This window comes from Neophocaena asiaeorientalis, unplaced genomic scaffold, assembly GCF_003031525.2.
Source record: "Neophocaena asiaeorientalis asiaeorientalis breed wild unplaced genomic scaffold, Neophocaena_asiaeorientalis_V1.1 scaffold171, whole genome shotgun sequence".
NCBI classification, from domain to species: Eukaryota; Metazoa; Chordata; class Mammalia; order Artiodactyla; family Phocoenidae; genus Neophocaena; species Neophocaena asiaeorientalis.
In genome coordinates this window covers 11,022,601-11,094,689 of record NW_020174013.1, presented here as the reverse complement: position 1 = coordinate 11,094,689, position 72,089 = coordinate 11,022,601, and the positions used below count along the sequence as shown (strand labels likewise).

General features: G+C 39.8%; 2 long non-coding RNA genes across 2 annotated transcripts; both read right to left on the bottom strand.

Moving 5' to 3' along the window:
• Window positions 1–13,157: 13,157 nt before the first annotated feature.
• Window positions 13,158–17,639, bottom strand: LOC112405156 (uncharacterized). The gene is made up of 3 exons (XR_003004278.1): window positions 17,483–17,639; window positions 15,397–15,439; window positions 13,158–13,294 (listed from the first exon to the last, which is right to left on the bottom strand). It is a non-coding gene; the product is annotated as an uncharacterized LOC112405156 (long non-coding RNA).
• A 2,456-nt stretch (window positions 17,640–20,095) lies between these two features.
• LOC112405214 (uncharacterized) lies at window positions 20,096–60,220 on the bottom strand. Its single transcript, XR_003004289.1, has 3 exons — window positions 60,163–60,220; window positions 42,116–42,179; window positions 20,096–22,106 (listed from the first exon to the last, which is right to left on the bottom strand). It is a non-coding gene; the product is annotated as an uncharacterized LOC112405214 (long non-coding RNA).
• Between the last annotated feature and the right edge of the window lie 11,869 nt (window positions 60,221–72,089).

Genomic DNA, 72,089 nt, shown 5'->3' with positions numbered 1-72,089 from the left:
GCCTTACAACTTGATCTTTCAACTTACCAATTAATTTTAAATGTCTTCTGAATGCATACATATTTAGTTACTTTATTGCTTTTAACCACAGTTTAGTATTCCATTAAGGAAGCATCATAATTTATTTAAACAGTTCTCTACTGATGGATATTTGGATAGTATCCAGTTTTTCAACATTACAGTCAACAATGAAATGTACATCTTGCATAGGTATAATTGAGTATTGGGGTAGAATAAATTCTTAGGTGTGGAATGTGACTTTTGTATTAGTTTGTTAAGGCTGCTGTAACAAAGTACCACAAATTGGGTGACTTAAAACAACAGAAATGTATTGTCTCATAGCTCTGAAGGATAGAAATCCAAAATCAAGATGTCAGGGCCATGCTCCCTCTAAAACGTGTAGGGGAGCCCTTCCTTGCCTCATACTAGCCTCTGGTAGTTTGCTGGCAATCTTTGGTGTTCCTTGCCTTGCAGCTACATAACTCCAATCTGTGCCTTCAGCATCACATAACGTTCTCCCTCTGTATCTGTCTTCACATGGCTACCATCTTACAAGACTCCAGTTATATCGGATTAGGGGCCAACCCCACCCCAGTATAACCTAATCTTGGCTAATTACATCGGCAACCACTTTATTTGCAAATAAGATCACATTCTGAGGTGCTGGGGTTAGGACTTTAACATATCTCTTTTGGGGGGAGTTGGGTGGAGAATGACAAAATTTAACCCATAACATCCTAAAGGCTTTCAAAATTTTAGTAGATGCTGCCAAATTTTCTTCCAGAAATATTATGACAGTTTAGATTCTCATCAATAATTTATGAGAGTGTCAGTTTCTCATCTCCTCACCCACAGTGGATATTATCAATTTTTAATTATTTCCTAATGTGATAAATAAAAATCTGCAACTCATTATTTTATTTTGCATTTCTCTAATTACTAGTGAAATGAGCAAATTTCCCCTTGCTTTACTGATTATTTGCATCTTTTCTGTGATTTGCCTCTATTATCTTTTGTCCGTTTTTCTATTTCATTGTTCACCTTTTTCTTGTTAAGTGTTTTTTGCTTACTAGAGAAATCAATAAATTCTTTGCTTGTTATACATGTTGTATTTTCCCTCCAACTTGTCCTTTACTTCCATCTTTGCATGGTAGCTTTTTTATTGAGATATAATTGACATATACATTGTATTTGCTTTAGGTGTAACCTAATGATATGTTATATGTATATATTGTGAAACCATTACCACAATATGTTTAGTTAACATCCATCACCACGCATAGTTACAACTTTTTTTCTTGTGATGAAAACTTTTAAGATCTACTCTCCTAGCAACTTTCAATATATAATACAGTGGCTAACTATAGTCACCATGCTATACATCACATCCCCAGGACTTACTTATCTTGTAACTGGAAGTCGGTAGCTTTTAACCACAGAAGCTTATTATTTCATATAGTTACTTTTCCCTTTCTATAATCTAGGAAATTTCATGCTTGAAAAGGCCTTATCCATCCCAAGGTTATAAAAATACATACCCATATTTTCTTCTAATACAGTTATGGCTTCATTTGTACATTTATATTTTTGATCCCTTTGACATACACTTTAGTACACGGAGTGAGGTGAGCATCTAATATTATTATTTTTCCAAATGGCTATCAAGACTATCTGTTGCTCTATTTTCCCCATAGATGGGAAATGATACCTATATCACTTACTGCATTATGTGTAAATTGCTGCATGTTTGGGGATCTATTTCTGGGCCATCCTGTTTGGTTTCATTGTCTTGCCAGTCTCTTGTTAAATCGGACCCACTCTATTATAGTTACTATACTTTATAATATATCCTAATATCTCAAAGGGCTTATTTCCCTCCTTTACTTTTCATAATTTTCCTGATTATTCTTACAAGTTTATTCCTCTAGATAAAGTTTAAATTTCATCACGTTCTTTTATAAATTCGGTTAGTACTTTGATGGAATGGCATTGAGTTCATAATGAAGATGGAATTGGCACTGTGTATTCTTTTGTTTAGCCACTCAAAAATGGAGCTGTTTCTTGATGAATTCAAGGTTTCTTTCAAGCCACTCAGTATTATGCTTTTTCTTCATATAATATAGTAGATACAATTTTGTCAGCTTATTCTTATTTATGTATTTATTTATGGCTGTGTTGGGTCTTCACTGCTGCGCATGGGCTTTCTCTAGTTGTGGTGAGCGGGGGCTACTCTTCGTTGTAGTACACGGGCTTCTCATTGCGGTGGCTTTTCTTGCTGTGGAGCCCGGGCTCTAGGCGTGCGGGCTTCAGTAGTTGCAGCTCACGGGCTCTAGAGCACAGGCTCAGTAGTTGTGGCACACGGGCTTAGTTGCTCTGCAGCATGTGGGATCTTCCTGGACCAGGGATCAAACCTGTGTCCCCTGCACTGGCAGGCGGATTCCTAACCACTGCGCCACCAGGCAAGTCCCTGTCAACTTATTCTTAAGTATGTCAGTTTTTCACTGCTTTTGTGAATAAGATTTTTTTCTTCCATTAAATTTTCTACCTGGTTACCTTTTGCATGCAGGAACGTTACTAATTTTTTTTTAATATTAAATATGTGAGTAGCTACCTCCCTGAATTCTCACATTGTTTCTCACATTGTCTCACATCTAGTGCTTTTTGTTGTTTCTCTTAGGGTTTCAGGTATATTGTCATATCATCTGCAGTAAGTAGAATTTTGCCTCCTTTCTTACAGTATTTATACCTTTAATTGGTTCTCTTATGTAATTGCATTAGCTAGCTCTTCTAGAAAAATGTTAGGTAATAGCAATGGCAGTGGACACACTTGTCTTGTTCCTGATTTTAGTGGAAATGTTTCCATTGTTTTCCTGTTAATCATGATGTTGAATTATGATTTGGAACCATATATCTATTGTATTATGGAAGTATACCTATTTTCCTATTTTGACACAGTGGTTAAGGATGCCACTTCCTAGCTCTATACAGCCCACTTCCTAGCTATGTGACCTGAGACAAGATCCTTAAACTTGCTAAGATTTAGTTTCCCTGATCTATAAAAGGAGCCTGATAGATAGTACCTTCATCACTGAGTGATGGTGAGGACTCAATGACAAAACACATACAGAGCATGTCAGACAGTGCTCAGGATGTAACAAGTGCAAAATAAATGTTAGCTTTTATTATTGTTATTGTTTTACTCTAAATGTATGTTCAATTTTATTACATTCTTTTTCTGTATTTTCGAAGGTAATTGTAACTTTTCTCCTTTGACTATTAATAGGGTGAGTTACATTAATAGATTTTCTAAAATTGAATCACCCTGAAATGAGCTCCACTTTGTCACAGTGTATTTTTTTAATGGACTATTGGATTCTATTTGTTAATAATATGATTAAGCTTAAGAAGAGAGGATGAGGGCTAATCATTAACTCTCTCAAGGGATCTTGCAGAGGGGACATAGACTTCCCATTCCCAACAACGACATTCTGTTTACTATTTTGTTCCGAGAGGACATTTCTGTCCCTGGTCCTCAAGCAAAGTTTAAACTGAAAAAGACTTCATTGGGTTGCTTGGCTTTACACTCAATTTGGAGCAGCTAGAATTGCAAGGGATGTCACACCTGAAATTTGGAGCCCTAGAGGTTCTGCAGATGCTGCTTTGTGAATAGCAGGTGCTCATTAAGTGCCTGCTCACTTTGGTTAAGTGACCTGTGGTAAGTCTGGTAGGTCATTAGTGGCAGAGTTCAGACCAGGACTTAGAGCTATAGGCTCAGCTTCCTGACCTCCTTCCACCAGACCTACCTGATTCACCCTTTGGAGGTGAGACTGGAGGAAGTATTATGGTGAAAAAGGCAATAGCCCTGTGGGAACCACCACAGAAGCTGTGCCTACAGAATAGGAGCAAGCCAGGGAATCAGCCAGACCCAGCCAGTGTTGAGAATGAGAGCTTCCGAACAGAGACGTGCATCAGAGCAGGGGACAGCAGCCACAAGACCAAAACCAGGGTCTCTGCAACCAACCTCACAGGGCCTGCTATTCTTCTTGCTATTGCAGGATCCAAAGATTGTCCCAAAAATGGCCTTCTCAGAGTCTGTATGCCCATCAGATGCCAGATCAGACTTGCTGCTTTTACCATGCCCTCCTGACAAGACTTCACAATCTCTAATGTTAGGGGTTCAACTTCAAGATAGATTATCTGAGAATCCCTCCAGAGAGTGAACACCACCTGCTGAACACCAAATGCCTCCTGCAGTGTTTCTCAAAATGTGGCCTGTGGACCAAGCACCTGTCTCAGAATTACCCAAGATGCTTGTTACAAATGTAAATTCCTAGACCCAACCCAGACCTACTGAATGAGCATCTCTAGGAGTGTGGCCAGGAGTTTGTATTTTTAATAATATCCCACATGACTCTTATTTATGCACACTGACATTTGAGCTCTACTGTGTGTTACTGAAACACACACAAGTTCCCTGGAAGTGGCTAAATGGTGATAGTAAACTCTGGCCCATGTTCATTCCTTTGTCCATTTATGCACTCAAAAAATATTTTTAAATACTTATGTTCAAGGCATTATGTTAGGTGCTGTGGAAAGTTAAATTTAACTAGTTAGTACCTATCTCCATTCAATTCAACAAACAACTAATAGATGCTCACTGTGCTCCAGGCAAGGTATGAGGTGCTGCAGATCCAACATAAATAAGCAGATCCTGAGCTCAGAACCAGGGCAGGGACAGGGGCCCTCACAGAACCAATGTGACATAGCATGAGATGTGCTGCTGATGTACATCTACACAACAGCAGAGATGAGAAATAATTCTATTAAAGGGCTGAATTCTATTAAAGAAGTGAAGATCCAAAAAGTTTTCAGAGATAAGATGGCATTTGAAGTGGATCCTGAAGAATGAGTAGAATTTTGCCTAGGGGAACAGGCAAGGGTGAGAGGAGCATGCTAGGCAGAGGGAGCCCCAGGAAAGGTGCAAAGACAAAAGATGCAGGGCACACTTGGGTCCAGTGAGTGGTTTGGTGTGATCTGCTCATGGGGTGCCTGCCTAGAGGAAACAGACTGAAAATGAAGCCAGAAGCAGGCAGGTGCCAGATTGGGAAGAACTGTAAATGTTAGTCCAAGAGTCTGGACTTGGTACTATAAGCCAGTGATTCCCACATCTGGCTGTGCAGATTCCTGAGTCCTATCTACTACCAATCTGATTCAATCTGGGGTAGGGTCAAAGACTCTGTATCTTCACCAGGGTCTGCAAGTAATGCACAGCCATGTCTGGGACACACTGCAGTGAGGATTGCTAGAAGGACTTTCAGTAAAGGCAGTCATTACTATAGTTGGACTCTGGGCAGGCCTGAGACTAGAGTGAGGGGAATGAGTCACCTATGAAGCAAAATTTAAGGAAGCCTTCACTCTCAGCCCTTGCAGAATCCTGAGAGTAGTGTCTCCTTAAATTTCATGCCTTTGGCACCTCACCCACTGCACCCTAATCCCAGCCCTGACTCAAGGGACAATGCAGAGGCTTCTGGGAGGGAGGACAGATAGCAGAACAGACCAGTAGGAAGCCAGGACAGCAGTCTAGGTGAGAGAGGATGGAGGCCTCAGGGATGGAGAGAAGATCAGAGAGACTCTTCCAAAGTAGCCCCCATAAGACTGGGCGTGACCCGGGGCAGCAGCCCAGGAGTGTGCTGAGGTTGTCTGGCTTAGGGATTAGAGCATGAGTGCTGGGCACCAACACAGCAGATACAAGGTAGATTTGTGGAGCCGATAAGGGGTTTAGTTTGTGACATACTATATGAGGTTCTCGTAAGAGATTCTGGGGAAAACTATACCACCACTTCTTCCTAAAGATATATTCAGGTACATCCTGTTGCAAGAATCTCAACAAATTCAACAATTAATTATTAAGTACCTACTATGTGCAAAACCTTATGCTGGGGGGCAGCACAAAAAGTGAGACGTTACCCTAGGCCCTCAGAACCTCATATATGCAAATGAGTAATTCTAGTGTACATTAGTCTATGTTAGATCCAATGATAAACATATAGAGATAGTGCCATGTGTGCCTAGAAGAATTCATAAGACTGATTCTGGAAGTGGGGATTGGAGAAGGCTTTTTGGAGGTGAGATCTGAGCTGGCTCCTGAATATAGATATGAAGAGAAAAGCAAGCAAAGCAGAGGAAAATTTGAGCAAAAGCCCAGAAGTAGGAAATGCACAGAGTATTAGAAGACTGCTTTGGAGACCGTGTTCCCACATGCATTTATGAATTATCTTATGTATGCTCAGTACAGTGTTAGTGTGGCAACCATGAGAATGAACCTGATAGGCGTCCAGTTATGGGGAGCTCAACTGACCAAGGGCCCAACTGCCACATGCTGAAATCCATCACTGCCTCGGCATGGAGGCCACACATTCCCCAGGCCGCTCCCAGCCAGGGACTGAATCTCAGGGATTCTGATAGAAGCCCATTTCTAGAAGATACATACTCATCTGATGGCCAGTTTTGGCTTGAGGACTCCCCAGCAGCCATATGGCAAACCTTCCTAAGATGACAGGATCATCTAGGACCCTTCCACCTACCCTCCCTTCACGTGCCTTCACTTAGGGTCTGGTAACATTGGAGCCTGGTGACTCTCCCAGCCTTACCAGCAACCTTCCCATTTCCTTTCATACCAACTTTTCCAAGATCAGACTAACCCAGATAGGTATTGTGAGGGGGAATAATATCCAGGTGAAGTCTTTTTCACAGTTCTTTGCATACTGAATTCTTTGCATCCTTAAATAACCCTAGGAGGTCTCTCTGTTCAAAGGCATTTAGCAGAGAGATATTTTATAAAAAGAAAACATTTCTGAAAAAGGACAAATCACTCTGCACATGCTTTTGTGTATATCGAGATTTCTTCAAGAGGGGTACAGCTGGAATGAAAACATGTTGGTAGCCCAGCAATAGGCTCAGTGGGATGGCACGTGAGCACAATACTGAGCTGCGGAATTTTTGCTGGCTGCTCAGTCAGGCCTCGTTGGCTCTGCTTTCTAGGGCAGTACATGATGGATGTTTTATAAGGTGCTCTGATTTTCCAAAAATCACACAGGGTAGAGGAAAGAGGCTTTGGAGACAAGCAGGCCTTGGTTTAAACAGCAAATGTACCACTTTCTACATAACCTCAAACTGGTTCCATAACCTTTCTGAGCTGCTGTTCCCTCATCTGCAAAATGGGGCTAGCACATGGAACATGCACAGTTACTTGGAGGACTGGAGAAAAAGTCGAGCATGCCAGGCACTCTATAATTGGGAGTTCTTTTGTCTGCTGGTTTTATCAAAAAGTGGGGTTGAGTTTAGCAGTATAGAATGGAATGAAGGGTCGAGGTCACACTGCAGAATGTTTCAGGCTATGGATCGATGTTTCTCTCTATCACTGCCAACAAGAGGAAACACAGCTCAGAGGTCAAAATGAAAATCATCCAACAGCCTAATATTAGGGATTGCCCTTTTAAAATTCTTAATTTTGGCTTTTAGAGCCAGAACCTTTTGTAGATACATGTGTAGTATCTAATGGCACACAAGTCACTGCTTCATTCCATTAGGGTAGCCACAGTGTTGATTCAGTGGACCTAGATGTTTCCATGCCAGGTATCTCTTGGCACATAGAATCGTAGATTCATTCTTCTGATTCCCAGCAGAGGGCAATTCCAGCTGTGCGTGGTGGGTTAAAGATGGTTGCAAATTCTTTGGCATTCCTTCCATAGAGAGGTGGGCTCCATTTCCTTTCTCCTTGATGCTCGGTTGGCACAGTTGTATTAGTCAGGGTTCTCAGACAAACAGAACCAATAGGAGTATATATATGGGGAGAGAGAGAGAGCGAGATTTATTATAAGGAACTGGCTCACATGATTATGGAGCCTGAGAAGTGTCAACATCTGTAAGCTGGTGACCCAGGAAAGCCAGTGGTGTAAGTTCCAGTCTGAATCCAAAGACCTGAGGACCAGGAGCACTAATGGTATAAGTCCCAAGCCAAGAGCAGGGGAAGACCAATGTCCCAGCACAAGCAGTTAGGCAGAGAGAGTGACTTCTCCCTTCTTCTGCCCTTTTGACCTATTCAGGCCTTCAACAGATTGGATGGTGCCCACACTGGGAATGGTGAACTGCTTTATACACAGTCTACTAATACAAATGCTAATCTCATCCAGAGACACCTTCACAGACGCACCCCAAAATACTGTTCCACCAAATATTTGGCCATACCATGACCCAGTCGAGCAGATACATAAAATTAACCATCTGAGAACAGCAAAAGGGAAGCTATGCTAGTTCTGGGGCTGGATTTTAAGAAAACAGGCAGCTTCCTTCTTGCTCTTTTGGAGCCCTGAGTAGCCACATAAGAAGTCTGGCTGCCCTGCTAGAGAGACCATGTGGAAAGGCCCTGAGGTTATGCAGGGAGGGGACAGCCAAGCAAGCTTTCCAGCCAGAGCCATTCCCACTAAGGGGCCAGGAATGTGAGGAAAGCCACATTGGACCCTCCAGATCAGACCAGCTGTAGCTAAATACCCTGAGCAATCCCAGGCAACCCCAGGTGGAGCAGAAGAATCACCTGACTGAGAACTGCCAAATTTCCAACCAACAAAATAGTGAAATCTAATGAAATGGTTGTTGTTTCAAGCCATGAAATTTTTCAGTAGTTTGTTATACAAAAGTAGATAACCCTGAAGAAACAGTCTGCATTTGGAACTCCCTTAGTATGGCACAGCCCTAAGGGGTTGAAATGACTTGGCGCCCTGAACATACCAGACTGAGATTTCAAGCATCTTCGAATTTGTTGTCTGCTCACCATCTCGGGGCTGAAGGTGTATGTAGGGGGGATACGCAAAGGAATTCTCCCAGGCTCAGTCTAGAAATTGATTCATTTCCTTCAACCCTAACCTTCTGTCCTCTTGACCATTGTTTTTAAAAGTGGAAGACTAAGATGGTAGAGAAGAGAAAGTGAAAGAATGGAGATAGAAATGGGAGAAAATGGAAAGAAAAGGAAGAGGAATTCTCAGATTGACTGACATCTGCTCAGAAATGAAGGAGTAAATTCAAAACCTCTGAGGGAAGAAATGGGCCAATTCTCACTCCACCCATTCATTGTTCAACACCAACCATACCTAGAGGATCAATCAAGACAAACAGCTAATGGCCAAGCAGAACTTTTTTTTTTTAATTCACTTTTTAAAAAAAATTCGTTTTACTTTATTTATTTTTATTTTTTTGGTCATGCCGTGCGGCATGTGGGATCTTAGTTCCCTGACCAGGGATCGAACCTGCGCCCTATGCAGTGGAAGAACAGAGTCTTAACCACTGGACCACCAGGGAAGTTCCAAGCAGAATTTCTTTATCTTCAGTTTCTATTTGACATCAGTTTCATTTATTCATTCAGTCAGTCCACATTTATTGAGTAATTGCTATCTGTAGGAGAAACTAAAAAATATGGTATAATTGAAATGTCCTACTTCACCCATTTGCAGCTCAAAATAAGATGGTATCTCTTTTCAAATCAATACAATTCTGCACTCCCAGAATGGCAGGAAATCCATTCTCCTCTCCTAGGGTTTCCTGTCTCTGATACATTCAAGAAACCCACAGGTGCTTGCCTAGATCACATCAAAGAAAATCCATTCGACTGCCAGAAGAAACCGTTCTCCACCACTGTTGCTCTAGCCATGGCTTCACTGTAGAGCTGCTGAAAACAGGGAGTCCATCAAATTCTTTCACCAAAAGAAGTGCTACAGAAGCTGAGGTCCATGGCAGAAAAAGTTGAAGTTAGTGTGGCCACCTTGCCATCAAAGCCAGTGGTTCAATTCTAGCCCCGTGTCTTGAGGACTCACCATTGAATCCGAGGTTTACTACCAACTTGGCAGCAGTTTCTCAGAGTACGGAGTGGATGAGAACATTCCTCTCTCCCAGTACCTCGTCCACTTCGGGTGCATGAGGCACCAGTGTTACAGATCTGTAGGGAAACATCCACATACCAAAAATCCTCCCCTGCTAAGGAATGCTGTGGAACCTGAGTGACCGTGTCAGTAGAGGTTCCAAAGTAACCACAGATATATCCAGAATCAGACCTCTTCCATGAAGAATCAGATCAGGTTTCCAAAGAGGAGAGGAAGTCCTTCCCTCTCCAGTCCAAGTCTGCTTCTTTTCCTGTCCCAGTATTAACCACTTGTCATTCCCCATGGCCTCAACAGGGAGACAAGCATTATCTAATAGTACATTCCTATTGTCCCTGGCCACTTCATTACAATAAAATATTTCTCCCTCCTTTGCAGAGGGTATACACATACAAAATGGAGAGGGTATACACAGGTAACAATAAAGGAGAATAATACATCAAATCATAGAACTATAGGATTAGAACAGACTCCAAAAATGGTCATAGTTCAACCTCCCCATTACCAACAAGGAAACAGAGGCTCAGAGGCTTAACCAGACTGTGCAAAGCCAGGTACCACACTTGATATTTGAGTCCAAATCCTCAACCCAAGCTCATTCCTCCAGATTTTCACAGAAATGCCTTTCTCGGCCTCTAAATGAAACTTAAAAATGCTTAAATAACTTGGGGGCTTTACTTTTTTTTCTTTGCCTAAGGAAAACAGAAACATTCCTCATGGAGCCAAGGCAGGGCCTGACAGAGCTTGGCAGCTGGAAGTGTCTTTCTAAATCTGGAAACACCACAGCTCCTTTGAAAAGTGGGAGCAACAATTTGTGCCTCTTAAATGTGAAGAGACGTATTTCTTTGTGAGAAAAAAATAACTGCGGTGAAATTGCTGAAGACAAATATTGGGCAAGGCAGTCAGCAAAGCAAGAGATACTGAGTTTGTCAGAACATTCAGTTTATTTGCATGCCAAAAAGGGGAAAAAAATACCGGCAAATTAGTTTCCATTTGTAAATATGATCTATGAATTTTCCCAGAAGATAATAAACTCATGAGTTACAAGAATCGAATGCCCAAGTATTTGATAAAGAGGACAAACTGAAATAGGGCTAAAGAGGAAAGAAAATCTTTATTCACTCTATGACAGAATGTTTCCACCATCACTGTCCAGGATCAATGATGGGCTGAGTCAAACACGAGATCACTGAATTGGGGGAGATCTCAGTTAAAGACACACTCTATTTATTCAGATATATAAATGACATGAAGGAAATGGCAATAATGCCTTCCACTCTACGCTCAATTTTTGAAGTCTTTTTGTTCATTATTGTTTTAACACCAGATTTCTAGTCTGGATGACTGGATGGTACAGCCAATCACATGAAGAAACTTGGAGAAAGTCTCATGAATTCTGATTTTGACCTTGCATTTCAAGTGTTTATGAGACCAGAATTCTTCCAACCAGTGGGTGAAGTTTTCTCCTTCACTCCTATGGAATTTGGTGCACAGTTCGCCAAACACTTTGTTTGGGGATCTTTAGTTGAATCCCTCAGCTTTTTGCTGATCTTCCTCCCTTTTTTCTTACCTTACTGCTGCATCTTGGGAAATAATATGGCTTTGTGACTGAATGACGAACTCTTCTATAGGAATATGCAGGTCTGGTCCAGCTGAATACCCACTGTATTCTCATTTGGAATCATTCAGTTTCCTGTGTTCCTCCATTGCACATTCACATGCACATTGTCTTACATTTGTTTGCTTTTTTCTTACCCCTTTCCTCCTGACATAGCTCAAGATACAGCTGCACATCTGTGATTAACTGAAATGGTGTAGGACTGATTATTAAGGGAGAAAATTCTGGAATTATGTCTATTCACTGGAATTGGGGACAGGAGGGCAGGTACATATAGTGGGGGGTCTAGACCCAGCTACAGATGTGGGAATTTCAGTCTGCAGGCAAAGCAAGGGTGTGACAAATAGGGTGGGCCAGGTTGACATTGGCACCATAGAATGTAACGTGTGTTGGGGGCAGTTCATACCAGAGTAGTATGGGGAGATGATGGCATTGCTCCTGACAAGGAGAAATCAGAGGGTTGCCTTACAGATACTGTACAGAGTCCAAGGCAGTACTGAGGCATGGAGGAAACGGCAGCAGCATCTGGTTACCAGAGCTGGGCTCAGGCAGGAAGCAGACCAGCAGCCAACGTGAGCCTGAGGCCCCCTGGAGCTTCTTCAGCAGATCTGCCTCAAGTCCAGGAGCTGGGGTAGTGTGGGCAGTGTGAAAGAGAAGCGTGACGGGGGAGGGAGAACTGTGCCATTGGGGAGGGGTCATCAGTTGAGCCTGACATCTCCCAACTGGACTGTGACAAGCCCCCTTGAGGGCAAGGACCATTCTGCTTCTCTGGCCTCCAATCAGAGTGCACATCCTGGGTGCTTAATAGCTGCAAATACAGTTGAGTTGAATTAAAGGGCCAGCTTCAGTTAATTATTCAGCTCCCCACTGTAACAAATAGCTTCATGGATTTAATGTACTCCAAGGACATAGATGGTCCCCAGAATAGGAACATTTGCATATAATAAAAGCCTGATTGTGCAGATGATGGTGATTGACAGATATGTCCTCATCGGCCCCGACACAGGACACTGCTGATTACACAGATTACACAGATGCAAACTCAGCACCTTTCCAGACTTCAGAGGGGCTTCCCTGACCTTCAGTGGTCTGTTGCCCATGCAGTGATACCACCAGTTGTCTGAGAGCCCATCAGGATCTTCAGTATCTCCCTTTCCATTCTCGTAGGGGGGAACAGGGCTCATTACTTTCTTAGTTCTCTGTTCCGTTATGGAGACTCTAGCTTAGGACCTGCCTGCCCACCAGGTACAAGTAACCTAAAAACCCAGCACATTCCTGAGTGCTCACTGGGAATGAGAAGAGGAAGTCAGTTTCCCAGAATCAGTTCCCAGGTCCACAATTCCTAGAGGACCAACTCTAGTGATTCCTGCAATGCTTCAACACAGTAACCCCTGGGTCCAGTCCACACCACCAGCACCCTAAATTAGGCGGGGTTGGGCATGTGTTCTATTTTAGATTCTAGACATTATTAGGTTACCTACACCTGCCAGAGAAGAATACAGGAGAGATGCATAGTTGATGCCTAAGTTAAGGGCTGGTACCAGCCACCCAGATGAACAAAATAGACATTTGCACAAAAGTTGTATTATTTCTGGACAGATATGAAGATAAACAGATCCTTCCTGAAGCAAAATCGTTGAGACTGAGAAGTCAGTGAAATTTGCCTTGGGTGTCTCCCACCTTCCCATCAGTGTCCAAGTCCTCCTTCCCACACTGCTCCTTCCTGGTTCTGGGTGCCTTCCTGAAGCTCCAAAAAAAAAAAAGGATTTGAACATAATTATACTTAACTGTCTCTTTTACATTACTCTGGTAACTGCCTCAGGTATTTGCATTTTAAAACCTTTTATTATAGAATGAAATGGTTTCTAGGTCTTCCCTGGAAGGGATTTTTAAGCAATATTAAGCAGGTAGAAAGATTTTTTTTTAAGAGCAAGGGAGTTTTTCTTGGTTTCCAAAATTACACTGCACTATATCAAAGGCTGGCTGGCCCTGAATGTCAATAATTGACTGTTAAGTTTGCTTTAGATGCATTAGGTGCTGGGAAGTTACTTCAGAAGGAACATCCTGGCCCTTTTCTCCCAGTCCTTCCCCCCTTACACTCCCATTCCTCTGCTAAAGAGAATACCCAACATTTACAAGCCTCTATGAATTCCTAAAATATTTTTTGCATATGTTATCTCATTCAATCCTCACAAGAGTCCTATGAGATATGGATTATAATTATCCTAATTAAAACAGTAATTCCACTTAATGCTTCTTCTAGAAACACTGTTTCTTTGGCTCAGTGATGCTACACTCTCCAGGTTTTCTTCCTTCTCCCTCCCCCACTATTTCTCCTCAGGGACCTTTGCTGGCTCCATTTCTCCCTGGCCCTTAAATGTTGGGGTTCCCTGGACTTTTGCTCCCCTCTAACCCTGGCCGTCGCAGTCATTCAGGAACTTAAATTACAGCATGTATGTCTAGATTCTCACAGCTACTGTCAGAGCGCAGCCCGCTCTCTGAGCTCCAGGCCTTTCAACACTTCTGCTCAAATATCTCACAAGTCCCTAAAACTCCATGTGTCTAAAACAGAATGCCTAATCTACCAAACACCCACCCAGCACCCACCATCACCACTGAAAAATCCACTCCTTGGACAGTGTTCACTGATTCCTCTGCCTCCAGCCCACAGTCCTTAGCCAAGTCCTGTTACTCTCCTAATGGTCTCTCACCTCCATTACCATCATCACCTCTCCACTTAGACTCCTACAGTGCTCCTGCAAATAGGCCCTCACATCCACTTTGTCCCTCTTTACCTCATTCTCCATAGTGCAAGCTGAGAAGTTTTTGTAAAATACAAATTTCACCAAGGCATACCTCCACTGGCAACAGTAGTAGTTGGCTTGACTTTTGTTGGGAACTTAAAGATATGGGTCCCCAACCTTAACGTGGCCTCTGAAACTCAGGGCAGTATGGTCTCTACCCAGGTCTCCAGACTTGTCTCATCCCACTGTCCCCTCACCATCAACATTCCTGCCCATCTAGCTTCCTTTTGTCTCCTTGGAATTTCAGGGGTCTTGGTACCTCAGGACCTTTGGACATCTGTTCTCTCACTTGGTTAACTTTTAATCATCTTTCAAATCTCAACTTAAAATGTTACTTCCCCAAGGAGGTCTTCCCGTTTAGAAAAGTCTAAATCCCCTTGGGATATGCTCTGATAGCACATAACCCTCATCACAATTGAAATGACTTATTCAATGTCTGTCTGCTTAGCTAGACTCTAAGTACCACAAGAGTGAATTTTTTTCAGCACCCTGTCCCCAATATCTAGCACAGTGTTTAACACACAATTAATACTCAAAAAAACGTTTATTGGCTTGAATTAAGTGACTTGCCTAAGCCAGGTTAGAATGTCAAAGTGAAAGCATGAACCCCAATCTTTCTGATCCCAGAGCCCATTTTCTCTTACCTTCTTCCTTTACTATGTATCCCTCTCCTCCCACCAGTTATTAGAGGCCCGGGAATGGTGGTCATGTGACCATCCCTTAGTGGAGGTAAATTTCAGTCCCTTGGTTCAGAATTTGCTATCCCAGTCCTGCAAGTATCCCAGGTAGGTGAGGACCAGGGAGCAGCTGCTCAGGGAACCCAATAGTGTGGTGAGACATGTGTTGGTTTTAAAATATGTCCACAAATTCTTTAACACTCTCCCTTTCAAGAAATGAAACGTAATTCCCTCCCCCTTGACTATGGACTAGATTTAGTGACTCACTTCAAACAAATAATTTTGGCAAAAGTGATCATCTATAACCTCTGAGACTAGATCATAAAAGACACTGCACCTTCTACTTTGCATTCTTTTGGATCACTCACCTGGGGAAGTCAGCTGCCACATCATGAGGTCACTCAGGTAGCCCTATGGAGAAGTCCATATGGTGAGAAATTAAGTCCTCCCACCAACAGCCAGCAAGGAACTGAATCCTTCTGCCAACTGAACTGTGTGACTGAGTCATCTTGGAATTAGATCTTCTAGCTCAGTCAAGCCTTTAGTTGACTTCAGTCATGGCTAATATCTTGACTACAACCTTATGAGACCCTCTGAACCACAACCACCAAGCTAAGCTGCTCCCAAATTCCCAACCCACAGAAACTGTAAGATAGTGTTTGTTATTTTCATCTGTCTCACTTGGGGATCACTTGTTATGCAGCAATAAATAACTAACACAGATTTTAAAAGAGAAATATGGTGGGATAAGAGCAAATAAGCAAACCATAGAGGCAGTTTTTGGGAATGAAAGAGAAGAACAGCTACTGTGTAGAAACCCTTTGTCTTGAGTGGATATAATTATGTTATGTTGCACCTTACAATGCTGAGGTAGGAGGTGAGGTACTAGAGCAGAAGGGAGTCTGAGAACCGTGCTGGGCAGCAAAATAGAAGTGGGCATCCAAACATGAGCCCCAGACAACCTGAGGCCAGTAACACAGGAAAGGAGAGGCAAAATGGTGGCAAATGTAGCATCTACAACCAAGCACTGAACCACAGAGGGATATCTAGAAGTGGGAGCCAGGACACCAAACTGCTTAGAATTAGTGACACACCTGAGGTCACAACAGAGACAGACAGGGTGTGGAAACAGAGAAATCTGCCATCTTCCTTCTACTCCAGCTTCTGAGTCCCCACACACTCCATATATAGACGTTTCTGCTCCTAAAGTACCTTGAAGTGGATGCTGTTGGGCCCCACCCCACGCGCTTTGCCAACTAAGTGTTGGCTGATAACACTCACAGCTGTCTGGTCTCTGGAAAATTGCCCTCAGCCAAATGCTTTGTACCCACACATCCCCCCCACCCCAGCCCTCAACCAATGACTAACTGTCATAGGGTTCAAAATGCCAGCGCCCTTGCTTTGAAATGAGACTAACTCTGGTGCAATTTATGCTCCAGACTCCTCCATGAGATCAGGCGTAACCTAGCATCCAGTTGAGACCACATTATTCCCTACCCTATCCTGCTTCCTTCACTCCTCTTTCCTGAGAATACTCCTACAATAAATCACTTGAATAAGAAGCAGGATTTGCTTCTAGGGAACCCAATCTATAACACACCTTAAAGGCATTTAGTAGTTTCTGATGTGTGTGTGTGTATACCCCTAAAATTCATATTGAAACCCTGATCCCCAATGTGAAAGTATTTGGAATTGGAGCCTTTGACAGGTAATTAGGTTCAATGAGGTCATGAGGGTAGGGCCCCCCATGATAGGAATAGTATCCTTATAAAAAGAGAAAGACCAGGGTCCCCTCTCTCTCTACCGTGTAGGATAGAGCAAAAAGGTGGACATCTGCAAACCAGGAAGAGAACTCTCATCAGACACCAAATCTGCCAGCACCTTGATCTTGAACTTCCCAGCCTCCAGACTGTGTGAAGTAAATGTTTGTCATTTAAGCCACCTAGTCTATGGTATTTTGTTACAGCAGCTTGAGCTAAGTGTGTGTGAGTGTGACTGTGGTGATGATGAAAGAATATATAAAATAAGGGAAAACTATAAAAATGTTCCTGCTTAAAGTGTCCATGAACCAACAGTGAGAAGACAAAACCTAGTCATTTGGTTAAATGATTTAAAAGAAATATAACTTAGTAATTAATCTAAATGTTTATTAAGTGTAATGAGTTTGTACTGTATTGACCAAGCAAAGCTAGAACAACTTTTTCCACAGTTTCTTCCCCTGATGGTTCCACATTAAAGTTTCCCAAAAGAAAATTTTAAACAAGATTTACAAGGCAGAAATGAAGCAGCGGTACTCTCTGAAAGTTGTTGTGGTTGGATGCAATGAGAAATATACAAGTGCTGATGTGTTCTAGATTAGTCTGGCTCTTCCGACCTCTAGCTCTTCCTACTAGCTGTTGGCCCCGCTGACTAACAATCCCAGGCTCACAATTAGATGCCAAGTCCATAACTTACCATAGATTTCTCCATCAGCTCTCTCCAGTCCCACTCCAGCAGCTGGATATGCCTGGCTTCCCAAGTTCCCTAGCATGCTGTAATTTGTCCAGTCATACCAATGTGTCAGGAGAGTTGATTAGTGATTTTCTCTCATCCTCCAACTCCCCATCTTGAATTCTACCTCCCCAAATTTTCCCATAATTGTGAAAGTTCTTATTCTTAGAATACATTCTTTATTCCATAATACTCGAGATGGTCTCCTTTCCTGATTGAGCCCTGATACCCTGATACACTCATACACTGATTATATTTAATTGCCATACTGCACAGTAAGTAGTATATATTTTCATTAAATGGGTGTCAGATCAATTTTGTCAATGTTGTTTCTCACTAGCAACAATACACTCTCTAAAGCTATGTTCAGTACTTAGAGTATGCTACTCACTTAGCACAGTCATCTGAAGAGAAATTTACAGAATGAAAGGGATCATTGAAAAAACATTGAGACATTGGTAATGGAGAGACAATGGAGGATTTTCATTTAGGAGAATGACACAGTTAGATTTTCAATTTCATTACACTGGAATGGTTGCAATGTGAAAATGAGTCGTAGGGAGGTTAAGAGTGGAAGTAGGGGACCGATTGGTAGGATATTGTAGTTGTTTAGGCAAGAGAGAATAGTAGGTATACTAAGATGGTGGTAGTAGAGTTGGAGTGAGGAATCTTTGTCTGCTGAACTAAGGCAATCTAGGGCAGGGATAATCATTTCAAAGGGAGCCAATGTATATTTGGCTCTGAACCACCATCATAGAATGTCTGGGACATGTAACCTCCCTTGTGGAAATCCCAAATGACTTATATGTTGTTTAACTTAATTTTTCTTGCTAGCACTACTTAATTTGTTGATTTAAGCCTCAAACTTTATCTTATATAATACTAATTATCTTAACTAGAGGTGGTTAACCTGACCCAGGACAGAAGGCAAAATTTACTAAAGTCCTTGCAAAAAGCTGCCATAATACTGTTATGAAAAACCTTTTCCCCAGTTCCTCATCAAATGAGGAACACCACATAACTCTTAATCATTCTACCAATACAACTTTTAAGGCAGAGATTTGCTTTGGACTTATGTCAACATCTTCAAATGAAGCTCTAAAGAGCTGTCTGGAACATTTTGCAACACTCTATTTTGACTATAAAGGAGTTTCGAGACCTTTTTAAGTTTCTGCAAACACCATTCTCATTTTATTATTTGAGTCAATGTGCCGGGGCAAACTCCTCTAGTAAAAAAAGTCCCTAGCAGATCCTCCAGAGCAGACCTTCCTACAGCAGGTGTCCATTTTTTGGAAAGATATTCATCACTCTGCCTCATCTTTACAATGTGTTCAGTATTGGTCTTTCCTGAGAAACATCTTACTCAGCATTTACTGCTTCTTCCCATTTCAGTGGTGGGAGAGGTACTTGCTGTATGAAAGAAGAAATCAATAATTTCTGGCACTTAATGTATAGTACACTCGAGAGGGAACTCAAGATTTAAAGGAATGAGACAAGTTGGGGTTAATAACTATGGAGTCAAAAGTGATTTCATCAGATGCCATTTGAATTTCTAATTCCACCTCTTCTCTTCTTCCCGGCTTCTCCATTCTCAGATGGCAGGGCTGAAAGAATCCCTTGTGCAATTCATCTTCTCAGACCTGTGAAACAATACTCAGAGGAAACACCACTCAGTCTCCTATTAAAATTCTATCCATTCAGAAAAGAGCATGGAGTTCAGGGGATAGCTTCGATATGGGTCTGAGCCTTTCTCCAACATTTCCAAACACTTCTATTGCTTTTGTGACACACTTTCTGTTTTAAACCCCTTTCTCCCTGCTCTTATTTAAGGTTGCTTCTGACCCTAAATTCACTGCCCCCCACCAAGACGATTCACTAAGAGATGCTCTTGGAAACTGCATGGTAGAATGGAATGATGGTGGGTTCTGGGGTTACACCTGGGTTTAAATCCCAGCTCTGCAGTTACTGGCTGTATAACTTTGGCCACATCACCTAGCCTCTGTGAACACCAGTTTCCTCATCTGGAAATGAAGTGAGTGAATCCTACTTCAGAGGGTCATTATCAGAATTAAAGAAAATATATGCAAAGAACTTACTCATATGCTTGGCACATGACATGTAATATATTAATAAATATACCAGAACCACATTAGTATATATTATTAATAATAATTAAGGCTCTTTGAATTACTTTTCTACTCTTCATAATAAAAATGTTAAAATGTTTTGAATCTTTACTATATAGACACATTTCTAAACTCTCTAATTTATTTAATCCTCTCAACAACTCCATAAGGTAGGTACTATTACTAACCCAATATTGCAGTTGAGGACACTGAGGCACAAAGCGGCTTTTAACTTACCTAAGGTCACATACTGGAAATTAATGGATCCAGGGTTCGAATACAGTCTGGCTCAAAACTGGCACCCTTTAGAGGCCATATAGGAATGCTGGCTCTAACAGTGTATTTAAGGATCCATAGATTCTTCATATTGTACTTTATATTTATTGAAGAATGAGGTGTTTAAATGAACCAAAAAAACCAGAAGAGTCACTCTCTACAGAAGTAAGCTCAATTTATTCTCAGCCATGAGGTTCAACCCCTCCTTGTCCCTGCTGGAGGAAGTTTTCAGCTACAGGTAATAGGATATTCCCCCAAGCTGGTCTCTAAAGGAGCATAATGGCTCACTTAACCACCAGACCAAAAGTAAGGCAAGCTGTCAAGTTGGTTGCTCCAGCTACTCAATGAGATCCTAAAAGACTCAGATTATTCCTACTTTTCTGGTGTGTTGTCTTCTGTCGGCTCCATCCTGAAGCCTGCTTGCCTTGTGGTCCTGTAGCAATTGGAACTGCATGATTCCTCATTCCTATGTAGTGGGCAGGGAAAGAGTTTCCAGTGCTCACCCATAAGCGTGAAGAAAGGCTTTCCTGAACACTACACCCCCCACATAGATTCTCCTCACATCTCAGTGGCCCACGTGGCATCCCACGCCCATTCCCAAACCAGTCACTGGAAATGGAGGTGGAATTACCCTTAAGCCAGTCAAGCCCACCCCTAGAACTTGGGGATGTGGTCATCTGCCCCAAGGCACATGGATGTGAGGGGAATAGGGAAACCTGAACAAAATCGAGGTTCTGCTAGGAAGAAGGAAGGAGGGGAATAGTGATGGACAACCAACATATCCACTACACACCCAAGGGTACATTACCTATTTCCAAGTATTTTCCTGTTTTTCTGGGCCCTGATTTTATCTTCCCTACACTAGGGATAATACTAATAGCTGCTTCTCATGGAGTGAGCTTACATGGTGATGGATATGGAAGAATTTTTAACAGTATACAAATAAAAGTTGTAGATATTGTTGCTGTGCTGCTGTTGTAGTTTGAGATTTACTCTTCAAACTATGTTGTACTGTTAGTAGCAGGGTCAGAAGAACAGAGACCATGTGTCTTTGGTGCCTGCCAACCTCCATTTCATTCATTCCCATATCCTAGAACTCACTCTCTCCCACCCCATGCTGCCCAAAGTAACCTCTTCCTGAGTATTCTACCCAGGCTCATCCTGACACCTAACATCTTGGATTCCCATATAACTTCCCGCCTTGCAACCATTCCACCATCAAATCTCATTTCCTAGTTGCTGTGAACTGGGCTCTAGTCTCACTTTGCCTTTCACTAATTTTGTGATTTGGAGCAAAACACTTCACCTCTCTGGACCACTTCCTTCTTCAGTGAAGTGAGATGCTTGGACTAATTAATCTCTAAGGCACCTTCAAGATTTAACTTTTATGATTCTATGAATTTCAGGCAGTGAGGCAAAGAGAAGTGAAGAATTTCAGGCAGGTGGAGGAAGGGATTTGGGGTCAAGAGATTTTAAGCAACAAGTAGCCAGTTAGCAAGGCTACTTTGATTTGGAAGTTCCAAAGACAGACAGACACAAACACTCACGTGTGCACACACGGACATGCACAAGCGTGCACACACACACACACAGAGTACCTGTTAGCAATCAATAGTGAACATTACAACAGGAATGAGGACATCTAATAAAACAGAGATGGACTCAACTACAAAGCACACCTGAAGGATGCAGGTGTAGGGAGTTGAGGCAATGAGACCACATCCTTAAACACATCCAATTTGGCAGAGCTAAGAATTCCACTGAGGGTGGAAAAATCATCACTGCTGTGGACATGGCTTTTATAGGCCTAGATGAGCCAAAATTCAAGGGGATCTCTGAAGGGATCATTCTGACCTTCCAAACATAGGAGCACATCTACTACTAGGTCTGACCTTGTTTTGCCTTTTTCCCTTCCTATTTCAGCCAGGCCTCAAAAGCAGAAAGGCCAAGATCCAACTAGAAAATCTGTTTCTGTTATATTCTCTTGGATGCTTAGGAGACCTCTCTTGGCAGGCTTTCTGGTGCTTTGTCCAAGCCTGGGACCTCTCTTCCGTGGCGTTTCCATCACCTTGTTCAGGGGAGAAGAAGCTCTAAGCATCACCATGCAGTGCCTAAGAGGCAGTTGCTCTCTTTCTTTTCTTTCAGTCCTTTCTTTCCTCCTTTGTCCCCCAAAGAGTCCAGACAACCTGCACATAGAAGAACACAGAATAATAATAATTATAATGATAATAATAATAGCAGGAACTACCGTTTTTGCCAGCTTACTATTGCTCAGGTATGAGACTAAGAACTTTATATATTATCTCAATAACTAATCAGGTAGGGATGGCAAATATTACTATAGTATAAAAACATTAAAAGGGATAAAATGAGTATTTCATATTGATAAAAATGAAATAAAAACAGTCCACCAAGAAGCTATACCAGCCATGAACTTTTACACACCTAACAATATAGTTCCAAAAATGTATAAAGCAAAAATGCTAGAATACAAGAATTGAGAGAACCATTATATATAAGTTGTTAATATACACTTCCCTCTGAAATAGATCAAATAGACAAAATTAAGTACGTGAAGAATTTATATGGCATAGTATAAAGCATAGTAACAAATTATATAGAACTTTGCACTCAACAGAGATTGCACATTGTTCTGAAACATATGTGGAAACAGTTACAATAATTGAACATGTATTAGATCCTAAAAAAAATCTTCACAAACTCTAAGAAGCAGTATTCACCCAAGCATATTCATTGATCAAAATGCAGTAGACTTAGAAATTAAGAGCAAAAGGATAGCAAAAATAAAAACCTACCTACTTGAAAAATTTAAACACCTTTATAATAGATTATTGGGTGTGTCAGTCAAGGTTTAATCAGAAAGACTGGTCCCCTGAGAAATATCTTGGTTTGACTTTATGCAGTTGTGGGGGCTGGTTAAACAGTCTCTGTAACGCTGCTGTCATTGTATCTAATACTGGAGCTTGAAGTCCTTAGGGCAGGCAGGCAGAGTGTAAAGAGGGAGGAGCAAGAACAGGCTGGAACCCACAAGCACAAGCTGGAGCGCATAAGGACAGTTCCTGGCTCTGACCTTAGTCACGCAGAAGTCTGGGCCCTTTGTCATGGAGCTAAACACACACACACACACACACACACACACACACACACACACACACACACTGAGTACATGTTAGCAATCAATAGTGAACATCACAACAGGAATGAGGACATCTAATGACACCTCCGAATGAGGAGTCAGAGAAGCTGAAGGAGGATCCAGGAGAAGATGGAGCAGTTCCAGTCTTGAGTACTGTCCCACACCAACAGGAAGAGCCAGCAGACAATGTATGTGAACTATACAATGACTATTACCTCATTTATACTCTCCAAATTGCCTGTGAGAATCTCTCTTGTGGTCCAACCTAACTGGAAATACACAAGAAGGGGAATTCTGGGAAATGTAGTTCAGCCTAGCAAAGCTGATACTTTACAAAGCCACCACAATCTATCCCTTGCCAACTTGGCACCCATGCATATCTCCATACTTAATTTCCAAATAAAGATAATAACAAAGTCATGCTTCTGCCTGACATAATACAACTATCCCCAGACAATGAGAAACATGCTAACCCAGGGGTCAGAAAACTTTTTTTTTAAAGCCAGATAGTAAATATTTTAGGTTTTGCAGGCCACATGGCTTTTGTTGTAACTATTCAATGTTAGCATTATAGCATGAAAGCAGCCACAAATATGTAACCAAACGAATGTGGCTGTGTTCCAATAAAACATTATTTACAAAAACAGATGGCCAGCCCTTGGGCTATAGTTTGCCAACCCCTGTGTTAATCCTTTCACCAAGGGAGAATAAAAAATCCTTTTTTGGATTTAAGTGATCTTTATTTTCCTCCTATTTAATTCACGCATCACCTTTTGATACCCTATAGCTTAAACATTGAGATATAATGTTAATTACACTTAGCACATCTTATATTAGATAAGGAGATAAGAGAGAAGGAAGAAAACAAAAATGTTTGGTTACTATATATGAAACATATCCATATCAAAATAAGGAAAAATAATCTAACTATTACAGAACTCTTTTCTGCAACTGATTGAGGTTTCTTGTCTGGTTACAAATCTTCTTCCTAAAGGGTTCAGGCCATTAGCAGTTCTACCTGAATTGGAGGTAGTTGTAGTTTTCCACTGACTTAGTAATCACAAAACACAGGTGTACTAAACGTTGTCCTAGAGGACCTCCTGAGTATCAGAAATACTCATTGTGTAATAGCAACTCAATTTCCGCTTAATATTCAAGCACAATCACCACAGCCAGTATATTAAATCCTTTCTTTGCCTGTTGATTCAATAGCCTTAGGAGCCCAAAGTGGCCAGGTAGCAGACTCTATATCCAATTCAACAGCATGGAACTAAGACTTCTAGAGCAACAGTGCCTGAAATTGCGGGGCTGGGAAACAAAAATTGTACTAGTGGATCACCAGGAATAATAATGAAAGCAACTATTTCCATTTTAACCCCCTTGATTTCTAGACTTGTAAATCCTGCTATGGGAAAAATAGCAATATAATGAATATCGATTTAGAGCATTTACCACAATCTGGAGGACGTTGTTTCAGACCCCCAAGGTGTTGCCACCTACCTGGTCCCATAACTGAGCCTTCACAAGGTGATTACATCATTCTATCATATATGTTGCATCAGAATTGCAGGTAAGACCAGTGAATTCCATGAGGATGAGCCCATTGCCTCACTTCATTTGTTATGAAGTGAGTTCCTTGGTCAAAAGTGATGCTGTATAGAATACCATGTTTTTGGATAAAGTATTTGGCCAGTTCACAAATAGAAGTTTTGGTAGAAGCATTGCAAGCAGACAAGCAAAAAAGACACATCCATATCCAATAAAGACAAAGTGCTATCCCTTCCATGATGGAAGCTGACCAATGTAATCAACCTGCCATGAGGTAACTGGCTGATTCCACCAGGTAATAGTGCCATGTTGTGGATTCAGTGTTAGTCTCTACTATTGGCAGATTGGGCATTCAACAACGGCTATATCCAAATAGGCCCTAAATAGTGAAAGTTCCTGTTGCTGATCCCAGCATAACCTCCATCCTGATTCCATGGCCACTGGTTCATGAACCCTCTGGGCAGCAACAGAAGGGACTAGAGGGGAAAGCTGACTGACATCCACAGAACAGGTCATTCTGTTCGCCTGATTATTAAAGTCCTCCTTAGTGAGTGTTCACATGGGACACAAATATCTTTATATTTTGTGCCCATCTGGAGAAGCTTATCCACATACCTCTTCCCCAGGCTTCCATCTCACTGATTTTCCGGTTGTGTTCCTTCCAAATCCCCGACCATCTAGCCGAATCATTAGCCCCAGCCCATGAATTGCTGTAGAATCACTTGTATGGCCATCTATCATTCTAGGCAAAATGGGTAACTATATGCTCTGTTCAAAGTCCTGCCCACAGGAGGAATTTCCCTTCACCACTGTCTTTCAGAGCAGTCCCAAAGTAGGGTTGCAGTGTTCTACCTATCCACTTTTAGGTGGTTTCTGCACATCATGAAGAATTACCTGTAAACAAACTTCAAGTATTTTTATCCTCAGTCAACTAATCATAGGGAAGCCATAGATGTTGTTGAAAGAAAGAAGGAACTGTACCTAGAAAGGGGTCATGGACATCTGGGCTACTTCATTGTGCAACTTATTTGTGCCTTCAGGGCCTGCTTAAGTCCAATATCATAGATATCTCTTCCTTTTGATGAGGGAGTGTTGCTGTGCGTGCCCAACTTTATGGTTTTGTGGGTCAGACATGCCCAGTCCATGATGCGCATCTCAGGTCGTATGGTAATTTGGTAGCTCATGGTCAAGCATTTGGTCTCTACTAAGGCCCAGTAACAAGCCGAAAGTTGTTTCTCAAAAGGGGAAAGTATGGCTTTGCTAAAAACTTGTAAGTGTTTGTACTGTGATTCACCTATAGGATGGGGCCTACCAAAGGCTCCAAACAGCTTCCCTATGTACCACTGATACTTCAAGTACTATCATATCTTCTGAGTCATATGGCCCAATTAGCAGAACAGCTTGCATAGCAGCTTAACCTGTTGCAGAGCCTACTCTTATTCTGGGATTCACTTAAAACAGGAAGCTTTTCAGGTCACTCAGTAAATGGGTCAGAGTAGCATGCCCAAATGAGATATATGTTGCCTCTGAAATCCAAAGAGGCCCAGTAGGCATTGTGCCGCTTTCTTAATGGTGGGAGGAGACAGATGCAGCAACTTGCCCTTCACCTTAGAAGAGAAATGTCTTCATATCTCAGATAATTGGACACCTAGAATTTTTCACTAAAGTGGCAGGTGCTTGAATTTCTGTGGGATTTATCTCCCACCCTCTGGCACACAAATGCCTTTTCAATATGTCTAGAATAGTTGCTACTTTTTGCTCTGACTCTGCCAGTTTCTGGATGTGTCTATTCTAATTATACATTCTAGAACTGGAAAAATAACCACAAAGTGGGTTTGGGTACACACTAGGCCCACTGTAAGATGGGCCTGAGCCATGTATTAGATATACATTGCTGCCTAACAAATCATTTCAAAACTTAGAAGCTGAAAACAACAAACACTTATTATCTCACAGTTCCTACTGGTTAGGAATCTGGGTGCGGCTTAGCTGGATGCCTCTAGTGCAAGGTCTCTCAAGAGACTGCAGCCAAGCTGTTGCCTGGGGCTGCAGTCATCTCAAGACTTGATTGGGCATGAAGGACCCATTCCCAAGATCACTCGCCTGGTTGTTAGCAGGCTTCAGTTTCTCTGTGTTGTTGCACTGAGGGCCTCAGTTCCTCACCATGCTACATGGGCATGTCCATAGAGTTGCTTACAATATGGCAGAATGCTTCCCGCAGTGCAAGTGATCTGAGAGAAAGAGAGGGAAAGACAGAAAGAGAATGAACCAAAGACAAAAGCCGTAGTCATTTTATACCCTAATGTAGGAAATGTTATCCCATTATTTCTTCCATATTCTATTCATTAGAAACAAGTCACTAGGTCCAACCCATACGCAAGTGGGAGGGATTACACAAGGGTGTGAATACCAGGAAACGGGGATCATTGGGGACCACGTTAGAGGCTGCCAACCACATTAGATTATTGAAATAAAAATGAAAATAAATGTCACAGAGCAACTAAGCCCTTGAGCCACAACTACTGAGCCCACGCACTGCAACTACTAAAGCCCACGCACCTAGAGTCCATGCTCTGCAACAAGAGAAACCACCACAATGAGAAGCCCTAGCACCGCAACAAAGAGTAGCCCCTGCTCACTAGAGAAAGCCCATGCACAGCAATGAAGACCCAATGCAGCCAAAATAATAAATAAAAAATTTTAAATAAATAAATAAAAATAATTTTAAAAAGACAAAAAACCAAAAATGACAATTGATTTAGAAATAAACATTAAAAGATCAAATAGCAAAATTCCTCAGGTCTTCACACAACACATCTCATTTTACAGATTGGAAATTCAAGGCATAGAATGGTTAAAAATATGTGCCCAAGATAATTTAGTTAGTGACAAAACTGACACTCAAATCTCAGTCTAATTCCAAAGGCTCATTCTGACTCTAACATCTCCTACCTAAAGTCCTTTAATGAGGTCATTTATTCCAGATAGCTCTGTTCTTCTGTTCCTTCTCGTCTCTTTCTCCCTACTTTTTTCTCTACTTCTCTTCCATCAAAGAAAAAGATTATTCAGGGAATGGCATATTTACCTTATTGGACCTACTAAGACAACCTCAAATGTGAGGTCATATTTTTTACAGAGAAGTGACCACTTTAAACAATAATCCATGGCCTATCACACTGAACTGTCTCTTTCCCTCTGATGATTTTACATCGTTCCTGTACATTTTGACTTCTGAGCAGGAGCTGGTGATTTTGATACCACAATTTCAGCACACTTGTTCCTTAGCAACAACAGCTGAGTTGTCTTTGCAGGTACCTCAAATTTCAGAGCTGCTCAGAACTTCCCCTCTAAAAGGGCCAGAGTCAATCTCAGAACAATGAATCCAGAGTTTAAAATATAACTTGAGTGGTATAAGCATACACTCCCATCCCCTCCCACTCCTCCCACTTCCCTTTCCCTCCTTCCTGGAGGCCCAACCAGGGAGATTTCAGCAATAATTTCTGTAGTTCGGGAAAATGCCAAGGTCACACTAGGGAGTACCGGGCTGCCCAGAGGACAGTTTCATTTCCCACTGCTTACCTACAAATAAGAAACAACTTGCATGTTTAGAATGATCATTTTCTGTATGTAGCTGAAATAAATCTCAGACCACAAATTAAAGGTTGAAAGAAATAAACTTTATTGTTTAATAGCCAAACAATTTATTTTATGAGCCTCATTCCACATAGAAGTAGAAACCTAGTACATCAATTCAGGAATCCATCTTTAGAGTTGACTTGAGGTGCAGGGTGGGTGGGGGGAGGATGAGTGGGGAAGACAGGGGATGGGGACTCTGGCCTTTAGTTGTCATCTGTCTATACCTGTATCTATTGAGATGTCTATCATTCAGTTGGTCTCTAATCTTAAAGCCATTCCCAGTCCCTTGTGTCTGACTGCAGGCTCCTCCAGGCTGGCTCTATCTCAGGTACCTCTGTGCTCCTCTCCGAGGTACAGAAACATTCAGCTGTACTTCTATCCCATCTGGTAAGGAGAATCCTACAAGTCTTGTGACCTCCTTGGAAGAAAGATACAGCCTTCCTCTTCTTCTAAATCCCTATACCTGTCTGATGAAGGTTCCACTTCCTTCACTGCCCCCCAAAATTGGCCCTGGGGTTGGGAGGCAAGCCACAGAACCCCTGCTCAGGGACAAATAATGTCTCGCTTCCTCTCAGACACAACTTCTTCTTCCTCCTCCAGTTCTGTAGACTAACCCAGGTAGAAAGGAGGTGAGGGGGACAAACTGGCTTTGAGTAACCAAATATTATTCTAAGTCCTTTTGTCTTCTTCCTCGACATAAGTCGTTTTTTTGTTTGTTTGTTTGTTTGTTTTTTGCAGTACATGGGCCTCTCACTGTTGTAGCCTCTCCCGTTGCGGAGCACAGGCTCCGGACACGCAAGCTCAGTGGCCATGGCTCATGGGCCCAGCCGCTCCACGGCATGTGGGATCTTCCTGGACTGGGTCACGAACCCGTGGCCCCTGCATCGGTAGGTGGACTCTCAACCACTGCGCCACCAGGGAAGCTTTTTTTTTTTTTTTGCTGCATTTGGGTCTTTGTTGCTGCGTACGGGCTTTTCTCTAGTTGCAGCGAGCAGGGGCTACTTTCCCTTGCGGCACGCGGGCTTCTCATTGCAGTGGCTTCTCTCATTGCGGAGCACAGGCTCTAGGTGTGGGGCTTCAGTAGTTGTGGCACACGGACTCAGTAGTTGTGGCTTATGGGCTCTAGAGCGCAGGCTCAGTAGTGGTGCACAGGCTTAGTTGCTCCGCAGCATGTGGGATCTTCCCGGACTAGGACTCGAACCCGTGTCCCGTGCATTGGCAGGCAGATTCCATAGTCCTTTATTTTCTTTCACATCCACCCAAAGCAGGAAACTCTACTGAATGTCCTAAGTGTCCTTGGACACTTAAAAAAAGTATGAGACACAGTCCCTTTCCTTAAGAGTGGTTGTTATGGGGGCTTCCCTTGTGGTGCAGTGGTTGAGAGGTCGCCTGCAGATGCAGGAGACACAGGTTCGTGCCCCGGTCCGGGAAGATCCCACGTGCCACGGAGCTGCTAGGCCCGTGAGCCATGGCCATTGAGCCTGCGCGTCCGGAGCCTGTGCTCCGCAACGGGAGAGGCCACAACAGTGAGAGGCCCGCGTACCGCAAAAAAAAAAAAAAAAAGAGTGGTTGTTATGGGTTGAATTGTGTCCCCCAAGAAGATATGTTGAAATCCTAACTCCTAGCACTTCAGAATGTGACTTTATTTGGAAACAGGATTATCGCAAAAGCAATTAGTTAAGAATAGTTTGTACTGGGACTTCCCTGGTGGCTCAGTGGTTAAGAATCCGCCTGCCAATGCAGGGGACATGGATTCAAGCCCTGGTCCCAGAAGATCCCACATGCCACAGGGCAACTAAGCCAGTGCGCCACAACTACTGAGCCTGCGTGCCACAACTACTGAAGCCTGCGCACCTAGAGCCTGTGCTCTGCAGCAAGAGAAACCACTGCAATGAGAAGTCCGTGCACTGCAACAAAGTAGCCCCTGCTCACCGTAGCTAAAGAAAGCCCACGTGCAGCAACAAAGACCCAACGCAGACAAAAATAATTAAAAATAAGAAAAGAATAGGTCATACTGGTGTCCTTATAAGAAGAGAAGAGATACAGAGAGCGAGACACATGGAAGAAAATTAGCACGTGACAACAAAGACAGATATTGGAGTGATGCATCTATAAGCCAAGAAATAGCCAGGATTGCCAGCAAACACCAGAAGCTAAAAGAGGCAAGAAGGGATCTCCTCTACAGATTTCATAAGAAAATATGACCTTATATTTGAGGATGTCTCATAATTGCTTCTATAAGGTAAATATGCCAGTCCCTGAATAGCCTTTCCTCATTTGATGAAACAACATGGAGCATAGCCCTGTCAAGCACCTTGATTTTGAACCTAGCCTCCAGAACTATGAGAAAATAAATGTCCATTGTTAAATCACCCAGTTTGTCGTACTTTGTAACAGCAGCCCTGGGAAATGAGTACAGTAGTCAATTAAAGTTTCAAAAACTCAGATATCACAAAGCAGTTATAGAATAATGCAGTGTTAAACTGTGTGGCACTAAGGAGATTTGCAAAAGGAGTCCTCAGGGGCCACCAGGTTAATTCATTCACAACGTTAACACAAAGAGGTTTACCTCTCATTGGCCTTTTCCGTCCCATGCTTCAAGATATCACAAGAGAAAGCCTCCAGCTAAAGGTCAGTCTTCCTGGAGGAAGAGACTCTTCTTTTGAACACAAATGCCATAGGCTCCAAAGATAAACAGGACAAGTCCTCACATCTAGGAAAGTTATGCTTGCTATGACTGTCAGCTCCAGGATGGAACCAACAATGTGGCTCTGAGCTTCCCCCAACCAGAGCCTCAACCAACAGGAGAATTCTGTCTTATTAGACCTGTTTTGAATCTTCATTTCTTTGCCTGAAATCTTGCTGATTGGATAATAACAGTGGATCCTACACAGCCTGCCTGATTTGATTCTGCCAAGTCCTCCTCTACTCTTAGGACCTCTTTGACATGGGCCACTAAATTAGGTGTCTCTATTGGGGCTTCAATACCCACCAGTTATATAACAAATAAATTCTCTTTTCCATAGTCACAGGATTGACCATTACACATTTTTCTGTTTTCAGGGAAGGAAGTAAGAAATGGGGAAGGACATTGGTCTCAAAGGGCAGTGTGGTAAGGGCAGAATGAAAACCCAAATTGTGGACTTAGAAAAGGACTAAGGAAATGAAAACTGGTTGGGCTTGCTTGTCTCTTCACTTTCCCCTATCTCCCACATCCAAGTAATCAGCAGATTTTATCCATTTTATGTCCAAAATATATCTCAGATCTATTCTTTCAAATTTCAATAACCACTACTTCTTCAGACCAGAAAACCATCATCTCTGTCCTACACAACTGCTAAAACCTCTTAATTGAGCTCTCTTTTTCCAATCTTATTCTCATTTAATACAAAGCAAGTACAATAATCTTAAATTATGAATAAAATCATTTCTTCTGGTTAAAATCCTTCAGCTTTCATTTTCAGCCAAGACGGAATAACAGAGACTAGATCTGTCCTCCTTCCCTAAGCAATTAGAAAAATGGACAAATTTATTTATCTATATATATATACATAAAACTATTTTTCAGACAGGTAAGAACAGCTAGAGTCTGTGGCTTTCTTGCTTGGGTCCATTCCCATCCTACCACCCCCAGGTTAGTTACTGAGAATGGTAGCTTTAAAAATGTAAGGCTAGTTGTAAAAACCAGCAGCTTTGCTACTTGCATGAACTTACTGCCTAGAGGTAGTTTCTAGTCCACATCACTGGGAAGGGTTAACCAGACCGATCTCATGAGTTGCAGAGACAGAGATCTAGATAGAGGAGTTTAGGGTGGCTAGAATCTGTGGAGCAGAGTACTGGAGAAGAGTGAAAATTACAAAGATAGAGATAGAGATGGACATGGCAAGGGAGATGGAGATGGGGGGCAGAGAAAGAGAGAGAGGGAGAGGGAGAGATTCGAAAGTCTAGAGGGATCCCATCAAGTCTCTGGCTGAGTACTGATCTGTACATGTGTAACAGGAATCTACCCTAGGCCAGGGAAGGAGCCACCTGAATGGAATAGGCAAAACGATTCACAGATCTGCGGATAGTTTCTGTTCCTACTAGCCAGAGTAGAAAGACCTCATATCATAATTCATGGGGCATTAGGTAGATTCCCTTTTTTAAGTCTTAATAGTAGCGCTGAATTAGCTCTAGATTAAAGGCTACTCTGGACCTGCTCTAATAAAGCTTAAAAGCAAGCCCCAAAATAAGCCAAATGATCCCAGGTAACTTAACTGTACCTCAGAACAAAATCCATTATTAGTTAAAGAAATAGAACAAAATCCAGCAAAACAATATAAAATTTACAATGTCTGGCATCCAATAAAAAATTACCAAGTGTGCAGATAGGACCTCTAGTTATGACAGAATGAAGAGGTATGTGAATCCTCTCTTCAAAAAATTATAAACTGGATAAAATTGTCAAAAATAACCATTTCAGGGCCCTGGAGAATGACCAAAAGCACACACCACATTGAGAAGCAATTATTAATTTTTTTTAAATTGAAACTTCAGGTAAGAACAGCAAGAGTCTGTGGCCTTATTGCGTGGGTCCATTCGCCTTGTCCTGCCCCCAGGTTAGTTACTGAGATTGATAGTGTTTTTTTTTTTTTTTTTTTGAGATTGATAGTTTTTAAAAGGTTAAGCTAGTTGTAAAAACAAGCAGCTTTGCTGCCAAGGGGCAAGACTAGACTTGGGGCAGGAAGCAAAAAGCCATGACAACCTTGTCAGTTAAAAAAGAAAAATTGGTAGAAAATAAACAGGTAAAACTCACAACTTTGCTAGTCTGAGTTTGTGATCACAGCTGGGGCAAGCAGCCAGACCAGGTAGAAATTTAACAAGGAGATCTTGAAAATAACAGAGCCATAGAAGAGCTAGATTAGCTCTTCATCTGTCCCTGGCTGACTGGAAAACTACATGTGTGCCAGGGGAAACTCAAGAGAGCTCAGTGGAAAGTAAAATCATAGGCATAGTTGAGAACTAGCTAAACTTTGTTTTGTTTTGTTTTGGTGTGTATTTTTTAAATTAATTTTTATTGGAGTATAGTTGATTTACAATGTTGTATTATTTTCTTGCTGTACGGCAAACTGAATCAGTCATACATATACATATATCCACTCTTTTTGAGATTTCCTTCCCATTTAGGTCACCACAGAGCATTGAGTAGAGTTCCCTGTGCTCTACAGTGGGTTCTCATTAGTTACCTATTTTATACACAGTAGTGTATTTATGTCAATCCCAATCTCCCAGTTCATCCCACCTGCCTTTCCCCACTTGGTAACCATAAGGTTGTTCTCTACACCTGTGACTCTATTTCTGCTTTGCAAATAAGTTCATCTCTACCATTTTTCTAGATTCCACATATAAGCAATATTATACAATATTTATTTTTCTCTTTCTGACTTACTTCACTCTGTATGACAGTCCCTAGGTCCATCCACATCTCTGCAAATGGCACTATTTCATTCCTTTTTATGACTGAATAATATTCCATTGTATGTATGTACCACATCTTCTTTATCCATTCCTCTGTCAATGGATATTTAGGTTGTTTCCATGTCCTGGCTATTGTAAATAGTGCTGCAACGAACATCAGGGTGCATGCATCCTTTCAAATTATGGTTTTCCATGGATATATGCCTAGGAGTGGGATTGCTGGGTTATGTGGTAGCTCTATTTTTAGTTTTTTAAGGAACATCCATACTATTCTCCACAGTGGCTGTACCAATTTACATTCCCACCAACAGTGTAGGAGAACTAGCTAAACTTTGAATGAACTCACTCCTCAATCTACACATAGATAGTCCAGCAGAGAGGCGGGTTAAAGCCCAAGGTGTTAAAGCAAAATCTCTGCTCAAATTATTGGCTGATGACTAGGCTATGCTGACACAGGGATGACCTCTAGTTAAGCTAGGATAAAAAATAAAAACAAGAATAAGAATCTGGGCAGCAACATTAGCAGTAGCCTGCAACCCCTGGGGGTGAAAGATTCCACCATTTAAATTCAGACAAATTTTTTAAAAATCAGGGGAAAAAAACTGGACTACAGACTTGCTACCATGTATTACTGAAAATGCCTGACTGTCAACCAAAAGTTATGAGAAATGCCAAGAAACAGTGAAGTGTGATTTATATTCAGGAAAAAGTCAGTAATAGAAACTCTCAATGAGCCCAGATGTTGGATTGAGCAGACAAGACTTCAAAGCAGTTATTATAAATATATTCAAATAATTAAAGAAACTATGGTCAAAGAATTAAAAGAAAATATTAACATAGCTAATAAACAAGGAATTTCAATAAAGAAATGGAAACCATATAAAAGACCCAAATGGAAATTCTGGAGTTGAAAAGTATGAAAACTAAAATGAAATGTGCGGCCTTAATGGGCTCAGCATCAGATACGAGTTGGCAAAAGAGCAAATCAGTGAACTGGATGATAGATTATTAGAAATGTTCCAATCTGAATAATAGAGGAAAAAAGAATGAAGAAAAATAAAAATATAGAGAGCTTCAAAGACCTGTGGGACAGCATCAAGCATACCCACTAGCCATAATATAGGAGCACCAGAAGGTGAGAAGACAAAGAGTTAGAAAAAACACTTGAAGAAATAATAGCTAAATATTCTCCAAATTTGAATGCAAACATTAATCTTCAAATCCAAGAAATTCAACAAACCCCAAGTGTGAGAAACTTAAAGAAATCCACTCCTAGACACATCACAGTCAAAAAGTTGAAAGCCAAAAAAAAGGAAATTCTTGAAATCAGTAAGAGAAAAATTACTCATACAAGGGAACAAAAATATGAATAATAGCTGATTTTGCATCAGAAATAATAGAGGCCAGAAAGCAGCAGAGTGACATATTCAAAATGCTGCAAGAAAAACCTTTTAATCAAGAATTCTATTTTTTTTAACATCTTTATTGAGGTATAATTGCTTTACATTGTTGTGTTAGTTGCTGCTGTATAACAAAGTGAATTAGCTATACGTATACCTGTATCCCCTTGCATCTCCCTACCACCCTCCCTATCCCACCCTCTAGGTGGTCACAAAGCACCGAGCTGATCTCCCTGTGCTATGCGGCTGCTTCCCACTAGCTATCTATTTTACATTTGATAGTGTATATGTCAATGCCACTCTATCACTTCCTCTGAGCTTACCCTTCCCCCTCCCCATGTCCTCAAGTCCATTCTCTACGTCTATATCAATGAAAACTAAAAATAAGGACATTTCCAATGATCAACAATTCAGAGAATGTGTTACTAGTCAAACTGTCATACAAGAAATACTAAAGGAAGTCCTTCAGGCTGAAAGGAAATAATACCAGATAGTAAATCAAGTCCATAGGGAGAAATGAGCACAGAAATGATAAATATGTGGGTAAATAAAACAGATAAATAAGTATAATATTTAAGAAATATATATTTATAAATATATAAAATATAGCTCATGAATATATTTTCTCTTTTCTTCTCTTAATTTGTTTTAAAACATGATTGTATAAAATAGTAATTATAACTCTATATTATTGGGTTTATAACACATACATTAAAATATATGACAATGAGGAATACACAAATAATTAGTATGTGTCCTTTATTTTGTTCTATAAATAGTGCAAAGGATGCAGAAAAAATATATATGACAATGATATAGGAAGGAGATGGAAATGGAGTTATATTGGAGGAAAGTTGATATAATTTCCTGGAATTAAGTTAGTATTAACCTGAAGTAGATTGTGATGATTAAGATGTACACTATAATCCCTAGAGCAACAACAACAGCAACAACAAAAAGCTTTAAAAATAGTGTTAAAAAAATCAAAAGAGAAATGAAAGTGGTATACCAAAATGTTTGTTTGACACAAAAAATACAATAAAGGTACACAGGAACAAAAAAGCCATGAGCTATATTGAAGGCAGATATGTAAATCCAACCATGTCAAATAGTATGTTAAATGTGAATAGACTAAATGCTCCAGTCCAAAAGCAGAGAGTGTCAGACTCAGAGAAAAAGCAACAATATGTAGTCTAAAAGAAACAGTTTAGATTCCAAGACACAAATGAATTGCACATAAAAGGATAGTGTGATTGTTAATTTTATGTGTCAACTTGGCTGGACCATAGTGTCCAGATTTTTGGCTGAACGTTATTCTGGATATTCCTGTGAAGGTGTTTGTGGATGAGATTGACATTTAAATTGAAGGACTTTGAGTTAAGCAGATTAATTTCCATAATGTAAGTGAGCCTTACCCAAATAAGTTGAAGGTCTTAATGGAACAAAGACTGACCTCCCCTGAGCAAGAAGGAATTCTGCCAGTAGATGGATCAAACTGCAACTCCCCTGGGTCTCCAGCCTGCCAGCCTATTCTGCAGATTTTAGACTTACCATGTAAGCCAGCTTTTTAAAGATAATCCTTCTCTCTCTCTGTCTCTCTGTCTCTCTCTACCTGAGGACTCATGTCTATCTTCAATTCTGGAAATTTTTCAACCATTATCACTTCACATATTTGCACCTCTCTTTTTTCTATTTTCTGTCTCTGCAGTCCCTACTAGATATATGGTACAACCTCTTATTTCAACCTCCATGTCTTCTAATTTCCCTTTTGATTTTTCTGTTTTTCCTCTCTGTGTCATGCATTCTGTATGATTTCTTTACATTTATCTTCTAATTCTGTAAGTTTCTCTTCAGCTAATCTAAACTGCTATTTAATCTGGTTTTCTCAATGTTTTCTCGATATTTTGACTCCTAGAATATCTGTATGTTCCAATTATTTATTGCTACATAACAAATTATCTCAAAACTTAGCATCTTAAAACAACCTTTTATTTTGCTCATGATTTTGTGGATTAGGAATTCAGATAGGGATCAGTTAGAGGTTCTGGCTTAGGGTCTCTTAGGAAATTGCATTCAGACAGTGGTTAGAGCTAGAAGAGCAGAGGGCTGGAGAAGTTGTGGATAGCCAGATAGCTCTCTTTCTTTATGTTGTCTCAGGACCTCTGCATATAGTCATTTTGTATAGGCCTGACAATTCCTGGGCAGTTGAACTCCTTACATGGCAGCTCAGGACTAAGCACAAATGATCCTGTCAACACAGCAAAAACTGCCTCACATTTCTGATGTAGCCTCAAGAAGTCACACAGCACCACCTATACCACATTCTATTAGTTACAAGTGAGTCACAATCATATCCCTCAAGGAAAGGGACATAGACCCCATCTCTCGATGGAAGGAGTATAAAAGACACATTGTAAGAGAAAAGCATGTGGGATGGGAAATATTGTTGAGGCATCTATGGGCAATGATTTTGGAAAATACAAGCTACTATACTACATGGTTTTCTTTCAAATCCTTCTTTTTAAAAAAAATATGTCCTGTTCTTACCTTACAAATTCTATTCCTTCCTCTCTTTTTTTGAACATTTGAAAGCATACTTAAAGTCTCTTTTGCATTGTGTCCTGGATTGTGGATAAGACCCCATCAAGCTTTTCCATGGCTGCATCTGCTGGGGGTTCTATGGGATTCACTGATTTCACATAAATATTTAATTTAAATTCTTGGCACAGGGCTTCTCTATGATGAGGTTATTGTGAGAATTTGAGCCTCCATAGGCAGCACAGGATAAGGATCTTTATTTCTCTTAGCTGACTCTTTTGACATTCATGGTCAAAAGTGGGAGCCTCGGGACTTCCCTGGTGGCTCAGTGGTTAAGAATCTGCCTGCCAATGCAGAGGACACAGGTTCAATCCCTGGTCCCGAAAGATCCCACGTGCCGTGGAGCAACTAAGCCCATGAGCCACAACTACTGAAGCCACGTGTCCAGAGCCCATGCTCCACAACAAGAGAAGCCACCACAATGAGAAGCCCGTGCACCATATCGAAGAGTAGCCCTCACTCGCTGCAACTACAGAAAGCCCACGCACAACAACAAAGACCCAACGCAGCCAAAAATAAAAATAAATAAATTTATAAAAAAATTAAAAAGGGAGCCAGGCCCATTCTCTGTGAGGAGCCCAGCTACAACTTACGCAATGCACAGGAGACCTAAAGACTGGACCGCCACCCTTTCCACCTGTTAAAATCCATACTCTAAGGTGCTGGGATTGCTCATAAAACATAAGTAGCACTGACCTCTGTGGATTCTCCCTTAATTTCTGACACCTGGAAATTTCTATTTCTTACAAGTTCAGCTATGGACTCAAAAAAAATGTTTTTCATATCTAGAAATTTTATGTGTTAGGAGTGGAAAGAGGATTTCCCATGTTTTCTTGGTCCTCTTCTTGACCAAAAGTCAACTGTGTTTCTAAGTATAGAGCTTTAGATTGCTGAATGCTTGCATTTAATGAACAAATAAGCTCTTCTTTATGGTTCCCCTAACTTCATTGTAGGAGAAAATAAGAGAATGGGGTTTTTGTGCAAAGGAATAAAGGTGTGGGTGTGTATTTGAGGGAAACCTATAAGGGAATGGACAAGTTCAGAGCTTGCTAGATTCAGGTCACAGATGTTAAGGACCCATTCTATTTATTTATTTATCTATCTATTTAAAAATTTTATTGAAGTATAGTGGATTTACAATATTGTTACTAGTTTCAGGTATACTACAAAGTGATTCAGATATAGATAGATAGATAGATAGATAGATAGATAGATAGATAGATAGATAGATAGATATGGATAGATTCTTTTTCAGGTTCTTTTCCATTATAGGTTATTACATGATACTGAATATAATTCCCTGTGCTATAAGGACACATTCTTGAAGAGTTGTTCCAACGTGAGTCTGCTGCCTGGAAAGTACCCAGTAAGAGTTCACAGGATTCTAGTGATAGTCACTATTCAATGACCTTTTTATCCCCATCAATTGACGATCCAGTCTTCAGATGGAGGGTTCTGTATTCTCAGAACCCTTGACCACCAGCTTTCTAACTGAGAAGTGAGGAGTAGCAGCACCTTGCCCTGCTGTGATTCTATCCAGGCCACAGTGTTTGCCAGCCCAAGGAGAATGCTTCAGAAAACTGAAGTGAACATTCTGGAAAACCACTAAGCTTTGGAAAAGCGTTCTCTTACTTTTTCTTCATGGAGGAACAAAGCATAATAGAGCATCAAAAACAAAGGCAGATGGAGGGTTCACCCATGAATGTCTCAAGTGCAGAGATTTTAGGCACATGTGAGGTATGAGGTAGTAAGAATCCTAAGGAAACTCAATCTAATCTAGCAGAGCCTGTTCCCAGGGAGGTGGGGGAAATGGGATTTTAATAAAGTTAGTCTTCAGTTTATTTTCTCCCCTCTCCTCCTCCTCTTGCCACTTACTGAAAAGGAATCCTTTTTAGGACTTCCCTGGTGGTGCAGTGATTAAGAATCTACCTGCCATTGTAGAGGACACTGGTTCGAGCCCTGGTCTGGGAAGATCCCACATGCCACGGAGCAACTAAGCCCGTGCGCCACAATTTGAAGCCCACGCCTAGAGCCTGTGCTCCACAACAAGAGAAGCCACTGCAATGAGCAGCCCGCACATGCCAACGAAGAGTAGTCCCCACTCGCTGCAACTAGAGAAAGGCTGCACCCAGCAACGAAGGCCCAGCCCAGACAAAAATAAATAAATAAATTTATATTTTTTAAAAAAAGGAATTCTTTTCAGATTTCTGTCTGAAAGTGCCCTTTCAAAAGGAGATTCGTGAGGGTTCATATTTATACAACTGCTCTTATATAAGCAAGATGATAATGATGGCTCTCCAACCACTACCCATTCCTCAAGGTCCAGTTAAATTCCCACCCCTACACGAAGTATTCTCTGTCAACTCCAGCCCATTCTAACTTCTCCTTTTCTCTTCCCTCCAATTTACTGTCTATTTCATTCACTGGTCACCTCACACAGGCCTCAGTATTTTTCCTGTCATTGTCTCAAGTTGTTATTTATCTCTAATATTCTTTGCAAACTTTTAGTATGTTGAGTTTTGATCTCTCTAACCAGATTATAGGAGTTTTAAGTCCAGGAGTGTAGATTACACATCTTCATTTTAATAATTTATAGCATTCACCATAGGCTGAGCATGACACAAGGGCTCCATATATATTAATAAATGATAGCTTATTTATTCACTGCTCCTGTTTGGAAGTTTATATGATATACCACATATTCAGAAACTGGGATGCTCTGGAATACGAAGAACCCTTGAAGAAGTTGTGCAGTCTCACCATGCTTCAGTTTCCCACCAGCAATATGGAGATGATAATACTTGCTGCTCTCTGCTTTGCTGGTAGATGAGAAGGTTGTTGTTATTATTATTTTTTTAAATTATGTGACATAATGTATTTTTTTAAATTTATTTATTTATTTAATTTTTTTGGCTGCATTGGGTCTTCATTGTCATGCGCGGGCTTTCTCTAGCTGTGGTGAGCGGGGGCTACTCTTCCTTGCAGTGCATGGACTTCTCATTGTGGTGGCTTCTCTTATGGAGGACAAGCTCTAGGTGCATGGGCTTCAGTAGTTGTGGCACGTGGGCTCAGTAGTTGTGGCTCACAGGCTCTAGAGCTCCAGCTCTGTAGTTGTGGCGCACGGACTTAGTTGCTCTGCGGCATGTGGGGTCTTCCCAGACCAGGGATTGAACCCGTGTCCCCTGCATTGGCAGGCGGATTCTTAACCACTGCGCCACCAGGAAAGTCCCTGACATAATGTCTTTATAAGCTTTCTGTAAAGTCTCGGCACAGGTGTGCCTCACTTTGCACAAATCACATAGTTACAAAAATTAGAGAAAAATGAGATTTTACTGACTTATTGTCTGACTTCACATTTAAAGTTTGATATGAGTTTGTAGGTTGTGAAATTAAATATCCAGTAGGGACTTAAGAAAAAAAAAAAAAGAACTCTTGGTCAGATAAACTTGACTTGAAATAAAGACCCTGTCCTAATTTATATATTTATAAATCTAGAATTTCCCTTGCACTCTCCCCCAACATGGAGAAGGTCCATAAGTGATCCATCGATCGAATCCCTCTTTTTCTGATTTGCACAATCCCCATTCTTGTTTATTCTCTGTTAAACCCACCTGGTGAAACTCCAAATTCAGTAAGCCAACCTTCTGCCTCCAGGGCCCCTGCACCTTAAATATGGAGCTCCTCTGAGGATAATTAATCACACAGCCCTGTAGATTTCACCATCACCAATCTCCTCAAACCCCCAGCCCTTCCACCACCCCCAGAACTCATAGTAAATGACTTTGCCTCCCACTTAGCTGGAAAAAAAAGAAATATATATATATACATATATATATATACATACATACACATATATACACACACATGCGTATATATATACAAATATGTGTGTGTGTCATAAGATGATAACAACCTCAACAAAATTGCTCTGTTCAACCCCACCCAAATCCCCTCCCCAAGAAACTTATGTAATTAAGATGTGACTTTGGGTGTCCCTTTGGCCATCAGAGACTTAAGTAACTTGACCTAAACGCTAAACCCTCAATTTCTCTACCTGTATGAGCCTAGGGACCATCCTTAAGGATTATGCAAATGCAACACTTAATTGCTTTTGCCTTATCTATTCCTTTTGCACTCTGTGTTTTGTCTCTAAGGAGTCTTTGACAGCCAGGATGCTCACCTTGGCCCCTTCACTGTTTTCCACAGGAAATCCTATTATAGTTGTGGTTTTGTGAATTTCATAACTTCACTGAAGGCCTAAGGAGTTATGGGGAGGTATCACATACTGCTTTTTACCAGTACAGTGATCTTATACCCAATTTCCTATCTCAGAGCCATCCAAAGCCCCTGCTCTTGACCTATGACCTTCAACACCATGGGCCAGTGAAATGTAACTCACTTCCTAATGCTTCTTTCTTGAGGTGACTCTGGCCAGTCTGCCCAGTCTCCAGCTCTTTGGGATTCTGGAAAATAAAAATTTCAACATCTCATTGTACTCATCTTTTTTGAAACTTTTCTTTACTTCCATTTTCAGTGGAAAGGCTGGTTTAAGGGTTTTGTTTGTTTTTGTTTTTCATTAATTGAAGGCTTCTTACACCACCCATTCTTGGAGTTCTATTTGTATCTTGGACATAACTTGAACACACAAATTCAGTATATTTTAAATGAACCTGCCCATCTGCCTCTGCTGCCATCTTCCCCTGAAAAACTGTATTTTCTTCTGAGTGAAGGATAGTCTCATCTACCCTGTTGACCAACCAAATCACCCTTAACGTTAGTCTCCTGAAGTTCTCATGTGCTATCAAACAGTCACCAAGACCAATCAATTCTACCACTTAGCTCACTCTCTCTCCTTTACTGTCACTTCCCAAGTTCAAGCCTACATGATTGCAATAGTCTTCTTGTTGGTCTCCCTGAGTCTAGTCTTGCTACCTTTAATCCATTCTTTAGGCTGGAAGCTATAGGTTGGTTCAGATATGCTCTAGTTGGCTCTCATCTTTAGACCAGCAGCTGCTTAAGGCTTGACTACTGCTCCAATTGTCTCATTCTGCTGCCCAAGCTAAAGGAGTAATGGCCATCTTTGAATCTGCTGTAGCCAGAGAGATCATTCTAAAATCCAAAGGTTATCAACCTCTCCCTTGATTAAAATTCTTCAGTGGCTCCCTAATGCTCTTAGAAGACAGCCCAAACTTATCATGATATATTAGTTAGCTATTGTCACAATGATACCATGTAACAAACTATCCCCCAAATCAGATGCTTACAATAACATTCCCTATTCTCATGCTCACGAGTCTATCATTTGGCTGCAACTAAGCTGAACTAGGTTAGAATTCAGGCTTCTCAGCTCCAAGATCCAAGCTGAAGGAGGTATATTAGGCTCAGAACTATATACAGCATAAAGGATCTTCCAATAAAGGCCCTGCCTTATCATCCAAGTTCCCAGCACAGAACCTAATCTATAGTAAATGCTCACTAAGTGTTTGTTGAATGACTGAATGAAGCCAGATAAGGTTCACTTTGGGAAAACCAAGAAGTTAATTTCTGTGTCTATAGCCTCCCCTTTATACATGTCATTTTCTCCTCTATAATGTGTCTTGTTTAGGAATCTGGTTCCCTTGTGATCACCTCCCTCTGATCACTACTAAAACTCACTCTCACAAAGGCCATGCACTCAACAATTTACACATTTATAGAAAATATCAGTCTTTTTAACCCTTCCAGATTTATTTGGCATCTGAGCTCTCACTAGGGAATCTGTAGCAAGACTTTGACCTCTGCTAAAGTAATTTAAATCACCTAGTAAAAGATTCAAAAATTAATAAATGGCAAGTTATATTCTGAATAACTAGCTGAATAAATGCCAAGTTATATTCTCCAGGTAAGGTTCATGCAAAAAACAGATTCACCTCCTGTTAGTTTATCATACAGATGTCAGCGCAACCCCTCACAACCATGTTACAAAGTGTTTCACTCAGTTAGGTGCTTTATTTTAAGCCCTCCAGGATGGAAGCTTTCTTTGAATGTACTAAGGATAAAGACAGCTGCCACAGACAACGATCTTCCCATAACACACCAACATTCATGCCAGCCTCCCCCATGATTAATCCTTCAGCCTGTGGTGTACACATGGCTTCTTCCAGTCAGAGCCGAGAATGCCCCTAGAAATAGGTCATCTGAAATAAACATCAACTTCACTTCAAAAAGATTCTATGCCTATGTGGTCATAACCCAAAAAAAGAGTCCTTTGGGGAAACAGGACATGTAAACAGCAGAGCCCAGGCATCTCTTGCATCCTGTTCCTGCCTTCTCAGTGGCAACTTCATAATTGACCTCTCTAAAATCAACAGCTCTCTACTCTCAAAATGGAGTTTGGGCAACATCTTTCGCTTCTTTCCTGATTTCCATTGCCTTAGCCTAGCAACATAATACTCATTTGTAAGAACATGACTTAAGACATGTAAACAGCAGGCTTGCTCCATCTTCCTGGTAAAATTATAAAACAGCAAACATAACTAGATGCATCTCTAAGCCAGATTACTGGGGGAGGGATTTGGAAGGTAATGCGTGGGTACAGACGAAACTAATATTTATTGAACAATTTCCATGCACCACTGTTCTATTGTTTTACATACAGGATGTAGCTTAACCCTCATAACACTTATCTGATATCTGTTATTATCTCTCTTTGTAAATAGGAAAGCCAAAGCTCAGAGAGGTTAATTAACTGGCCCTTGGGTCCCACAGCTAGTATTCAGCAAAAATAGAATTAGAACACAAATCTGACCAATCTCCAAAATCCATGTCCCCAGCACCTGCTACACGTCTCCTTAACTGAGTCTCCTTGATGAGAGAATGAAAGACACGTTTCTGGAATTGTATGGTAAGCAAGGAACTTGTAATGAACCAATCAACAATCTTCCAAATAACAAGTATTTGCTTAAAGCTTCATAAGTGCTGAGCTTCAGGCTAGTCACTACAGGAGAGACACAGAAGTAGATGATGGGCTTTCTGACCTCCAGTAGATTACAACCTAGGAGAGGAGAAAAGGATCTTGTATCCAGAAAATGGACAAATGCTCAACTGTGTAGTACAGCTCAGAGATAGGACAGGCCAGCGTAGGCTGAATAAGGAATGGATCAGTCAGGGTTCTACTTGCAAGAAACTAGATTTAAGCAAAAGAATTTAGTTAACATCTAGTGGGCAAAAACGCAGTGACATATCATTTTATACTCACCGGAATGGATATGATCAAAATGACAGATAATAACAAAGATTATTTGGCAAAGATGTGGAGAAATTGGAACTTTCACACATTGCAAAATGGTGCAGCCACTCTAGAAAACAGTTTAGCAGTTCCTCAAAAGGTTAATCGTAGTTACCATAGTTACCATACCAGCAATTCCACTCCTAGGAATATACCCAAGAGAAATGAAGATATAACATCTACACAAAAACTTGCACATGAATGTTCATAAAAGCATTATTTATAATAGCCAAAAAGTAGAAACAATTCAAATATCCATCAACAGACGAGTGAATAAATAAAACGTGGGATATACATACAATGGAGTATTATTCAACAATAAAAAGGAATGAACTACCTATACGTGGATTCATCCATTACAACATGGATGAATCTTGAAAATGTAATACCAAGTGAAAAAAGCCAGTCCTCAAAATCACATGTTGTATGATTCCATTTATATGAAATGCCCAGAATAGGGAAATCTATAAACATATAAAATAGATTAGTAGTTGCCTACATCTCAAAGTAGGGGGAGGAATGGAAAGTGACTGATAATGGATATGAGGGTTTTTTTAGAGGAGAAAAATGTTCTAAAATTAGATTGTGGTGATCATTGCACAGTCCTGTGAATTTACTTTAAAACATTTAATTGTACATTTTAAATGGGTGAATTGTATGGTATGTGAATTATATCTCAATAAAACTGTAAAACAAAAACTAGTTGGAGGAGTTTCCTAGTGGCCTAGTGGTTAGGATTCTGGGCTTTCACTGCCGTGGCCCAGGTTCAATCCCTGGTCGGGGAACTGAGATCCTGCAAGCCACGTAAAGTGGCTAAAAAAAAAAAAAAGAAATTAGTGGGTAGCTTACAGAATCTCTGGGAGACTGCAGAACTAGGTTTAGAGGTTGTGGAGGCAGGAAAAAAAATGCTCCAAATTATTCAGGTAACTGTAATGGCAAATACATCACGACCATTGCTACTGGGGACAGACTATGTTGCTTGCCCAGAGGACATGACCAACACAGAATTCAGCTACAAGGAGCACAGACATTACTGTCTCTGGAAGCCAGTATCTGCCACTGCTGCAGCCCCCAGTGGCCACCAGAATGTATTCTGAATGGTCCCTGCTCTTCTCATGGCTAGTTTGGGTTGGGGGCATTTCACTGCGAGAGCCTAGGTCACATGGCCGCACCTCATCTACAAAGGAGGCTGGGAAAGTGTGCACCTGGCATTGTCAGGGTTGTAGTGGACAGTGGACAGTGCCTTATAAGGGTGATTCTCCAAACATAGGAAGAAGGTGGCCACAAAGAATGACTAAGGCTGCTACAGAAAGTTTCTCAAATTGGAAATAGCTTTAGCTGGTCTTTGAGGGATGGACAGGATTTGGACCCACTAAAATGAGAAAAACATTGCAGTGAAGGAAATTGCATTAGGTATGTAGGAATAAAAACCTAGGTTTTTCAGGAGTTCACAAGGTCTTCCTACTGGTTGGAAAGGTAAGGCATGCAGGCATCTAAAAAATGATACAGGAAGCAGACTGACATCAAGCTCTGAGCTGTGTAGTTGTAGGAACTTTAAAAGTCACTGAAGGTGGGTTATTAGAGGAAACCCTCAAGGTCCAAATCACTGGTCAGAATTTTTTCATAGTCTGGCCACCGGGGGCTTCAGTGACAACTTAAAAGTTAGAACCAACCAATCCCCTGAGAACCAGGGAGGAGGCACCCAGGTGGTTTCTTCACTTCCTTTGTTTTGTCCCCTTGCAAGCCTGGGCAGGAAACTGAGCAGTGGAAACAAGGGCTGCTTTTGAGGTGTATTCAAATGGGGACCATGGTGGCAGTTTGGGGGTGGGACATGTTATTTCTGGTTTAATCTGTTGAGACTTTTTTGCCAAATAATTTCTTTTTCTCCCTGTGTCTCCTGTGAACACAGGATAGATTGATCCCTTTCTCAGACCATCCCACATCATTTCTTTCTATTTTTGAGTTCTGTTTAGAACTCTAAATCTTTGTTGCATCTGGGTAGCTGAGATGATATAGAGCAGTCTGGAAGAGGGTCTGGCCCTTTCAGCATAGTTCACTTTATTTTTATGCTTCCTTTCTATCTGGCTTTTCTTAATAGCTTTGAGATGAATTTCCTTTCAGCCTTGCTCTGGCCTTGTGAAAGCAAGGAGTTGAGTTATTAGGCACAATAGGAGCATTTATTTATCTGACTTTCATCAAGATAAACAAAAATTTATATAAAATCTTAGCACATCAAAAAATCCCAATATATAAGAAATGAGTATGGTTTACTTAATGGTTTTGCAAAACTTTGTTGTAAAATCTCAACATGGTAAATTAACTTGCTAAATAGTATCTTAGCCTGAAATCCCTGATAGCACTATGGAGCAAATGGAAGAGGTGAATTTTAAGGAAGTCTCACCGTGGAGCTTTAAAAAAAAAAAATCACCACATCAGCGATATAATACATAAAAAGCGGGGATCATGGATTCATCATCAGTAAATTCAATAGCAGCCAGAGCACCATTTGCTAGAAATTCACTTTGAGTCTGAATTATTTTAAATAAGGCATCACACATAAGAGTAAGAAAGAAAAAATTCCCAGCTCAGTTTCCATTAATTTCCCAGCCAGTAACTTTGAAATAGTGTAGAATTTATAGGTCAGCAGCAAAAGCTCACTCAACCAGGGAGAAAATGGGCCATTTCTCTTTGGTATCCAACTGAAGACCCCACTTAGGAGCTATTTCCTGATTCTTAAAAAGTCTTTTAACTGTATCATTTCTTGATTTAAACTGGCCTGAAGCGGCTCCCCATGACACAGGGAAATGTGAGTGAAGTGAGTTTTCCCTGCGTTACAAGGGTATTATCCAGGTCTCCAAATATGGCAGCCTGCCCAGATTAGTGTTAAAGACTGTCACGCCAGCTGAGATGAAGACACAAGACACAAACGCTGGCTTTTGTCATTGGCAAGTTAGAAACGCTGAGCAACTGGAAGAGAGAAATGTGTCTGTCTTTTGCAGCCCATTAGAGGGGTTTGCCTGCCTATTCTGCCTACTCCTTAGAACAGGGCCTTTCACTGGGGCTGGGGATTCAGGACAGCCATTTGGCTGGTTCTCACATTCATGAAGAGCTCCAACTACAGATGTTTGATGTTCTCATCAAAGGAGGTCATCCATCCAGTCCCAGAGATGCACAGTGACCAGAAGAGGAAGACGTTCATCGTAAAACTTTCATCTACCACATGTCCTGCCTGTGGTGCACTGTACATTAATGTTTCAAATATTATTATTATGTGAATAATGCATTTCACTACATTTAACATAAACAGCATTTAAAACAATTTTTGAAACCCAGTTTTGGAATTTTTCATTTATTTTATATATACCAAGAGCCTCAAAAAATAAATAAATAAACGAACAAAAGAGAGAGAGAAATGTCCTGGAGCCTCTCTAAGCTTCTGAGACACCCTGCCTAGAAGGCTATGTTTATCTTGTTAACGACAATATCCTATACATTTGACTCCACTTTATTTGTTTCAATTGTTAATCGATCTTCAGGACCTTAAGTTTTAGAGATTATAAAGGCAGGTAAATGAAAATAATAGTTACTATTCAGTGAGCACCAACTACATACTGGCCACTGTACTGGACTTTTTCTGTTATTTTCTTTAATCCACAGCAGCATTCAGGTAACAATTATTATCTCCATTTTACCTGTACATGAACTGAGGCTCAGAGAATTGGCATTTTCCTAAAATCACCCAGATGATAAAAAAGAACCATATTTGAACCCAGGTCTGTTTATCTTCAAAGGCCATGTTCTTAGCCACTACTCAAAGATCATTTAAATGACAGTTACTAGTTTTATAGGAAAACTAAAAGATACAACCATACACTCCAGAGAACATCTTCTCCCTTAGTAAGCACTAGATGAATATTGTCAAATTCTACTCTTTGGCCTCCCTTTTCTAGACCTCATGCTGACCAGGTCCCATCTATCCAGTCAGTCTTCCTTTGAACAGATAACTGCAATACAGCTAAATAGGCTTCGACTTTAGATTTTTGGGTTCTCCTGAGGTTAGACCCTGACTTGGATTTGGATAGTTCAGAAACTTTTCGGCAACCATTCATAGATCACTGTTAGAGTGATAATCTTATTCCCAGAGGATAACCTTATATTTAAGCCTTGGACTACCTTGCTTTTTCTCCATGTACCCAATAATGTCCTTTTCGGGAAAGAACTACCAATGCTCAGATATTCACTAGCCTAGTTATAGGACAGCTCTTATTTTTAATAAATAATTGCAGCATTTTAATAGATAAGATATGTAGTTGGAAGAACATTCAAAAAGGGCAAAAGGATTTGTAATGAAAGTAAGTCTTCCACCCACCTACCCACGCACATCCTACTTTTCTACTTAGAGGTAACCCAACCAACCACTATCTTTAAGAGATATTCCATGAAAACATAAGCATTGAATATATCCATTTAAATATCAGTATCCCGCCCTGCAAATTACAATTTTTTTAATAAATTTATTTATTTAATTTATTTATTTTTGGCTGTATTGAGTCTTTGTTGCTGTGAGCAGGCTTTCTCTAGTTGTGGCGAGCGGAGGCTACTCTTCATTGCGGTGCACAGGTTTCTCACTGCAGTGGCTTCTCTTGTTGAGGAGCACAAGCTCTAGGTGCACGGGCTTCAGTAGTTGTGGCACATGGGCTCTAGAGTGCAGGCTCAGTAGTTGTGGTGCACCGGCTTAGTTGCTCTGCAGCATGTGGGATCTTCCTGGACCAGGGCCCGAACCTGTGTCCCCTGCATTGGCAGGTGGAATCTTAACCACTGTGCCACCAGAGAAGCCCTGAACATTACTTTTTTTTTTTTTGCGGTACGCGCGCCTCTCACTGTTGTGGCCTCTCCCATTGTGGAGCACAGGCTCCAGACGCGCAGGCTCAGCGACCATGGCTCGCAGGCATGGGCCCAGCCACTCTGCGGCATGTGGGATCTTCCCGGACCGGGGCACGAACCCGCATCCCCTGCATCGGCAGGCGGACGCCCAACCACTGCGCCACCAGGGAAGCCCTGAACATTACATTTTTAATGATGTATCTTTAAGATGGTTTCATATCTGCATAGAGCTGCTTTCTTGTTTTTACGGCTGCGCAGTACTTAACCAGTCCATTTTGATAGACAGGTTGCTTCCAACATTTTGCTATTAGAAAAAATACTACAGTGAATGTCTTTCTACTTGTAACAATTTACAAATTTGACATATCTATATGATTAACTTCTAGAAATGAAGTTGCTGTGTCTAATTTAATCTGCCCTTTCTAGAAGTTGTACCAATTTACACTTGCACCATCAATTTCCTGCTTCCTAATATCTTCACCTACACAAGGTGTTAAAAAACTTTTGGATCTTTGCCAATCTGATTGTCCGTTTTAATTTGTGTTTCTCTTATTTTAAAGGTGATTGAACAACTTTTCATATGTTCACAAGTCGTCTGTATTTCTTTTTCTATAAATTATCTGTTAATACCCTTTGCCTATTTTTCTATTAGGCTATTGATCCTTTTTCTTATTAATGTGTAGGAACTCTTTTTATATTAAGGAAATAAACTCTGTGGGATATGTGTTATAAACAGCTTTTTTCTCAATTTGTCGCTTGTCTTTTGACTTTATTATTTCTTTGCAAGCAGAATTTTTTTTCATTTTTATTCATTAAAACGTAGCAATTCTTTCTTCTATAGCCTCTGGGATTTGTATCAAACTTAAAAATTGATATTGATATCAATTTTTTGATATTGTATAGGAATTCTCCTATGTATTTTATGACTTCATTTTTCATGTTTCAATCTTTGATTGAACTATCCAAATCCAAGTTCTGGAACATACTGCATGCAAGGAGCAAGGTAGTGATTCAGTTTGATTTCAGCATTCCAAATGGCTGCCAAGTGTCCCTGAAACCATTTTGCATTTCATCTTTTCTATATAATGCTTGGGAGCACACTAAGAAACCTGGAAATTGGTGTTACCTTCAGTCTTAGATCCCTTGGAAAACCCGTCCCACATAGTACGTGGACAGCACAATCACTACCGCCCGTAAGAAGTAATCTGGCATAAGTAGAATGTAGCTGAATGAGAAGCAGAACAACTAAAATTAGTCCAATTCTGGGCAAACAAGTTTTGCGAGGCCTAAAGCATATAAATTTAGGTTATATATATATATATATATATAAAATTATAAAATAAATATAACATAAATATTTATTTAGAATAAAAGGAGAAATGTTTAAAAGCGAATACATTCTGCAAATGTTAGAAAATATAGAAAAATAACATAATAATATGTTTATTAACTGCCTGACACTCCTCTATAATATTTTGGCTGTATATTCTTTGATTTCCTCTTCATATGACAATAATTTTATAATATTATTTTCCATAAAGAAAATAGAAAGATAATTCAGTTATTCCCCTAGCATGGTTGATCAAAATGTGTTTTTATTAATGATGGTTTAGAAAATTTCCTTCAGTATTAAATGTGATAGTGGTGGTGTCACATAACTTTGTAGGATTGTTGTCGAATCTCTAGAGAGATTTCAGGTCATTTCAATTTTTCTTGTTCAGTGATTAACCTTAAATCCTCTTTGAATTGATGATAATCATTAACCAGTTTGTCATCAATGCTCTCATTGTAAAGCTTCCATGAATTTATATAATTATTTTTTGTCCAGTATTTTCTGCCAAATCACAAAGTAATATAAATCCTTTTCCAGTATGTTTGTATGATTTTATCATTTTCATTAGTTGGATTGTCAAATAATCCAAAAGTGTGTTCATTACTTCTCTTCAAAATTTACCTCTTCCATTTAGTGAATTATTGCTTTGTGTATGATCTGAAATTTGGGGGCTCAAATTCACTTCTTGTTGTCTTTGCTTATCTCCATTGCTTTTATTTCATATTCTATTAATTTTTATATGAAATTTTACTGATCAAAGAGAAAATTAAATCTGAAATTACAAATTATATAGAAAAATTTAAAAAGAGATTACTTTATAAGAAAACCAATAAGTCACAGCTAAAACTGTACTCTGAGGAAAATATATAGCCTGAGTACCAAAAATAAATGAATTTACGTTTAAGAAAGTAGTAGAAGAACAACAAGGAAACCAAAAGAAAATAATAAAACATAATTAATAAAGAAAAGACTGAGATTATTGAAATGTAAAACAAGTTACAGAAATATAAATAAACCCTCAAAGTTTAATATTTGAAAAGAACCAATAAAATGGGTAAATCTCTGTCAAACCTAATGAAGGGAAAAATATAGAAAAGAGAACCACAAGATTGGGAATAAGAAAGGAGATATTATAGGAAAATATTGTAAGCGAATATTAAATTGAACTCTATAGCTATAACTTGAGAATATAGAGGAAATGAATGTTTTCCTATTAAAATGTAACACTACGTTAAAATTGAAGTTTCACCTCAAGCTGCAAGATGATCAGACTCTACATTCTGTATTTCAAAAGAAGGACTAAAGTATGTGCAGAATTTACAAGGCAAAAAGCAATAAATTATTAATAACTTTTTAAGCTTTCACCCACTTTGAGGGCACAAAATTTGGAAAACTAAAGAGAGAAATTTGTCAGGAGGCTTTTTGGAAATAGCTGAACTGTGATTCCTACCCTCCTTCTCCACCAAAGAAGAGAGGAATGTTACCTCCTAATCCCAAATCTAGTCCTAGAGATTTCACTCAGATGACCCAAAGAGCTTGACTTGTGTTCCCTGCTATTGTTGGGAGGGGTTGGGAATGAGGGAGAAGGGCACAACTGTCTGGGGTCTTAGTTCCATCTAAGAAATCTCGTGGGCAAGTGATTAGCTGCTCCAGTGGCATAACATAGGCAGCTCTATTGAGATTGAGCTGCCCTCCAGTGTTTGATGGGACAGAGGGTGAGAATCTCTTCTCCTGGACCAGACATAAGCCTTGAGGGAGAGAGAATCAGCTTTTTTGATTATTGCCAAGAGCACAGTTTGAGAGGGTTACCAGAAACAAACAGAGAGAGTGTAACAGAAAACTAGAGACAAAGGATACAGAGGCTGCATAGACTTCATTGTCCATATCACTAGATTTGCTGTCAGAAGGACTCAGCTGGAAAACTTAAAAAATTACACAAGTGACCATGAGAGGAAAAACGAAATAAAACAGGCCTAGGGAATGTGAAGCCAGCTTATAACAGTATCTGTCAAAACTGAACTTTCAACTCATCTTTTCTCTCCATCCTTTGGGCACACTCCAGCTCCAAAGGGAATGGAAATAGCAACTAATAATTGTGTGGAGGTAAATAAAAGAGAGAAAATATTTCTCCTATGTGTTGATAGTGGTTGCAGTGTAATTCTTTAATCTCTCTGAACCCCAACTTAAAAACAGTGCAATAGATAGCAAAATTAGAAACCCACGCATGGATAAAACATAGTATCAATACAATGAAACTTGTTGACAGGGTATCCACACAAGTCCCAAAATACAAGCAGGTGAGGACAAACCATTAAGAAGCATATAACCTGCACGATATTATAGACCTTGCATAGGAGAAAGCAGAGGGAAGCAATGGAGCATCTGATAGATATGAAAACAGATGACCTCAAAACGGCCAACAGATATTTACTGGAAAGTATAGAAGGACAGTTAAAGAGGAGCAGGTCAAACTAAGAGGAGTTTTGCCTAATCAAAAAGCAGAAGAGTGCCATGGGCTCATGGAAGGAACTTTAGAAGCTGGAACAATCTGACCCCTATGAACATATTAGGGCTCCTTCCAGGACAATCCTCACACTGAGGAAAAACTGCTGAAACTAGAATCAAAATTGACCAAGATGGGGTCAACAGAGGAGAAAGGAAAAAGAAGGTCCAGAACAAGTGCAGGTAAGGCTACAGAGCCAGGAAATCTCAGAGAACAAGCTACCACATTTTTTAAAGCCACATGAAACACAAGAGAGAACTCTGTGAAGTTACCCAGAACCATGCCTCCTTCCAAAAGTTCAGGAAAACTGGTTTCACTTTTAAAAATGAACAATACAAAAGGTTGATGTCAAATCCCACACCAAGTTATTATACAATAAAAAAGAATAAGATGCAGAATAACAACTCCTTGGTCCATTGCTTCTCAAACATTTGTTCTCAGCATCCCTCTATACTCTTAAAAAATGGTGAGGACTCCCAAAAGCTTTTGCTTATGTGGGTTATATCATTTGATATTTATCCTATTCAAAATTAAAATTAAGCAATATTTAAAATATTTATTAATTCATTTAAAAATAATAATGCACCCATTATGTGTTAACATTAATAACATATTTATGAAAAATCACTACATTTTTCCAAACAAAAAAAAATTAATTTAATGAGAAGAATAGCATTGTTTTACATATGTACAGATCTCTTTACTGCTGGGCTTCACAGAAGACAGCCAGATTCTCATATCTGCTTCCACATTCCATCTGATGTGATGTGCTATTTTAGTTGAAATATATGAAAAAAAAAAACCCTGGTCTTAAACAGATATGTAGTTGGAAAAGAAAGAAGTATATTAATAACTTTTTTCAGATAATTGTGGATATTCTTCTTTGATATTACACCAAACCTTCACAAGTGATAATTGCTGGAAGGTTAGTTGCAACACAGAATATGAAACCCTGTCAGTTAACTTTTCAAATTGTGTTCTATTAAATCTATTGGTTTATCTTTGTTTTTTTATTTTTTATTAAAGTAGGGTTGATTTACAATATTAATATTGGTTGGTTTCAGGTGTACAACATAGTGATTCAATATTTTTATAGATTATACTCCATTAAAAGTTATTACAAAATAATGGTGATATTTCCCTACACTGTACAATATATCCTTGTTGCTTATTTATTTTATACATAATAGTTTATATCTCTTAATCTCATACCCCTATCTTGCCCCTCCCCACTTCACTCTCCCCACTGGTAACCACTAGTTTGTTCTCTATATCTGTGAGTCTGTTTTGTTTCTGCTTTATTACATACATTCATTTGTTTTATTTTTTAGGTCACACATACAAGTGATAATATAGAATATTTGTATTTCTCTGTTTGACTTATTTCAGTAAGCATAACACCCTATAGGTCCATCCATGTTGTTGCAAATGGCATTATTTCATTCTTTTTTATGGTTGAGTAGTATTCCATTGTGTGTGTGTGTGTGTGTGTGTGTGTGTGTGTGTGTGTGTGTATATATATGCCACATCTTCTTTATCCATTCATCTGTTGATGGACACTTAGATCGCTTCCATATCTTTGCTATTATAAATAATGCTGCTATGAACATTGGAGTTTATGAATCTTTTCAAATTAAATGTTTTCATTTTCTTTGGATACATACCCAGGAGTGGATTGATGAATCATATGGTAGTTCTATTTTTAGTTTTTTGAGGAAATTTCATACTGTTTTCCATAGTGGCTGCACCAATTTACATTCCCACCAACAGTGTAGGAAGGTTCCCTTTTCTCCACATCCTTGCCAGCATTTGTTATTTGCAGACTTTTTGATGATAGTCATTTTGACAGATGTGAGGTGATATCTAATTGTGGTTTTGATTTGCATTTCTCTGATTAGTGATGTTGAGCATTTTTCATGTGCCTGTTGGGCCTCTGTATATCTTCTTGGGAGAAATCTCTATTCACGTCTTCTGCCTATTTTTTTAATCAGGTTGTTTGTTTTTTCTATATTGAGTTGTATGAGCTGTATATATTTTTTGGATATTAACCCCTTATTGGTCATATTATTTACAAATATTTTCTCCCATTCAGTAGGTTGTCTCTTCATTTTGTCAGTGGTTTCCTTTGCTGTGCAAAAGCTTTTAAGTTTAATTAGGTCCCATTTGTTTATTTTTGCTTTTGTTTATTTTTCCTTAGGACACAGAGACAAAAAAATATTGCTGTGTCAAAGAGTGTTCTGCCTATGTTCTCTTCTAGGAGTTCTGTGTTTTCAGATCTTAAATTCGGTCTTTAATCCTAAATTTTGAGGGGTGTTTTTTGTATATGGTGTGAGAAAAATTCTATTTTATTCTTTTACATATAGCTATCCAGTTTTCCCACACCAGTTATTGAAGAAGCTGTCTTTTCTCTACTGTATATTCTTGCCTCCTTTGTTTTAGATTAATTGATCATAAATGGGTGGGTTTATTTCTGGACTCTGTATTCTGCTCTATTAATTTATGTGTCTGTTTTTGTGCCAGTACCATGCTGTTTTGATTACTGTAACTTTGTAGTATAAGATGAAGTTGTTGTGTTACCTCCAGCTTTGTTCTTTTTTCTCAAGATTTCTTTGGCATGATTGATTTTTGAATGACTTTTTTACCCACATGTAACTTTGTAACAATACATTGATCATTTGATTACCATCAGTTCATTGAATTATGTGGATCCTCCAAAGGTTGACACACTCACTAAACAATAGCAAAAAGTCATACTTGTAAATCTCACCACAAATCTCACCTGAAGAGTATTTAAGCATTAGGAAACTGTAAAGCCAGTGGCAAATATAAGTTTTCCAAAATTAAAGTTTTCACTTGAAAACTCAAATTTTATCATTGGCAACAAATACTGTTGGTTATTTTCCTTGACGTTCCAGCCTTATTTAGTTCATATTCAAAATATGTCTACAAGACACCCAATTCTGAATAATTACAGTTTACCTGTGAGTCATTCTTTCAAGTAAAGATGGTGTTCCAATTTTAAAAAGAAATTTATTAGTTCAGTTAGCAATTCAAACAATTATAATACTTTTTCTGGAAACAACCATCACACTTTAGTGTGCAGCTAGTGTTTTCTGTGTACTTCCCATTTTGACACACACAGAACATTAAAAAAAAATGTGTACTCAAAGGACAAGATTTAATAAAATTAATACTTTTCCTGTTTCATCAAGAACATTCTTAAGTGAAACTGGCTTTTTAAAAATGTATTTAAAATGACTACTAGTACATTTTGGTGCCACTGCTTTGATTCATGATAAAATGCTAGCAATTTTACCTATCCTTGCTTTGAACTATCAGTGCTAATGTCAACACAGTGAAAGAGAGAAATAACATCTTCATAATATCATGAAAATAGAAATAGCTTTTACCTTTCAGTGTGTCTAAAAGGGTCTTGAACCACACATTGAAGTCCATTTTATAGACAATGAAAGCAATCAGATATGCTCACAGAGCATATCAAAACTGTCAAAACTATTTGAAAAATGAGCTAAGGGACATCAAGAAAATAATATAATATCTGAAAAAATAATATAAATCAAACTTAAAAAAAATCAGAAATGAGGTGACAGAGCTCAGAAAAGAAAGAAAAGAAAATTCACTGGCAGTCCAGTGGTTAAGGACTCCACTCTTCCACTGCAGGGGGCATGGGTTCGATCCCTGGTCTGGGAACTAATATCCCAAACGCCGTGTGACATGGCAAAACAAAAGAAGAAAAAAGAGAAAGAAAAAATAACTTCAAAATTGAAGACTAACCTAGAGCCAACAAACCAATAAACACAGTAGATTATGCCTTGAGAGGAACAGAAGGTGAAGAAGAGGAAAATATTTTTAAATTTTTTTTAAATAAAAGATAAATGGAGAGATGAAAAGGATTTGAGAGAATGTGGCATATATTAAAGACAGACAATGAAGATCCAACATATAGACAATATAGATTCTAGGGAAGAAAACCATAGCAAGAAAACAGAAGAAATATTTAAAAACTAATTGAAGAAAACTTTCCCGAAGTGAAAAAAAAAAAAAGATTTGAAACTATAGAACATATCTGTTTCTGAGAATATCAACTCAAAACAAACAAAACAAAAACTTCTTCTAGAATTGTATAAACAGGAAGAAAGAAACACACTCTGGTCATCTAAGCCAAAACAGTAAGTGATATGTAAGGTTAAGAAAATTAAATTAGCATCAAACTTTTCAAAACCACCACCATATAACAGAAGAAAGGGAAGTAAGATATTTAAGATACTGAAAAAGACAAAATATAGGCCAAGGATTTTATATTCTAAAAAATTGACTTTCAAGTATAACAGATATATGATTATCAATATGCAATAATTCAGGGAATATTGTACCCGTGAGCCCTTCCTAAGGAATCTACTAGAGAATGAACTTCAAACAATTGAAAGAACTAGAAAGACATTGACATAAGGACTATTAGTGAACATTAAAGGGACTTCCCTGGTGGTCCAGTGGGTAAGACTCTGCACTCCCAATGCAGGGACCCAGATTAAATCCCTGGTCAGGGAGCTAGATCTTGCATACCTGCTTCAACTAAGAAGTCCACATGCCACAACTAAAGATTATGAATACCACAACAAAGATCCTGTGTGCTGCAACTAAGACCTGGTGCAGCCAAAATAAATAAACAAACAAATAAATAAATAAATAATCAAAAAATATATAGAATATATAATTTTAATAGAACTAAGGCTAAATGAAGGTTAAAAGGAAGAGAGTCTAAAACACATGAAAGAATGCTCAACATCATTAATCATTAGAGTATGTTTAAAAAAAAAAAAAAAAAAAAAGGAAGAGAGTCTAGTGTAAAATGCTTACACTCTTAGGCAATATAGATATAGCACAATGATAAAAAAAAGATGAGGGAGAATAGGGAGAGCATAATGCAAAAAAAAATTATAGTTATTCTCAGTACATAGTATTGTTTAACTGAGACTATGGTGTGTGTGATACATATGATAAAACAAATGAGGAGTCAAAAGATGTTCTACTTCTATCATCCCCTGTTCCCTTGAGAACGAAGATTCATAGTATGGAAGAAAGGAGATACAATTGTAATATAGAAGAAGCTAAATAAAAACCTGTAGGCCTGAATTTGAATTGAAAATATCACTGTAAACTCATGAGGTATTTTACCTTAGAAAATACAAATATAGATTTAGACATATATACTACTCAGTGTTGTCCACTGAAAAGGCCTAGAAACAATAACCAACCCAACAGCAATGTACTAATCTAGTACTCAAAAATGTGGTCTTGAAATACCATTTCTCACTAAAAGAAACCTGTGTTTCTTAGAGAAATGGATGATTCCAGGTCTGCAGTAAGAAATGTACAAGAAAAGCCTAGACTATCCTGTAATACTAAGGAAGGAATAAAATCATCCCTGGGTATCCTCAGGAGATTGGCTCCAGGACCCCCTTCGGATACCAAAATCCAAGGATGCTCAAGTCCTTTATATAAAATGGTGTAGTATTTTCGTATAACCAACGCACATCCTCCCTCTTCCCGTATACTTTAACTCGTCTCTCAATTACTTATAATATCTAATACATTCTAAATGCTATGTAAATAGTTGTAAATACAATGCAAATGCTATCTAAATAGTTGCCAGTGTGTGGCAAATTCAAGTTTTGCTTTTTGGAACTTTCTGGAATATCTTTTCCTGAATATTTTTGATCTGAAGTTGGTTGAATCCACAAATGTGGAACCTGTGGATACACAGGGCTGACTATCGTATGAAAGAGCAATATTATCTCAGATCGCAAGTGATATAATTGTGTTCCTAGAAAACTCGTGATCAAAAAAACCCCTAGAATTAGTGAAAGAATTTGATCCAGTGACTGAAATATACATATATACATACATACACACACGCACACACACACACTCATCAAAAACTCAATAGGCAGATTGGTTCAAGATGGCAGAGTAGAAGGACATGCGCTCTCTCCCTCTTGTGACAGCACCAAAATCACAAATAACTGCTGAACAGTCATCAAGAGGAAGACACTGGAACTCACCAAAAAAGATACCCCACATCCAAAGACCAAGGAGAAGCCAAAATGAGAGAGTAGAAGGGGTGCAATCACAATAAAATCAAATCCCATAACTGCTGGGTGGGTGACTCACAAACTGGAGAACACTTATACCACAGAAGTCCACCCACTGGAGTGAAGGTTCTCAGCCCCACATCAGGCTTCCCAACCTGTGGGTCTGGCAATGGGAGGAGGAATTCCTAGAGAATCAGACTTTGATAGCTAGTGGGATTTGATTGCAGGACTTCGACAGGACTGGGGGAAACAGAGACTCCACTCTTGGAAGGCACACACAAAGTAGTGTGTGCATTGGGACCTGGGGGAGGAGCAGTGACCCCATAGGAGACTGAACCAGACCTACCTGCTAGTATTGGAGGGTCGCCTGCAGAGTCAGGGGTTGGCTGTGGCTCACCATGGGGACAAGGACACTGGAAGCAGAAGTTCTGAGAAGTACTCCTTGGTGTGAGCCCTCCCAGAGTCTGCCATTAGCCCCACCAAAGAGCCAGGTAAGCTCCAGTGCTAGGTCGCCTCAGGCCAAACAAGCAACAGGGAGGGAACCCAGCCCCACCCATCAGCAGACAAGCAGATTAAAGTTTTACTGAGCTCTGCACACCAGAGCCAACACCCAGCTCTACCCACAACCAGGCCCTCCCATCAGGAAGCTTGCACAAACCTCTTAGGTAGCCTCATCCATAAGAGGGCAGACAGCAGAAGCAAGAAGAACTACAATTCTGCAGCCTGTGGAAGGAAAACCACATTCACAGAAAGATAGACAAAATGAAAAGGCAGAGGACTTTGTACCAGATGAAGGAACATGATAAAACCCCAGAAAAACAACTAAATGAAGTGGAGATAGGCAACCTTCTAGAAAAACAATTCAGAATAATGATACTGAAGATGATTCAGGACCTCAGAAACAGAATGGAGGCAAAGATCGAGAAGATGCAAGAAATGTTTCACAAAGACCTAGGAGAATTAAAGAAAAAAACACCTAGAGGAACTAAAGAACAAATAAGTAGAGTTGAACAATATTCTGCTTGAACAATAACTGAAATGAAAAGTACACTAGAAAGATTCAATAGCAGAATAACTGAGGCAGAATGACGGATAAGTGACCTGGAAGACAGAATGGTGGAATTCACTGACGTGGAACAGAATAAAGAAAAAAGAATGAAAAGAAATGAAGACAGCCTAAGAGACCTCTGGGACAACATTAAATGCAACAACATTCGCATTACAGGGGTCCCAGAAGGAAAAGAGAGAGAGAAAGGACCCGAGAAAATATTTGAAGAGATTATAGTCAAAAACTTCCTTAACATGGGAAAGGAAATAGCCACCCAAGTCCAGGAAGTGCAAAGAGTCCCAGGCGAGATAAACCAAGGAGAGACACACTGAGACACATAGTAATCAAACTGACAAAAATTAAAGACAAAGAAAAATTATTGAAAGCAACAAGGGAAAAATGCCAAATAACATACAAAGGAACTCCCATAAGGTTAACAGCTGATTTCTCAGCAAAATCTCTACAAGCCAGAAGGGAATGGCACGATACATTTAAAGTGATGAAAGGGAAGAACCTACAATAAAGATTACTCTACTCAGTGAGAATCTCATTCAGATTCGATGGAGAAATCAAAAGCTTTACAGACAAGCAAAAGCGAAGAGAATTCAGCACCACCAAAACCAGCTCTACACCAAATGCTAAAGGAACTTCTCTAAGTGGGAAACACAAGAGAAGAAAAGGACCTACAAAAACAAACCCGTAACAATTAAGGAAATTGTAATAGGAACATCCTTATAGATAATTACCTTAAATGTGAATGGATTAAATGCTCCAACCAAAAGACACAGGCTTGCTGAATGGATACAAAAACAAGACCCATATATATGCTGTCTATAAGAGATCCACTTCAGACCTAGGGACACATACAGACTGAAAGTGAGGAGATGGAAAAAGATATTCCATGCAAATGGAAACCAAAAGAAAGCTGGAGTAGCAATACTCATATCAGATATAATAGACTTTAAAATAAAGAATGTTAGGGCTTCCCTGGTGGCACAGTGGTTGAGAGTCTGCCCACCGATGCAAGGGACACGGGTTCGTGCCCCGGTCCGGGAAGATCCCACATGCCGCAGAGCGGCTGGGCCCGTGAGCCATGGCCGCTGAGCCTGCGCGTCCGGAGCCTGTGCTCCGCAACACGAGAGGCCACAGCAGTGAGAGGCCCGGGAACCCAAAAAAAAAAGAATGTTACAAGAGACAAGGAAGGACACTACATAATGATCAAGGGATCAATCCAAGAAGAAGACATAACAATTATAAATATATATGCACCCAACATAGGAACACCTCAATACATAAGGCCACTGCTAACAGCCATAAAAGAGGAAATCAACAGTAACACAATAATAGTGGGGGACTTTAACACCTCACTTACACCAATGGACATATCATCCAGGCAGAAAATTAATAAGGAAACACAAGCTTTAAATGACACAACAGACAAGATTGATTTAATTGATATTTATAGGACATTCCATCCCAAAACAGCAGATTACACTTTCTTCTCAAGTGCACATGGAACATTCTCCGGGATAGATCACATCTTGGGTCACAAATCAAGCCTTGGTAAATTTAAGAAAGCTGAAATCATATCAAGCACCTTTTCTGACCACAATGTATGAGATTAGAAATCAATTAAAAGGGAAAAAAAAGTAAAAAGCACAAACACATGGAGGCTAAACAATATACTAATAAATAACCAGGAGATCACTGAAGAAATCAAAGAGGAAATCAAAAAATACCTACAGACAAATTACAATGAAAACACGATGATCCAAAACCTATGGGATGCAGAAAATCAGTTCTAAGAGGGAAGTTTATAGCAATACAAGCCTACCTCAAGAAAGAAGAAATATCTCAAATGAACAATCTAACCTTACACCTAAAGGAACTAGATAAAGAACAAACAAAACACAAAGTTAATAGAAGGAGAGAAATCATAAAGATCAGAGCAGAAATAAATGAAATAGAAACAAAGAAAACAAAGCAAAGATCAATAAAACTAAAAGCTGGTTCTCTGAGAAGATAAATAAAATTGATAAACCATTAGCCAGACTCATCAAGAAAAAGAGCAAGAGGACTCAAATCAATAAAATTTGAAATGAAAACGGAGAAGTTACAACAGACACTGCAGAAATACAAAGCATCCTAAGAGACTACTATGAACAACTCTATGCCAGTAAAATGCACAACCTGGAAGAAATGGACGAATTCTTAGAAAGTTATAACCTTCCAAGACTGAACCAGGAAGAAATAGAAAATATGAACAGACCAATCAAAAGTAATGAAATTGAAACTGTGATGAAAAATCTTCCAACAAACAGAACTCCAGGACCAGATGGCTTCACAGGTGAATTCTATCAAACATTTAGAGAAGAGCTAACATCTATCCTCCTCAAACTCTTGCAAAAAATTGTAGAGGAGGGCTTCCCTGATGGCGCAGTGGTTGAGAGTCCACCTGCCAATGCAGGGGACACAGGTTCGTGCCCCGGTCTGGGAAGATCCCATATCCTGCGGAGTGGCTGGGCCCGTGAGCCACGGCCGCTGGGCCTGCACGTCCGGAGCCTGTGCTCCGCAATGGGAGATGCCACAACAGTGAGAAGCCCACATGCCACAAAAAAAAAAAAAAAAAAAAAATTGCAGCGGAAGGAACACTCCCAAACTCACTCTATGAGGCCACCATCACCCTGATACCAAAACGAGACAAAGATACTACAAAAAAAGAACATTACAGACCAGTATCACTGATGAATATAGATGCAAAAATCCTCAACAAAATACTAGCAATCAGAATCCAACAATACATTAAAAGGATCATATACCATGATCAAGTGGGATTTATCCCAGGGATGCAAGGATTCTTCAATATACACAAATCAATCAATGTGATACACCATATTAACAAATTGAAGAATAAAAACCATATGATCATCTCAATAGATGCAGAAAAACTTTTGACAAAATTCAACATGCATTTATGATAAAAACTCTCCAGAAAGTGGGCATAGAGGGAAACTACCTGAAACTAATAAAGGCCATATATGACAAACACACAGCAAACATCATTCTCAATGGTGAAAAACTGAAAGCATTTCCTCTAACATCAGGAACAAGACAAGGATGTCCACTCTCACCCCTATTCAACATAGTTTTGGAAGTCCTAGCCATGGCAGTCAGAGAAGAAAAAGAAAAAAAGGAATACAAATTGAAAAAAGAAGTAAAAACTGTCACTGTTAGCAGATGACATGATACTATATGTCAAGAATCCTAAAGATGCTACAAGAAAACTACTAGAGTTAATCAATGAATTTGGTAAAGCTACAGGATACAAAATTAGTGCACAGAAATCTCTTGCATTCCTATACACTAACAATGAAAGATCAGAAAGAGAAATTAAGGAAACACTCCCATTTACCATTGCAACAAAAAGAGTAAAATACCTAGGAATAAACCTACCTAAGGAGGTAAAAGACCTGTACTCAGAAAACTATAAGACACTGATGAAAGAAATCAAAGATGACACACACAGATGGAGAGATATACCATGTTCTTGGATTGGAAGAATCAATATTGTGAAAATGACTATAATACCCAAAGCAATCTACAGATTCAATGCAATCCCTATCAAATCACCCATGGCAGTTTTTACAGAACTAGAACAAAAAATCTTAAAATTTGTATGGAAACACAAAAGACTTTGAATAGCTAAAGCTATCTTGAGGGAAAAAAACGGAGCTAGAGGAATCAGACTCCCTGACTTCAGACTATACTACAAAGCTACAATAATCAAGACAGTATGGTACTGGCACAAAACCAGAAATATAGATCAATGGAAAAAGATAGAAAGCCCAGAGATAAACCCACGCACCTATGGCCAACTAATCTATGACAAAGGCATCAAGGATATACAATGGAGAAAAGACAGTCTCTTTAGTAAGTGGTGCTGGGAAAACTGGACAGCTACATGTAAAATGAAATTAGAACACTCCCTAACACCATACACAAAAATAAACTCAAAATGGATTAGAGACCTAAATGTAAGCCCGGACGCTATGAAACTCTTAGAGGAAAACATAGGAAGAACACTCTTTGACATAAATCACAGTAAGCTCTTTTTTGATCCACCTCCTAGAGTAATGGAAATAAAAGCAAAAATAAACAAATGAGACCTAATGAAACTTAAAAGCTTTTGCAAAGCAAAGGAAACTACAAACAAGATGAAAAGGCAACCCTCAAAATGGGAGAAAATTTTTGCAAATGAATTGATGGACAAAGGATTAATCTCCAAAATATATAAACAGCTCATGCAGCTCAATATTAAAAAAACAAACAACCCAATCAAAAAATGGGCAGAAGACCTAAATAGACATTTCTCCACAGAAGACATACAGATGGCCAAGAAGCACATGAAAAACTGCTCAACATTACTAATTATTAGTGAAATACAAATCAATACTACAATGAGGTATCACCTCACACCAGTTAGAATGGGCATCATCAGAAAATCTACAAACAACAAATGCTGGAGAGGGTGTGGAGAAAAGGGAACCCTCTTACACTGTTGGTGGGAATGTAAATTGATACAGCCACTATGGAAAACAGTATGGAGGTTCCTTAAAAAACTAAAATTAGAGTTGCCATATGACCCAGCAATCCCACTACTGGGCATATACCCAGAGAAAACCATAATTCAAAAAGACACATGCACTCCAATATTCATTGCAGCACTATTTACAATAGCCAGGTTATGGAAGCAACCTAAATGCCCAGATGAATGGATAAAGAAGATGTGGTACATATATACAATGGAATATTACTCAGCCATAAAAAGGAATGAAATTGGGTCATTTGTAGAGACATGAATGGACCTCTACAAATGAAGTAAGTCAGAAAGAGAAAAACAAATATTGTATATTAACGCATATATGTGGAACCTAGAAAAATGGTACAGATGAACTGGTTTGTAGGGCAGAAATAGAGACACAGATGTAGAGAACAAACGTATGGGCACCACAGGGGGAAAGTGGTGGGGTGGTGGGTGTGGGGGTGGGATGAATTGGGAGATTGGGATTGACATACATACACTAATATATATAAAATAGATAACTAGTAAGAACCTGCTATATAAAAAAAAAATAAAATAAAATTTTAAAAAAATCAAGAGGTTTGTCTCTTTACTTTCAACAGTGGGAGAAAACATTTCATTCACAACAATGACAAAACTTATAAAATACTTGGGATAAATTTTACAAGGTACAGAACCTATTTAAGGGAAACTATAAAATCTTAATGAAGGATACATGAAATAAGACCTGAACAGAGAAATTTATCATGTTCCTAAATGGGAAGACAAGTCATAAAAACATATACGTTCCAGAATTATTATATAAAGTTAATGCAATTCTAATTAGAATCCCAAAAGGGGGTTTTGATTTTGTTTGGGAACTGAATAAAGTTATTTTAAAGAAGACTATAGAAGAATAAGTACCGAAAATAGCTAAAAAGTTTATTTTTAAAAAGAAGAGTTGCAGTAATGGGCAGTTTGACCTAATGTTTAAGAACATGGGCTCTGGAGCTATACTTCCTGGTTTCAAACCCAGGCTCTGCTACTTACTGGTGATGAGACGCAGAGCATGTTTGAAATAAGGATGTTAACAGTACCTACCTGAAAGGGGTTTTGTGAGGATTAAATCTAAATTGCTTAGAACAGTATATAGTGAATACTACAACTGTGCTCTGTTATTATAATTACTATAAAGTCATTGTATCAAAGAGTATGATAAATGTCCAGAAATATGCATAATGAAACAAATTAGAATATCGGAAATTGAGTCCAGAATACATAGGAACTTAATGTACCACAAAGGTAGAATTTCAGTTTAGTAAAGAAAAATAATTTATTTACAGAAGAGGCACAGTAGGCTGGCCATCTGGAAGAAATGCATGTCATATACAAAAATAAATTCCAGATGGATTCCAGATTTAAATGTAACCAAAAAAATAAAACTTTTAGAAAAACTTAGGAGAATAATCAACCTTGGGATGAGAGAGGCACTCTTAAATAGGACAGAAAACTCAGACTCAGTAAATGAAAAGGCAGAAAATAATAAGCATAAATAAAATAAAAAGAAAAGTTGTAGTCTGGGGAAATATTTGCAACACATTCATTCACTTAATAAACATTCATTTGAACACCTTTTATACAATAGGTACTACCGGATGCCGTACAGAATAAAACATTTAGCAAATGCTACAAGCCAGGGTTTGATTTATTATTTTGTTATTTGTGTATACGATATTCCTGTATTCATGGAACTTACGTTCTAGTGAGAGATGATAGATATGACAGATAACATACAAAGAGATCTTACAAGTAAGAAAGAGAGAGAGAGAAAACCCAATGGTAAGAGTGGTAAGAAAATATAAAGAGACAATTCAAAGAATTCCAAATAACCATAACATATGAAATTTTATCTATCACATTTACATAGTGAAAACACTGCATATTTCTTCCCAACTCTGTGTTCAGTGACCTCATGCTGGAGTTTGAACTCAGCCATGATGAGAATATTTACATCATGGAGATGCTACAAGTCAGAGTTTGATTTATTATTTTGTTACTTGTCTAAACTTAAGAAAGTAATTAAGAAAAATGCAAAAAATGCAGAATAAACTAAAAGTGTGGTGTGTCTGTGGCCATCACATTATGAATAGCACAGAACATTAAGGAAATATTCTTCCAGTATTTGAAAACTATTATGCAATTCAGCACAATAGTCACTTACTTCATTGACAGATGATGAGGTTCTGAAATATGTAGTGCTAAAATTGAAAGATATTTCAATTTAATGAGTATAGTTTATATAAGGATAAAAATAGTTTAATAGTAGATCACATTTCAGGTTTAATGACAATAAATTTATTGGGAAAAGAGTGAATTGGAATGGAACTCCATTTGTCAAATCATGGTTGAACTGCAATCATAGGTTGCATACAGATATAAGAGTTCAGCAACAATCAACCAAAGCACCCTGTAATATTCAATTGGCTATAAAGAGCTTATGATACAGTACTGAATACTCTATTATTATTTGCAAATTATGTCTTTAATATTATTAAAATTAATAATAAACGTATGTGCTTATATGTAACACTTTGTGAGTGAGTGTGTGGGGGGGGCTTGGTGTAGAGCTAGTTAAACACTTACCTACACATTGTTTCCACCAGCATCCCTTTAACCAGAATTTATTCACATGGCCGCAGAAGACTTGTTCTATCTAGGCAACCTCATGACCAGCTAAAAATTCTATCACTATGGTAAAGGATAGGCTGGATTTGGGAGAAAAAACTAACAGTCTTTGACACGGCACTATTATTTTCATTTTATAAGAGGATATTGAGACTCAGAGAGCTTAAATTAACTTGTCCAAGAGTCACTCATCTAAGAAGATGAGATTTGACCTCATGTTTGTCTAGTTTCAATATTTTTTCCTCCACTTCATTCTCTGCCTCCAGAAATATAACACACTGAGTGTGAGGTAATATGGAATTTGCAAGTAAAAGATTTTTCCAACTTCCCTGTAGGTATGTACTTATAAGATGACTAATGTGGTGAAGGGTTTCGATCACAGAGAGAAGTCCGTGAATGGCTAGGGTTAGAAAGTCGGTGGGAACAATGTGTTGCTCTGGAAAGCTCATTTGACTTCAGGGAGATTAAATCTATGGGTTTATTCGGGCAGTTAGGGAGCTATGTACCTATCTCCATTTTTTTTTTTTCAGACACAGTCCACATGATTTTTTTTATTATTACCTTGGAAATAAACATTGCCACAGACACATGAGAGATGGATGGTAACCAGGGAGGGGAGAGAGGACTTGGACATGGGAATGAGGCAACTTGAAAATTGCCTTGTCCCAGTTGGTCAGTAATACCCTCACTCTAATGTATTTAACTCTGTGTACAATTCTTATCTACTAAGCTTTAAACCTCTTGAAGAAGGAGCTGTATCTTGTTAAATGTCTTAATATAATTTCTTCATATAGCCAATGAGTATCAAATATTGATTGAATGAATTACTGTATGAGTGGATACTCAGTACTTGTTTATATAATATGTATCTTATTTCTCTTTATCTGAGTATTCCCTGAGAGGAGGAGCCATGTCTTCCATCAGGACCAAAGGTTATTCAGTTATTTATCCAAAAGATATCCATTAAACTCTTGCCATATATGAAGCACTACAGAGTGAAAATATTGGCCTTTCCTTAGTCCAGGAACTCCACAAAGGTGGGAACCACATCCCCTCTTTCCTCTGAAATTTCCCACAGAGGACAGTATATATACAGAATGCAAGGTTCATTATAAAAATAGCTAACATTTATTGGATGCTTACTGTGCGTTGGCACCAAATGCTTTACATGTATTACCTCGTTTAACTCCAATAACAATCCTATGAGGGGGTCACTATTATCACCCCTGCCTTGTAGATAAGGAAGTTGAAGCTTAAGAGATGAAGTACTAAAAGAATCACATAGCTATAAAGTGTTAGAATCCCTGGATCCCAAATTTTTACCCACTTTGTTATCCTGCTTTTCCCTGGGCTACTGGCAGTGCCAATTCTCTGGGACAGCACTGAAAAAGGATGAGCCATTAAAAGCCTAGCCCTGTAGCACTGCCAAGGACACTGAGTCTTCAGTCCCTCCCCTTCTTAGCCAAGACTGACAGACACGATGCAGAGGTCAAGCTTTTAACAGAGTCAGTGACGAACACCATTTCTGACAAATGTTAGGGTTTGGTTTATGATTTGGGTAATAAACTACTCTCACCTATCTCTGGCTAATTAGAAAACTAAGAGTTGCCTAGTTTGTTGAAACTGGCATCCATATGTTGAAAATGCCTTCAAAGAAACAGTGGAGTTTGAAGGAAATTTTTTAAAAATTCCTGCTTTGTCTGGTTTGAGATAGATGTCTGAACTGATATATTTCAATTCCCTTCCTCCAAACTCTCACTAAAACAAGAGTAAAGATCTACAGAAGAGAATAGGAGAGAGGGACCAGAGAATTTGATGACTTTCTGGAAAATGAAAAGTGGATAAGACCTTATTTACAGGTAAAATAGAGCCCCAAATGTACATAAAGGATGAAGGCAGAGATGGATAAGAAATAATGGAGGAGAAAAAGGAAGGAAGAAAGGAAAATTAGAAATGTCAGAAGTAGAAGAACTTTCTTAGAAAGTTATGCTCCATCTACAAAGCAAACTAAACATGATTTCCAGCATATGATGGAGGGTAAGAAAATGTAATAAACTTGACCTTGAGGGACTTCCCTGGTGGGGCAGTGGTCAAGAATCCGCCTGCCAAGTCAGGGGACATGGGTTCAAGCCCTGATTCGGGACGATCCCACATGCCAACGAGCAACTAAGCCCGTGCGCCACAACTACTGAGCCTGCGCTCTAGAGACCATGAGCCACAACTACTGGGCCCACGTGCTACAACTACTGAAGCCTGCACGCCTACAGATTCCTTTATCAAAGATAGGGTGACCATATGTGCGTGGGTTTATCTCTGGGCTTTCTATCCTGTTGATCTTTCTGTTTTTGTGCCAGTACCATACTGGCACATTGATCTTTCTGTTTTTGTGCCAGTACCATAGTGTCTTGATTACTGTAGCTTTGTAGTATTGAAAGAAAGAAAGAAAGAGAGGAAGGAAGGAAGGAAGGGAGGGAGGGAGGGAGGAAGGAAGGGGATAAAAGAAAATAAAAGTAAGGTAAAATAAAATAAAGTTATTAAAATAAAAAAATAATTATTAAGAAAAAAAAATTTTTAGTGTAAAAACAACAACAACAAAAAATGGACAGATAGAACCCTAGGACAAATGGTAAAAGCAAAGCTATACAGACAAAATGTCACACAGAAGCATACACATACACACTCACAAAAAGAGGAAAAGGGGAAAAAAGAATAAATCTTGCTCTCAAAGTCCACCTCCTCAATTTGGGATGATTCGTTGTCTATTCAGGTATTCCACAGATGCAGGGTACATCAAGTTGATTGTGGAGATTTAATCCGCTGCTCCTGAGGCTGCTGGGAGAGATTTCCCTTTCTCTTCTTTGTTCTCACAGCTCCCGGGGTTCAGCTTTGGATTTGGCCTCGCCTCTGCGTGTAGATCGCCAGAGGGCGTCTGTTCTTCTCTCAGACAGGAAGGGGTTAAAGGAGCAGCTGATTCGGGGGCTCTGGCTCACTCAGGCCGGGGAGAGGGAGGGGTACGGAGTGCGGGGCGAGCCTGCGGCGGCAGAGGCCAACGTGATGTTGCACCAGCCTGAGGCGCAGTGTGTTCTCCCGGCGAAGTTGTCCCTGGATCCCGGGACCCTGGCAGTGGCGGGCTGCACAGGCTCCCTGGAAGGGAGGTGTGGAGAGTGACCTGTGCTCGCACACAGACTTCTTGGTGGCGGCGGCGGCAGCAGCCTCAGTGTCTCATGCCAGTCTCGGGGATCCGCGCTCTTTAGCCGCAGCTCGCGCCCGTCTCTGGAGCTCCTTTAAGCAGTGCTCTTAATCCCCCCTCCTCGCGCACCAGGAAACAAAGAGGGAAGAAAAAGTCTCTTGCCTCTTCGGCAGGTACAGACTTTTTCCCGGACTCCCTTCCGGCCAGCCGTGGCGCACTAACCCCCTTCAGGATGTGTTCACGGCGCCAACCCCAGTCCTCCCCCTGCGCTCTGACCGAAGCCCGAACCTCAGCTCCCAGCCCCGCCCACGCCGTCGGGTGAGCAGACAAGCCTCTTGGGCTGGTGAGTGCTGGTTGGCACCGATCCATCGTGCGGGAATCTTTCCGCTTTGCCCTCCGCACCCCTGTTGCTGCGCTCTCCTCCGCGGCTCCGAAGCTTCCCCCTCCGCCACCCGCAGTCTCCGCCAGCGAAGGGGCTTCCTAGTGTGTGGAAACCATGTCTCCTTCACGACTCCCTCCCACTGGTGCAGGTCCCATCCCTATTCTTTTGTCTCTGTTTATTCTTTGTTCTTTTGCCCTACCCAGGTACGTGGGGAGTTTCTTGCCTTTGGGGAGGTCTGAGGTCTTCTGCCAGCGTTCAGTAGGTGTTCTGTAGGCGTTGTTCCACATGTAGATGTATTTCTGATGTATCTGTGGGGAGGAAGGTGATCTCTGCGTCTTACTCTTCGCCATCTTCCCCCTCTCCCCCGAGCAGTTTTCTTTGAACAGTTCTGCTCCTTCTCCAATGGT